The 68,888-nt window shown below is 35.2% G+C and overlaps 3 protein-coding genes across 13 annotated transcripts; all 3 read left to right on the top strand.

Annotated features, from left to right (window-relative positions):
* Positions 1-25,431: 25,431 nt before the first annotated feature.
* On the top strand, positions 25,432-29,983 carry LOC136229462 (pentatricopeptide repeat-containing protein At2g20710, mitochondrial-like). Of its 2 annotated transcripts, XM_066018280.1 has the most exons (3): positions 25,432-25,779; positions 27,999-29,422; positions 29,600-29,983. In XM_066018280.1, the coding sequence occupies exons 1-2, from the start codon at positions 25,486-25,488 to the stop codon at positions 29,409-29,411; spliced, it is 1,707 nt and encodes a 568-aa protein (XP_065874352.1). In that variant the 5' UTR covers positions 25,432-25,485; the 3' UTR covers positions 29,412-29,422; positions 29,600-29,983. The 2 variants fall into 2 exon arrangements, with proteins under 2 accessions (XP_065874352.1, XP_065874351.1); XM_066018279.1 differs by having other exon boundaries at positions 27,999-29,983.
* A 9,692-nt stretch (positions 29,984-39,675) lies between these two features.
* On the top strand, positions 39,676-46,463 carry LOC136229205 (pentatricopeptide repeat-containing protein At2g20710, mitochondrial-like). Of its 2 annotated transcripts, none has more exons than XM_066017835.1 (2): positions 39,676-40,037; positions 44,846-46,463. In XM_066017835.1, exons 1-2 carry the CDS (start codon positions 39,744-39,746, stop codon positions 46,259-46,261), a joined length of 1,710 nt encoding a protein of 569 aa, XP_065873907.1. In that variant the 5' UTR covers positions 39,676-39,743; the 3' UTR covers positions 46,262-46,463. The 2 variants fall into 2 exon arrangements, with proteins under 2 accessions (XP_065873907.1, XP_065873906.1); XM_066017834.1 differs by lacking the exon at positions 39,676-40,037 and adding an exon at positions 43,540-44,034.
* A 140-nt stretch (positions 46,464-46,603) lies between these two features.
* Positions 46,604-64,464, top strand: LOC136229203 (probable disease resistance protein At4g27220). Of its 9 annotated transcripts, none has more exons than XM_066017824.1 (10): positions 46,604-47,260; positions 47,806-49,654; positions 51,354-53,705; positions 55,708-56,190; positions 56,319-58,504; positions 58,833-59,003; positions 59,814-60,113; positions 61,144-61,211; positions 62,722-62,800; positions 63,123-64,464. In XM_066017824.1, the coding sequence occupies exons 4-8, from the start codon at positions 55,749-55,751 to the stop codon at positions 61,156-61,158; spliced, it is 3,114 nt and encodes a 1,037-aa protein (XP_065873896.1). In that variant the 5' UTR covers positions 46,604-47,260; positions 47,806-49,654; positions 51,354-53,705; positions 55,708-55,748; the 3' UTR covers positions 61,159-61,211; positions 62,722-62,800; positions 63,123-64,464. The 9 variants fall into 9 exon arrangements, with proteins under 9 accessions (XP_065873896.1, XP_065873893.1, XP_065873895.1 ...); XM_066017821.1 differs by lacking the exon at positions 63,123-64,464 and having other exon boundaries at positions 47,806-48,746; positions 48,837-49,654; positions 62,722-62,801; XM_066017823.1 differs by lacking the exon at positions 63,123-64,464 and having other exon boundaries at positions 51,354-52,698; positions 53,534-53,705; positions 62,722-62,801.
* Positions 64,465-68,888: the final 4,424 nt, after the last annotated feature.

Genomic DNA, 68,888 nt, shown 5'->3' with positions numbered 1-68,888 from the left:
TAGCGCCTGCAGAATTCAGACGACAGGATTGGCCTGCAAATCTGAAGCTGACCAGAGCCTTGTCGCAAAAAGGAGCCGTTTGGATTCAACGGACAAATCCAGAATTCAAATGTACAAGTCCTCAGAATACAACTATAAAAAGACATGATCATTCTTGGATCATAAGCCGAATTACAAAGAGAAAAAGCATATACATACAAAGCACATCAAAACAAGAAAAAGATCTTACACCAAATTTCTATTCATGTGTAAAACCTAGATTGATTTTGTAATCATCTAAAGTGTTCTTCATCTGAAAAGAACAAACTTGTATCAATTGTAAAATTGAGAGTGTTGTGTTGAGTACTCAGTTTAGTACTCAGTGGTAGAGAAATCTAGGTGTTCGGTTATAACACTTAGTAGGAGTTGAGTAGACAAATAGATGAAGGTACTCTTACATATCCAACTGCCTTGTAAACGGTTTGTGCTCTACCTTTAAAGAGCTCAGTATTGGATTGAAAAAGCCCGGAGGGACTCTGGGGACTGGACGTAGGCGAAGAGGCCGAAGCAGGATGAGTCGTGCTGAGTAATCTCTAACTCTCTCAATATATCTATATATATGTGTGTTGTATGATTAAATTTCTCAGGATATAAATTGCAAAAGCTGACTCTGAGTAATCTTGGTGCTGAGTTGGAAACTGACCTCAAGTGTTAATTCCCAACTCACAAGTAAAACAGTTCTAGTCAGTATCTGACTAAAGCTGTCTTACAATTCTCGGCCGTGCTGACTTTAAGTAAGTAAGATAATTCAAAGAATTAATTGAGTCAGCATTATTAAGCGAAAAAGTTATATTAGTTCCTAACCCCTCGCCCTCTTGGAACTAATCACACGGGACCAACAAGTGGTATCAGAGCCTAATAGCTCACTACTCAAAGATATAACTATCTTGAGTTGATCCCGATAAATGGCTGAGAACAACACTTGTTTCCTTCCAGGGAACCAAACAACACAGATACTCCCTGAGGGATTATCAATTAGTCGGTCTCCCCTATTCTTTGGATCTAATTATACATTCTGGAAGAATAGGATGAAGAACTTTATTCAAGCCACTAACATGAGTGCATGGCTTGCAATAGTTCAAGGCCCATATGTGCCTTATAAAACTGTTGACAATGAGAAAGTTGTCAAGAGTGAAACTGAGTGGTCAGAAGATGACCTAAGAAAATTACAAAATAATGCTTCGGTTATCAATATGCTTCACTGTGCTCTAGATGCTACAGAGTATAATAAAATTTCAGGTTGCGAGTCAGCACAGGAGATTTGGAAAAAGCTTGAAGTAACCTATGAGGGTACAAGCAAGGTCAAGGAATCAAAGGTGAACCAACATATGAGACTATACGAACTATTCGAGATGAACGACAATGAGGACATCTCTGGAATGAACGCTAGATTCACCAACATCATAAATGAGCTGAAGAGACTCGGCAAGAACTTCACTGAAGAAGAACAGGTGAAGAAAATCTTGAGAAGCTTACCCAAGAGCTGGCAAGCTAAGAAAACGGTTGTGGAGGAAGCTCAAGACTTGACCACATATAAATATGACGAGCTGATCGGATCTCTGCTGACTCATGAGATCTCTATGAAAAACTTCGAAGCAAAAGAAAAGTCGGAGGACAAGAAACAGAAATCACTTGTCATGAAAGCTGACTCAACCGAAGCTGACTCATCAAACGATGAGGAAATGGCCATGTTCACAAGGAAGATGAAGAAGCTGTTCAGAAAGAATGAAAAGAACAGCAAGAGGCCATTCAGAAGAGGCGATAGGTACAAAGCTGAGTCCAGTGACAAATACAAAAAGGACAGCTCCAAGCCTGTCACGTGCTTTGAGTGCCATCAAACTGGGCACATTAAGTCAAGCTGCCCTAATCTAAAGAAAGAAAAAAAGGGAAAGCAAAAAGGCAATGGTGGCCACATGGAGTGACAGTGATGAGACAACCTCATCTGAAGCTGATGCAAATGAAACAGCAAATATATGCTTCATGGCTGATGACGCTGCTGACCACACTCGATCTGAGCAAGCTGGCCTCTCTGAAGAATCTGAACAGGAGGAATACTCAAATGAGGTAACATCCTTACACTTGCTTAGAAATGAAATGGTTAACGCCCTGAGTGATTTATATACATTGACTAAAAAGTGTAATAAGAAAATAAAGGCACTCAGCAGGCGATGTGACGAGATTGAAGAGGTCAAACTCAGTGACCTTCGATATCTTCTCCAAGACAACTCAACTTTGCATATCAACATGGAAATTATGCACAAGTTTGTCTTGGAAGTCCAATCAGATTCAAAGAAACTGAGAAAGGATGTCACAAACCTACAGAACCAAATAAAAGGTTCAAATAAATCCCATGCTGAGTACTCAGGTACTGGTCAGCGTAGACAGTTCACTCAGTGTGACTGTTGTGGGAAAAGGGGACACACAACAAATGTGTGTTGGTATAATAAGCGGATTGTCCAATGTGACTTCTGCGGAAAGAAAGGGCATACCACTAAGGTATGTTGGCATGCTCAGCACAATGGTGCTGACAAAAAACAAAGTCACCCTAAAAGGGTAAATCATTGTGACTTCTGTGGTAAACAAGGCCACACCATAAAAGTATGTCGTCACAAATTAAAACATGACTTTGCACCTGTTTATGCTAACAAACGAGGACCCAAAAAGAATTGGGTACCTAAATATGAATGATTCAAAATGCAGGTGAGCCTGAGGTGCGTGGAGAAGTCAAAGCTTTGGTATATTGACAGTGCATGCTCGAGGCATATGACTGGTGATGAAACTCAGTTCATCACACTTGAGCTTAAACGAGGTGGTAACGTAAGCTTTGGAGACAATAAGAAGGGTAAGATAGTAGGGTCAGGTAAACTGGAATGCCCTTTGGAACTTGTGTGTACCTCCCAAGGTTAAGGATCTAATTTGGAAAGCTTTATCCCATACTATGTCTACTATGGATGCCCTCAAAGCTCGTAGAGTACCAGGGAGCGACATATGCCCCAGGTGTTCGAGTGAGGTTGAAAACACTTATCATGCGCTAGTATCTTATGAATTTGCACGGAGTGTTTGGGCCTTATCGTTAGTTGGGGATATCATCCCGCAGTTTGGGAGCTTCCATGAGTTTTGGACTTCAATTTCAGCCCGGAATAGGCAGGTGCAGGAGATTGCAGTTGTGGTGTGCTGGCAAATTTAGTTCCAGCGCAACGACATTGTCTGGAATCAGACAGGATCAGCAGCTCCGATCTGTGTTCAACAGGCACTGATGTTCCTGGATAGCTAGAAACGCGCTAGACAAAGTACAGATGCGTCTCGTCCGGAAGTAATTCGCCCGCCTGGTGGCTGGTCTCCTCCGCCATTCGGCTTTCTGAAATTCAATTCCGATATGGCTATGTTCAAGGCTACAGGTATGTGCAGGTTTGGCTGGATCATCCAAAATGAAACTGGGAATTTTGTAGCTGCACGTAATGGTGTTCTGCAGGGACAGATCGATGCAACGAATGGTCCAATGTCATCATCGAAACTGATTCTCAAATTTTCGTCCAATCAATGGCTCACACAACAGAGGTAGTTTCGCCTTATTTGGTCATAGTCCAATACTGTATTTCTATTAGTAACGAGCTTGTTAACTGCTCTATTCATTTTATTAGGAGGACAACTAATTGTGCTGCACATAAACTTGCTAAATTTCTAGGAGAGACATTGACTGATGGAGACTGACTTTCGACCCCTCCAGTTTTTTTGTGTAATGTTCTAATTGGTGATATCTAATAAACTCATCCCTTTTGTGTAAAAAAAAATAGTTATAAATAGCTTGTCAAAATACATGAAACTGTTTTAAATTATCGATAAACTTATTTGGAAGATTTGATGTGAGAGTTAAAATTGTTCAGATTTCATGTTAAGTAAGACTAAACTTGTTCAAATTTCATGTTAGGTAAGACTAAACTTGTTCGGACTAAACTTGATTTTGTTTGGCAATATTAGGAATAAAATGCAACATTTTGTATGCTTAGAGATAAACACTTTCTAAAAAATGATATGGGTACTTGTCAGTTGCGTTCATATGGACCCTGATGACCACGGAAATTTGGTCATTCGCCGTTAGATCTAGGCAGATCAAATATAAGCCTTATGATGTTTTGAATCTCCACCTTAGGATTTTAATCCGCTTAGACCTAACGGTGAATGACCAAATTTATGTGGTCACTAGGATCCATGTGAACGCAACTGGGGTACTTGCATCTTATCCCATAAATTTAATTATAACGGTAAATATTACAAATATTATTTTTATTTATTAAAATATTATATTATTTTTTTTTTTTGGTAGAAAAGGAAAAGAAAAATGAATAACAACAAACTACCCAGGAATTAGCCTAGGGAAGCTAACCCCAATCCTATCTTCTAAGAGAAGATGAGAGATGAAACTAGGGGAAACAGGAAGGGTAGTAACGCCTAACGTCCCTTCATGGCCCGCCGCCGCCAAGCGATCAGCAACACGATTCTGCTCTCTAAAAATGTGTCTGAACTCTACGAACTCAAAGGAGGAGCAAAGCCTTATAATAGCTTTGATGAGGTTGCGACTGTTAAGACCCATAGAATGATTCTCAGAAATCATTTTGATTGCTTCCAAATTATCAGACTCCACAGAGAGCCTCTTAACACCCAGCCTTTTAGCAAGATTGATTCCAGTAAGAATAGCCCAGAGCTCCGCAGAAAAGGAAGAACCCAACCCTAAATTCTGGGAGAACCCAGAAAGCCAGACGCCCCCTACATCTCTAAGCACACCTCCAGCCGCAATCTTACCGTTACTGAGGCAGGAACCATCAGTATTCAGCTTCACAACCCCCTCTCTTGGCCTGCTCCATCCCACGAGATGGACATCACAACACTGAGAGGCTCTGGCAAGGGACTCTCCTTTGAAACTATCGATAATAGAGAAAAGTTTTTTCGAGAAGAAATCAGCTAAGTTTGTCATAAAAACAGTTTTATCTCCAAAAATCTCCTCGTTTCTCCATTTCCAAACTTGGTGACAGATAATAGCAAAGAAAATGTCACCATGCTCCATGTATGGAAGCAACTTTCCTCTAACACCATCAGAGAACCAGTCGACCTCAGAATGTGCCATGAAGGAAGAGAAAATATGGTGTGGGAGAATTTTCCTCCAAACCTCTTTACTATTAGAGCAATCTCTAAGAGCATGGCACAAAGTCTCAACATGGCCTCTGCATCTACTGCAAGCTCCAGAATCAGCCAAGTGCCTTCTGTGCCTATCCGAATTAGTAAGAAGCCTGTCCTTAACGCCCAGCCACAGGAAACTCCTAATACGGAAAGGAACTTTAAGGGTCCAAATCGACTTCCACACATCCGAGGGAGGATCAGATCTAAAGAGAGAGAAAGCTTCAAAGGCCGATTTGCAAGAATAAACTCCATTGTTAGTCAGCGCCCAACAGTGCCTATCCAAGTCTTCCTCTTGATTACTCACCTTCACTCCCCGCATTCTAAGGAGAGTCTCAAGGCTAAAGAAAGTATCAAACTTTGACCAGATCCAGTCCCCTTCCGAGTCAACCACATCGGCAATCCTCCAGTTGCGTATATCACTAGGCGGGGGGGAAGAACACACCTCAATTAACGGTTTATCCCCAATCCAGTTATCAAACCAGAAACTAATGGACTTACCATTCCCCACCTCCAGGCCAACTCCCGAGCAGAACTCATCAAACACAGCACTAAGTCCTTTCCAGAGGAAGGAACAATTAGCAACTCTCTCTTTCGGGCCCCCGAAGATTTTGTCTTTCCGATACTTACCACAAAGGAGGCGAACCCAAAGAGAGGAGGGGTTTTGCCACATACGCCAAAGGAGTTTCATTAATAAAACTTTATTATTGTCCTTTGCTTTCCTAATACCTAGACCCCCAGAATCTTTAGGCTGGCAAACCTCACTCCAAGGCACAAGATGGATCTTCCTGCCCTCCGCAGCTTCCCCCCACAGGAACCTACGGTTAATCTTGTCAAGATCATTAAGCACAGGATCCGGAAGCTTACAAGCCTGCATGATGTGATTGGGAGCAGCACAATTAACAGATTGAATTAACGTGAGGCGGCCAGCGAGAGACAGAGTCTTGGCTTTCCAAGTGGCACACTTCGAATTAGCTTTATCCAAAGTCTCTTTGAAGGAGCCTTTAGACACACACTCACTATGGAGGGGAACGCCCAGATACTTCCCAAGAGAATCAGTAAGAGGAATACCTGAGAGATCACTTAATCTCTTACAGACTCTCTGATTCATATTCTTAGAGCACATCATCCTAGATTTCTGGATATTAAGCTTCTGCCCAGAGGCCGAACAAAAACAATCCAGAATATCCATAATGACTCTCAACTGCTCCTCATTACCCTCAAGAAAGATAAGGACATCATCTGCAAAGAATAAGTGAGTCACCTGGGGACAGAAGCTGTTGATCGCCACAGGGTGGAAACTCCCATTATCAATCGCATCCTGAATCAGGTGAGAGAGCCTCTCCATAGCAATAACAAAAAGGAAAGGGCTCATAGGATCCCCCTGACGGATTCCTCTGCCCGGGGAAAATTCCTCCGACATATCCCCATTGACCATAACTTGAAACACAGGAGAAGAAATACATACCTTAATTAAACTTCTCCAGCTGTCCGGGATTCTAGCTCTCTCAAGGCTCTCCATCAAGAAATCCCAATTAATTCGATCATAGGCCTTCTCTAAATCCAGCTTCAGAGCCACAATGCCTTTCCTCCCCTTCCTAATCTTCATCGTGTGGACCATCTCTTGGGCGATCACCACATTATCCATCATTTGTCTACCAGGCACAAAGCTACCCTGATTCTGACAAATGATCGCAGGAAGAATGCCACGGATTCTATTAGCCACAATCTTTGTAACAGTTTTGTAAAGAACATTACAAAGACTGATAGGTCTCATATGCAAAAAGGAAGAAGGCTTATCAATCTTAGGAATCAGAACCAGGAGGGTTCTATTAACCAGCTCAATATCCTTCGAACCACTGAACACCCCCAAGACAAAATTATAGATGCCTTCCTTCACTACATCCCAATGCTTATGGTAAAAGCCCGCCGGAAGACCATCAATCCCAGGAGCTTTAGAAGCCCCAATGCTGAAGATAGCTTGGTCAATCTCTTTTCGGGAAATAGGTTGAAAGGCCTCCTGACTACAATCCTCACTGATTAAAGGAAATGTAGCAATAGAGTGAGCCCTCTCCAAAAGAACAGGTTCCTCTTTGAACAGCTCTCTGTAGAAATCCAGGGCTAAGTTTCGAATAACCTCATCTTCATAAACCCAATCACCATTAGAATCCTTAATGGCCTCAATTCTATTTCTCTGCCTTCTAATCAGGGTAGAAAGATGGAAGTATTTGGTATTACGATCGCCATCTCTAATCCAGGACTTCCGAGACTTCTGGAACCAAAGGAACTCCTCCTGCCTAAGCACAGCCTCCAGCTCCTTCTGAAGGGTTCTGAGGAGGCCCTCAAGGCTATGATCAAACCTCCCCTCCAACCTGCGTTGAATGCCCTCCATCCTCTTTAATAACTTGTTCTTCCTTCTGATAATATGCCCAAACACATTCCTATTCCACCCCTGCACCTTATTCCTGAACCCTTCAGCAGCTTGCAGTACATACGAATGAGGTCTCCAACTCTCATGAACGAACTCTTTAAACTTAGGATGGGACTCCCAAGCCAACTGATACCGGAACGGTCTCTTACCCCTAGGATGCTTACCTCTCAAAAGTCTAACCAAAATAGGACAATGATCCGAATGACGGAATGGGAGGTTCAACACAGAGCACTCGGGGAAGGAAGTTAGAGCTAAAACATTAGCGTAGACTTTGTCCAATCGAACAAAAGTATTATTACGCTTCCAAGTGAATTTATGACCAGAAGCCCCCAGATCGGAAAGCCCACATAAATCCATACTATTCTTGTGATGCAGACAGCGATTAACATAATGATTGGATCCCCCTCTCTGATCACTCATAAAGGCGATATCATTGAAGTCACCCGCCACAAACCAGGGCTCCGAAATGCTGACACTCATAGAATAGAGAACCTCCCAGAGCCGTTTTCGATTAGACAAGATAGGGTCAGCATACACAAGGGTAATAAAAAAGGGAGTATTGCCGGAAATACTCACTTTACAATGAATGAACTGCTTATCCATGCTAAGAATATCAAAATGAATCCGATCTGGCCTCCAAAAAAGCCAAATCCCCCCAGCCCGGCCAGTTGCCTCCGATCTAACACAGTGCCAGTTCTTAAACTTCTTAACCACCTCATCTGCTTTCTCACCACTAATCTTAGTTTCCAAAAGAGCAAAACAAGATGGATTAAACTGCTTAATAAGATCATTAATATGGATACGGGTAGCCTTGCTAGCCGCACCCCTAACATTCCAAAATAACAAATCCATAGAAAGGAGGACAACTGACCACACCCCTACCCTAAGCTAGGTATTTACTAGGGGCTCCTGAGAGCCTTACCGAGGTACCCCCGGGCCCCCTCTTATCTGGAAACGCCAAAGTGTTAAGGCCACTTTTTTGTTTTCCTTTAAGCTTTTTCATATTAGTTTTGTTAACTCCCATAGATTTCCCAATCCCAGGATCAATACCAGGAACAGGAATACTAACCTCATTTGAATTCTTCATCCTTCTAGCTGCAAGGGTCAGGGTCCCCCCCTGGGCTTCATCCTTAGAGACAAAAAGCGGGTTCACAGATTCAACCACCTTCTCGACTGGATCTACAGACTCTAATCCTGGAATACTCTCATCCATATGATTCTCATCTTGGTCTGACTCTTGAACTTCCTCAATCATCAGGGCCCCAAATCTGGACCCAGGCAAGGCTACTGAAGAAACCCCAGCCTCCTTTCTAGCTTTGAGGACAGGCTTCTCCTTGACATTTGGAATAACAGTAGCTTTAGGAGAAAGGGACTTAGAATTTGTGTTGATATCAGGAGGACGATTGTAAACCACTGCAGGTTGATTCCTACGTCTAGCGGGCCTCTTTGCCACCATCCAGGGACCAAAGTTCCCTTCATACCCCTGGTTCCCTCCAGTAATCCGCACACTACTCTCAACCCTCTCTATAACAACCCTCTCCCTTTTAGGGCAACCCTCCTGAGAATGACCATACATGCCACAATCATAACAGATGTTATGTAAACCTTCATACTCAATAAAGAACACTTTATCCTGAACACAGAACTTAGAAAGTAAAGGTTTAGCCAGATCAACATCTATACATACCCTAGCAAACTTACCCCTAATGGCCCCAATTGTAGTCTTGTCCACATGGTGGACCTTACCAACCAAACCTCCTATTTTACTCAGAAAGTTTTCACTGTAGTACTCAATGGGAAGGCCCGGGAATCTTACCCAAGTCAAGATCCTGTTAACCGAACAGTCGTGAGGATTAAAATTAGGAACCCAAGGCCTTAAGGCCAAAACATGATTGGAAATGATATATGGGCCTCCCTTGATAACCGAATTATAATCCTCAACCCTAGTAAATTTAATGACATAGTAGTCATTTTCCAGGTCAGTAATACTGACTTTACCTTTCCTTGCCCACTGCGCTTGTATTCTTTGGGCAAAATAGTTAAAACTAATTCGCTTACCCAGGACAGTCACAATCAAAGACACCTTCCACTTCTCTCTAAGCTCACGCTTCTCTGCAGCGGAAAGTCTAATGACCGGACAGAGAGGATCCTCCTGGCCATTATCTTCCTCATCAGAATCCGAGAACATATCATCAGAATCTCCCACCATTAAAACTTCCTCTAAAACCGGCTCTTCCTCAGCCACCCCCATGACCGTGTCCTTCCAAGAGTTTTTACCGATCTCGCTCATCTGAACCCTAGGTCTGGGGGAGACCGTCTTCCCATGAGCTACTCCTACAACACCCACCCTTCCCGAATTATTAGAAACATCCAGACCCGAGGCAGCCTGCCTCCCCGTCGTAGCCCCTGCCTGCCCCTCACAGCCCAGAGGAGAGGATCCCGTGCAAGGCACTGCGCCGACAGCCCCAGCCCACTGCCCGACCGAGGAGCCGGCAGCGCCTGGGCAGTGCCCGGCACTATCGGCGCATAGCCCTGCGCCAGGCACCCCCGGCCCCACTTCTCCCCTCGAGATTGGGGAAGCCTTACCCCCGGCATCAGAAAACCCAGCCGCCCGTATCTCCCATTGATCCGCACCCAGCCGCGACAACCTTGTCGAATCTGCCGCCTGTGGATCGCAAAGATCCGTCCCCAGCCGCACGGGCGGCGCCCGCGAGAACCCTGCCGATGCACCATCCATGCCCACGAGATCCCTACCGACAATGAAGAGAGATTTTTCTCGGATTCACGATGGTGTTGATTTGATCAGTCACAATTGCGATCACATGGACTTTAATGACCATGTAGTATTTGGTCATTCATCATTAGATCTAGGCTTATTAGAATCTTAAGGTGAAGATTCAAAGCATCCTGCGGCTTAGATTTAATACCTCTAGATCTAACGGTGAATGACCAAATTCACTTGGTCATTAAGGTCCATGTGAATATTCATGAAACAACTGAATCTAATACTAGAACAAAAATTAAATAATCCTAAATTGGAACTCTAATAATTTTAGTCCCAACTGTATTTATTGAGTCAGTAACTAAGGACATGTTTAGGTTATATGTTGTTATTAGCTGATTAATTATAAGTGTTCGGTAAAATTGGAGTAAATTACATCAATGGTACCTGAATAATACCTCAGTTCACACTTTAGTACCTAAATTACATTTTGTCTTAAGTAATAGTAATCGGACAATTTAGTACGTTTAGCCAGTCACTAATTGGTCAACTCGACTTTTCACCATTTTTAATCAAAATTTTGATTATTTTATCTCTGTTTGTCTCTTTTTCTCTCTTCCATTCTCAACTTCTCTTTCATTCTCATTTCCATTAATGGAATAAGATTAACAGTTCTTCTTCCTTTTTGTTTTTTTCCTTTGTTTCTCTCTCCTATTTCCTTTCTCTCTCTCTAAAAATGAAAAGTAACCACATCTTACATTTGAGTATTCTAGTTCAGAAAAGAAAATAAATCAACATGTAATTTGCAAACTGTCCTCCATTAATGTTGTATATTCTCAGAAAAGAGACATACTGCATTTTTAATTAGAAATTACCTTAATGGAGATGGACTTCTCAAACTCAAAAATTCCAGTTACTGATTCATCTTTGTAGATAATTAAGTATGACTTAATTGCAAATATAAAATCACACTAATTAGATGCCATTTTTTCTTAATTGTTTACAGATTCATCTTCGCGTTTTCCACGAAAGGTGCGGCTTGAGATATGAGATTTAGAAGAATGTGATTCATTTTCTAAAGAGAAGAATCGATTCATGTCTACGTTTGTAACGGATCTGAGATATTCCAACTTCAACAGCTGAGAACACGCCATTGCAAAAACGTGGAAGTAATTATTGCTAAGGCAAAACAGATCAGAAGGCACAACTAACCTTCCTTCAATTGCATCATTTAGAGGAAATGACGAGTTCATAAAAAGGACCCCGTACCTTTTAGAGAGAAAGAAATAGAGAGAAACAGATTTGAGGTGAAAGACATGGAGAGAGATTTCAACGGGTGTTGCTATATACCGCCCCTGTTTTCCCACTTACCGTCTGGTTTTTACCATTTTTACCCTTTTACCTTGTTTTACCTAAAAAAAATTAGAACTATTTCTCTCCATTCCAAAAAAACACAAAAAATAGAGTAAAAATGGACCCGAGAACCCCGGAATTTGAAGATTTCTTCCCAAACGAGGTAACAATCGAACTTAAACTTTTAAATATGTAAATTTTAAAAAAAAATTGAAAAAATTATTTTGAATAATTTTCGGAAATTTTTAAAAATTTCCGGAACTTTTGTTCATGGCGGGTGATACACCCGCCATTAATAAGGTAGTGGCGGGTCTTGGACCCGCCATTACTCGTATGTGGACGGGTCTAAAACCCGTCCACTCAAGACAAGTGGCGGGTCCGAGACCCGCCATTTTTCTATGTGATGGCGGGTGGCGGGTGGCGGACCCGCCATGTCTTACACAAAGGCGGGTCTGTCACCCGCCAGCTTCTATACTGAGGCGGGTCCTTGACCCGCCAAGTAGAAAAACAGCGGGTCCAAAAGCCGCTGTTTTAACCGTATTATGTCTGTTTTTTATTTTTTTTAAATATTCATTCATTTTTGTTTAATTTTAGGAACCAAATAATATTTGGATTGGTGACGGTATTGATTATAGTACACGTTTCATTACAAGCGTATTTTTCTACACAAGTATTGAAGCGATTCAGTGGGCTAAAGCTGTGGCAATTAAAAATGGTTTCGAGATTGTTATTTCTTCACACAAACATGACGGAATGGAAAAGCTTCTAAGATGTTCACGTGGAGAACGATATAGAGGAAATACGAATCCTTTAGAAGATGATTCATGTAGGAAAACTAAAACTAAGGCGTGTGGGTGTCCTTTCCGGATTAAAGTCAAACAGTTGAAAGATTTTTCGGGTTGGGAGATCATTTGTGTATGCCAGAGAGAATGGTAAGCATAATCATGACTTGTGTGTTTATCCACAAGGACACCGACAGATGAGCGGACTCAGTCCCGCATCGAAACAAATTATGCGTGAAATGAGTGCGTATCAAGCAAAGCCGTGTGCTATTATGACGGCACTTCGTACACAATATCCCGGAGACAATCCAACAATAAAGCATGTATATAATTACAGAGACCGATTGAGGAAGGATGGGTTTCAGGGTAGAGATATGATTAGTCAGTTTTTCCATCTTGCCGTAGAGAATAATTATTCTCATTCTAGTGTTGCTGATCCGGAAACAGGTATGTTAACTCATGTATTTATGGCACATCCTTCTTCTGTTAAGTTATTTCGAACATATTACTGTATGTTGGAATGGATTCAACGTACAAAACCAACAAGTATAGAATGCCATTCTTTGAAATTATTGGGATGACTCCATGTAACGAAAACTTCAAGATAGCTTATGCTATTATGAAGGATGAGACGGAGTCGAGCTATCGTTGGGTTATGGCAAGGTTGAGAAATTTGATCGGGTTTGATGTTGACCCGACTGTTATTTTGACTGATAGAGAGTTGGAATTAATGAAGCCAGTTAGTGAGGTATTTCCAGATTCTGCACACATGTTATGTACTTGGCATATCAACAAGGATGTAGAAAATAGGGTCTACAAACTTATGGGCGATGACATGAAATTTGCATCTGGTTTTAAGAATGGAAGATGGAAGAAACTAATTAATTCTCTAACAGTAGATGAATTTGATATCAATGTGGCGAAGATGAAAGATCAAATGAGAATGTATGGTCATGTGATATCTTATGTTGAGAAGACGTGGTTATGCCACAAGGAGAAGTTCGTTGTTGCGTGGATGAAAAATTTCCTTCATTTTGGAAACACAACTACATGCAGAGTGGAGAGTGAACATTCTTCTTTAAAGAAATGGATGAATTCCTCCACTGGAGCCCTCGATACAGTTTGGGCGAAGGTTCACAACGAGATTGAATTGCAAGTAATCAAGATCAGGTATTCATTTATTCCATTTTGCTACTGTTACCATTATATTTCCATTTATTAGGATATATTTTGATTGTTAATACAATTTTATTCATATCAGTGGTAGTCTTGAGTCTTCAAGACAGCGTAAACATGTATTGTTCTCCGGATTTCCATTTAGCCACCTATCATGTAAAGTGTCCCACCACTGTTTGGAGTTGCTTGGGAGTGAATATTTGCGTATGAAAAAGTTGAGTCATGAAGTGGGTGAACGTTGTGGCTGCATTTTGAGAACCTCTCAGCAGATCCCGTGTGCATGCGAGCTCAGCAAATTGAAGCTCGGACGTAAACCGGTTAGTATTTCGATGATACACAAATTCTGGAAGACACTTGTATATGGTAATTCTGACACTACTAACAATGTCGATTATGCTGATGGGACTGAGGATCGGGCATACTTTCACTCTCTTGTTGATGAAGTCGATAAAAGCGACCCAACTTTTATGCGCAATATTTCTCAATTGATTCATGATCAACTTCACCCGGACGAAGCTGGATATGGTGAACCAGAAGTAAAAATTGATGTCCGAGGATGACCGAAGGGAAGTTTATCAACCAAACGTACGCCGAGTGCGTGGGAGTATCGTGACATTCATCGCGGACGTGCTCGGTCTACTAGTTCGTCTAGAAGTCGTGGACGAAGCTCTTCGTTCCGCTCTACTGGTAATTTTTACTTTTACCTTGAATCTACATACTCATGTATTTTTTTTTGTATTGCTTCCATCAAATTATTGTATATAAACTGTAAAAATTATACTATTACAGGTACCGATGTGACATCATATGATATTTCAGATTACCCGAATTCAGACAAAATCGTTGGGTTAATTAAGCCGTATATTGAATCCTATCTCGATGTCGAACCCGATGGTAATTGTGGGTTCCGTGTTGTGGTGGACAAAATATTCGGCAATCAAGATAGCTGGTATTTAGTAAGAACGGCTATAGCAAATGAAATCATTGCTAAACGTAGCATATACCAACCAATCTACTTTGGCGGGATAGAAGCGGCAATTAGGCGAATTTCTTGGAATGGTGGTGGTTGCACTCAAGCACATTGGTTGACAGTTTGGGAGGACTTGTATCCCATTGCCTCATTATATACTGCGGCTGTATTTTTTTTCGGCTACGGTAAAGGTGATAGCTTATTTTCATGTGGTACAGTACTACCGTTATATGCACCCCCGACTGCTACACGGCCACAGCGTGAGATTATTATAGCTCATTTAGGATCGTACGAACATTTTATTTGGCTAGATTTATCTAGTAATTTTCCAGTACCTCCTATACTGGTTAATTGGAGCACATGTCGACAGAGTTCCGTTGAAGGATGGGATCTCTTGTATGCGGATCGGCGAGCACAGTGGGATAGACTTGCTATTATTGCGGGATATAGAGAGTAATATTATGTGTAGTGAACTTAATGTTTATTGATATTTAGTGAACTTAATGTTTAGTAATATTATGTTTGGTGACCTTAATATTATTGCAGGATATAAATGTTCACCGATATTAATATTCAGTCATAGCATGTTCAGTGATATCACTGTTCACTGAAATTACTGTTTAGAAAATAAAACGACTTATACAACTGACGAGTAGCAAAATATTAATTAACATGAAGAGTTTAAAATTAACAACTACAATCCAAATGACTTACAAGCTCACTGTTCCTAATCATTTGGCCAGATCCCAATCACTCATAGCATGCTCCAGTATATCCATCCACTCAGCTGACTTATCCGCATCGAACTGTTGTAAATTTGCTATCACGCCACGAGAGATGGTAGAAAAGCGCGTAACCCACTGGAAAAACAATAATTAATTGAGAATGTTAATTAACATTTAGTTTAAAATTAACAACTACAATCCAAATGACTTACAAGCTCACTGTTCGAACGACTGAGAACATCATCTGTCTGTGCATATGTATCGGGCAAGACCTGCGGATGTGAATATTGAACGTACCACGATATGTACGCCTCATCACATGCTGACTGAGTATCAGCGATAGTGTATATCAACATCATAAGTGTAGACGCCGCTGGAAAAAATTCCCAACTATCATGGGCAACCACAGTTGCATGCTCTAACCGATACCGAGAGCTACTCCAATCACGTACAACCCTCGTGGGTGTGAAAATCCGCATGGGCACGATCTGGACATACCCCAACTGACGAAGGCATCGATCGGGCATATACGGCTCCATTATATCCCGGTATTGTGTCCATCCCCTATAAATAGTCCTAGGAGTGCGGACTACTATATCACGACCGTAGGGGAGCCACATCACCTGCACACATATACAAGTAAATTAATAAATTATAAACGTACCTCGGACGCTGTCAATCTGTCAATACGAAGACATAACTCTCTCAGTCGCTGATCAGTCCTGGGCTGCTTTGTCGACGACCATATCCGAGCCCGTGGATCATCTGGTCGGGGGGTGTATCCCTCTCGCTGAGGTCTGAAACACGGGAAATACTCGTATATCCATGCCTGAAGAAGAGTCAGGCATCCCGTGATCTGTGAACAATCTCCTCTACTAGCAATACTTAGTTGGCGGTATAGGTATGCTAGTGTAGCTGAGCCCCATGAGTATCCATCCACGCCCTCTACCCCATCCTGCACCTCCAACAAGCATACGGGTCAGATACGGTTGCCACTCTTGTCTATAAACAAAGTAGAACCTAACAACAAAAACATCCACCCGATCGCCTCAGAATCTGACATCCGACCTACGGAACACATAGAGATGATGGAATTGCAAACTACACCACCGCCCTTCCAATGCTTACTCTCCAGCTCCTCCTTAGTCACCCCAAACAGCTCTATCACTGCGGACTTAGACTGCTCTGTTCCACTCTCAGCAGACACAAGTTGGCCATCCACTGGTATACGTAAAATCTCCCACACATCATGTAGCAGAATAGTCATCTCACCGAAGGGCATGTGAAATAATGACGTATCCGGCTGCCAACGCTTGATAAAAGCACATATCAGGGGCATATCAATGTGTGGGTACATGATACCCGGGAGGTGTGACAGTCTCGAATCCCGTATAAGCTTCTTGACCTGTGTACTAGTTATCGAGTACCATTTCATCAGTTTCTTGCAGTAATGCCCCCTAGTATGGCCCCTGAGCTGGGTCCTCATGTGCCCGCTCCACATCCCATAAGCAACATGTCCCAAAAAACTGGGAATCACAGAACCGTCTACTGGTCCACCCGGGACAGGATTCATCACTATCCAATCCTCTTCAGCATCCCTGGATCTTTTGCTGCTGCTCCATGCAATTATATCACACATATAACATTTAATCAATGACAATCAAGTAATAATAACATAAAAATAATGTAAATTATTTACCAGATGACTCAGAACGAGCAATACGACTGCCTCTCGCCTTCGACGATCGAAGAATTGGGACAGTATCGTCATCGGCAGACTCGGCTTCGGAAGACTCATTATCAGCATCTACGGCAACGTAATCCTCGTCTATGGGCTGATGAACTGTCTCGTGCGCCCTTTGTGCATCTGTCAACCATTTATCTACTTTTTTGGTCCTCCGAGCAGAAGCTGTGATACCACGCTTATTTGGTTCACGATCAACCGCTGAAAGGCCGGACTGCTAAAATGTATAACAAAATTAAAAAACAAAATAAATATTAAAAAATATATATATATTAGCCCGGGCGGGCAAAACAGCCCGCCCAGACGTAATGTCGGGGCAAAATCCCTGTCGGATTTTACCTAGGGGGGCAAAATCCTTATGCTACGATGGCGGGTCCAATGGACCGAACAAGCCTTTTCCTCGACCTCCACGACCCGCCATGATGTTTTAGACTTCAAATGTTCAAGTGAAGTTAATTTTTTGAAAAATGGGGGTAGGAGTTAGAAATGTGGGGGGAAGGGGTTCAAATCCCATAATTTGAAAAAAAATGAGGAAATGGGTAAAAATGTAAAAACCGGGCGATAAGTGGGAATTTACGGGCGGTATATAGCAACCCACAATTCAAATGAGAGAAAGTGAACCTTCTTATTTTTTAATTAAAAATTGTCAAAGGAAATAGTCAAAATTTAAAAAATGGTCAAATAAATGGAGATATTCGAATGAACTGGTTATTGCCTGTTAAAATTATTAAATTGTCCGATCATCTATATTTGAGGTATATTTTTGAGACAAAATATAATTCAGTTATCAAAATGTGAGTTGAGGTATAATTCAGGTACCTTTGACGTAATTTACTCGGTAAATTTGTGATCAATTGTTGCTGTCAGTATGCAAATTGTTTAATATGGATATATTTTAATTCTTAAATTTTTTTTTTTTTTTTTTTGGTAAACAATTCTTAAAATTTTCTAATTTTGGTTTACCAACGGTGAAAACTAACAGTTTCAATCTAAAAGTTTTTAGTTTTATTAATTACGAGATCTTTAGTTTTCTTTTAATAATAATAAAAAACCACAAGCATCCATTTGTAAATTAACGAAACCACATTATTATATTTGGAATTTGCCTAATAAAAAATACAATACAAATTAATAAAATTAATTTAAATAACTAAATAAATATTAAAAATTTACTGGATGAGGTAAAACCTAATAGTGTCATAGAAATATGAATAGAAACATGTTAAGGACAATTTGTAAACATTAAATATATACAAACAACTTTTCTCGAAAAGCTCCAAAATGTTGTTGTTTTAATAAAAATGATAATCACTGCTATTGTATAAACACTACATTTTTATACGGCTTGGAGTAAAACGCTAGCCGCTGCTCTGAAGAACATAGTCCATCTTTTGATCTCTATGACATTTAGTTGTTCATCTAGGAATTCTAGATTTTCAGCATAGTCAGACTCAATGGGTTGCTGAGCTAAGAACTCTGCCACTGCTCTTCCTTTGATGCCTTTCTTCGTGACATATTCAATATCGAATTCAGACAGTAGAAGCATCCATCTGGATGGTTTACCCATTAATGCTGGATCTTTGTACAAATACTTTATTGGATCGACTTTTGCAACTGCTTCAACCCGATAGGACTGAATGTAGTGTCTTAACTTCTTCGTGAGCCATATCATCGCATCATAAGTCTTCTCGACTATGGCGTATCAGTTTTCATAGTCGAGGAGCTTTTTACCGAGGTAGTATATATCATGCTTCATTTTTCTTCTTATTCTTGCACTAACATTGCCCCTACTGACGTCTCCTCTATAGCGAGATACAGAATCAGGGTTTTCCCAAGCATTGAAGGCTTCAGAAAAGGTGGATCGACCAGATACTTCTTGATTCTTTCGAACGCAATCTGACGCTGCTCATCCCAATCTACTGATTGTTTCTTCTTTAACAGCTTAAATATAGGCTCATAGACTGTCGCGAGGCGAGAAATGAACCTACTGACGTATTGAAAAGATCTAGAAAAGACCGCAATTCTTTCAATGTCTTAGGTGCAAGCATATATGTGATTGCCTTGATTTTTTTTTCCAAATCTATCTCTATACCTTTTTTACTGATGATGTGACCTAGCAACTTCCTGGAGGTAACCCCAAACATACACTTCTTGGGGTTCAATCGGAGATTGTACTTCTTGATGTGAGTTAAGAACTTGTCCAAGATACTGGGATGATCCTCGTGAGTCATGGACTTAACGAGCATGTCATCAACGTATACCTCCACTTTCTTAGGGATCATATAATGTAGGATTGCAATTACAACTCTCCCATAAGTTGCCCTCACATTACTCAGCCCAATAGCATAACCCGATAGCAGTATGTCCCTCAATATGTGATGAAAGATGTATTCACCTTGTCGAGCACATTCATAATGATCTGATTGTAACCAGAAACCATTCATGAATGAATATATGGCCGCTCTAGCTGCATTATCAATTAGGACATCAATGTGTGGAAGTGGGAAGTCATCCTTCGAGGATGCCTTATTTAGATCCTAGAAATCTAAAAAAATCTGGATTCTTCCGTCCTTCTTTGCCACAGAAACAATGTTAGCCAACACTTCAGGTACTGAACGAATTCAATGAACTTGGCTGCAAAATGTTTCGCTATCTCATCCTTAACCAATATTTTCCATTCTGGTCTAAGTCGTCTCAACTTCTGTTTGACCTCTTCGAACTTTGGGTCGGTTGGGATGCGATGCTCTGCGATTTCTCTGTTTATCCCTACCAGAGTCGCCACTATGAGCGCTCGGACCTTTTGGAACGACCGGTTTTAAATGCAAGTACACCGTTACTTAAAGTTATCTTAGGACGTCGTTTGGCGGGTCCCTTCCGGTGCATGCTTCTTATTTATTTTGTTGTGGGTTGTGCCACATTATGATTAGCCTTTTTTATCATGTTTTTAGGCTAATGCTATTTAGCAGAGTCGCCACCCGGGATTTATGTCCAGGAAACTAAACAGATGACGCACACGCTCACATAATGTCATCTTTTTAGAGATGGGTTCGCGAATTATCACATGACATGAGTTTGAATAATAAACTTATACAATTGACTTTTGTTAAAATACCATCTATAATCTAGCCCGTTTTCGATTTTATATACATTTACCACGTTGCATAAAGCGATAAATAAATGCAGAATTATAAATTATATCCCAATTTTCACATAAAGATCCTATACATCTGTTCTAGTCCTAAACAAATCTATTAAACTTGCAAGACAGATAAACATTAGTTATGGGACATTGGGATCCGTGCTCGGATTTATACTACAATTCTAAACCTGAATCCTGTAAACAACAACGACATGGAACGAATCTAAACACATTTAAACATCTTACAGAGAGCTTTTAAACCCTTCAGAGAGTTACCTTTTAAGCTTTCAGCCAGCTTTGAGAAGAGGTACATTCACAAACGCAATCAAACAGGAACTAGCAACCAAAACCCGCAAAAAATGACTTAAACTGATGAAATTGGATTACAAATAGGATGAAATGGTTTCAATATGATAATTTGAAACCTTTCCTTGCCTTTTACAACAATTACTACCCTTGATTTGATGTATTACCAAAGAAAAATCAATAAGAAATCTCCGTCTTTCTTCTTTCTGTAAAAGCTTTGTAATTTCTTAAGCTCTCTAACTTCGGAATTTCTCCTCTTGGACTTCTGAACCCAACTCCCATTGTACAACTCATGTCTTAATCTCTCTCCTTAACTTCAGAGAGTGCCTTGAATTCAGGGAGTTGTGGGAAAAAATCTCACAACTGACGACATAGTCGATTGGCCATGACCAGTTCAGGAAATTAATTTCATTAATTATGTGGCATCTGACTCATCCGTGGACGATCAGCCATCGTGCATAACCGATTGGCCACGCCCTAAAAAAACCTCTAAAATTCATAAAAGTTCTAGGTCTCGTCCATGATTCCGCACGACGTGATGCAGGGTCCACCTGCAATATGTTGAGCAAAGACAACTTAATTTCATCACTAGGTTTGGAAAAGTCCGTGCTCAGAGTCCTTCGATCCTGGATTAGCTAATAGAATGCCGAACTGTATTGCTCATCAAGCCTTCTTTTATTGCTCCTCTCTGGTTTGAGGCGGTTTTGGTAAGCATTCAACTCTTAATTCTTAAATAAATTATATTCCAAAAAATAAAAACTTTAAAATATTAGGCTTTAAATTACGGATTAAACCTTTGTTTGGGACTTAAATTATAAATTATTATAAAGTTAGGTTGGGTTGAAATTTATTTTCAAGGAAGGGGCTGTTTTTGAACTATGGTTAACAAATATAACCATTCCAGCGCCAAGTTGTGCAAAGTAAATTAGTAATGGGTAGTGGCTTCACCCACTACCTAAACAAATATATATTAATATTTTGAATTATTAATATATATATATATATATATATATATATATTATGTTTAAAAAAAATATATTTTTTTTATTTTTTTAATTTATTATATTATAAAAATAAAGATTAAATTTATACTTTATAAAATTTTGATTAAAATTTAAATTTAACCCTGCTTGGAAACATTAGGATTAAGTTTGCACAATTTCATATGTTAAAGTTAAATCTGTATTTCGCTTGAAGTGTTAAGGCTAAATATTTAGTGCGTTACTGACAAAAAAAAATTTAGTACGTTAACAACACAGTAAAATATCTTAGATAATTTCAAGCGAAGTGCATATTTAGCCATAATAATTTATTAAAACATAAATTTAATCTATATGTGATTATTAATATGGCAGTCAAGAGCAATATAGCCATAATTGAAACTGTCTAAAATATTTTACTCTACTACTAATATGTGATAGGATACAAAAATACTCCTAATGTCTAAAATGGTGCAATTTTACCCCTAACATTGGCAGTTACAAAAAAAAATGTACGAAATTGCTTCAATTTATTGACAAACTGGTTTAGAATGACCGATGTGGCTAAATAACAGTCAACCAAATATTTTCAAATTTTCAGTAGCGTATGGTTAATAATCTTGTTTGGAAACGTTAGTGTTAAATTTGCACAATTTCATACGTTAAGGTTAAATCTGCACTTCGCTTGAAACGTTAAGGTTAAATATTTAATGTATTACTAACAAAAAATATATTTAATGTAGTACACAGTAAAATATTTTAGATAATTTAAATAAAATTGTGATTAATTTATATGTAGCAGGTTTATTTTTTTAAACTGTCTACAATATTTTACTGTGTTATTAATATAGTTATAAAAAAATTATATAAAACTGATTCAATTTATCGACAAACTAATTTAAAAGGTTCAATGTGGCTAAATAACAGTTAAACAAGTCTTTTCAAATTTTTGGTAGTATGTAGTTAAAATTGATTTTGATTGAAAATTATACAAATACAACAGTATAATTTACTTTTATAAAATAATAAATAAATTTATTTTTATATTTATTTTATTTCTATTTTTATTTTATTTCTATTTTTATAAAACAATAAATTAATTTATTTTTATAAAATATTAAATTTTGTTTTTATATAATTGTTAGGGGCAGTGGTGTGAAGAAGGAAGTGACACCTCTGCTCCGTCGTTACTGTTTTATATTATATATAGATATGCAGAGAATTGGAGAGATTTTAGGGACTAATTTAAAAAATGTAGAACTTTTAGATATAGATATGCAGAGAATTAGAGATATTTTAGGGATTAATTTAAATTATGTATAACTTTTAGATATAGATATGCAGAGAATTAGAGAGATTTTAAGGATTAATTTAAATTATGTACAACTCTTAGATATAGTACGGATAAAATAATTTTTTTATAAATAAATATAATAATATAATTAAAGTTAATATATTATATTTTTTATTATATTTTTTATCAGTAAAAAAGGAGAAAGTGACACCTCGGCTCCATCGTTACTGTTTTATATTATATATATAGATATGCAGAGAATTAGATGGATTTTAGGGATTAATTTAAATTATGTAGAACTTTTAGATATAGATATGCAGAGACTTAGAGAGATTTTAAGGATTAATTTAAATTATGTAGAACTTTGAGATATAGATATGCAGAGAGTTAGAGAGATTTTATGGATTAATTTAAATTTTGTAGATCTCTTAGATATAGTACGAATAAAATAATCTTTTTATAAATAAATATAATAATATAACTAAAGTTAATATATTATATTTTTTATTATATTTTTTATCAGTAAAAAAGGAGTAAATGACACCTCAGCTCCATCGTTACTGTTTTATATTATATATAGATATGCAGAGAATTAGAGAGATTTTAGGGACTAATTTAAATTATGTAGAACTTTTAGATATAGATATGCAGAGAATTAGAGAGATTTTAGGGATTAATTTAAATTCTGTAGAACTCTTAGATATAGTACGTATAAAATAATCTTTTTATAAATCAATATAATAATATAACTAAAGTTAATATATTATATTTTTTATCAGTAAAAAAGGAGGAAGTGACACCTCAACTCCATTGTTATTGTTTTATATTATATATAGATTATATTTTTTATCAGTAAAAAAGGAGAAAGTGACACCTCAGCTCCATCGTTACTGTTTTATATTATATATAGATTATATATAGATATGCAGAGAATTAGAGAGATTTTAGGGAGTAATTTTAATTATGTAGAACTTTTAGATATAGATATGCAGGGAATTAGAGATATTTTAGGGATTAATTTAAATTATGTATAACTTTTAGATATAGATATGCAGAGAATTAGAGAGATTTTAGGGATTAATTTAAATTATGTAAACCTCTTAGATATAGTACAGATAAAATAATCTTTTTACAAATAAATATAATAATATAACTAAAGTTAATATATTATATTTTATATTATATTATATTTTTTATCAGTAAAAAAGGAGGAACTGACACCTCAGCTCCATCGTTACTGTTTTATATTATATATAGATATACAGAGAATTAGAGATATTTTAGGGACTAATTTAAATTATGTAGAACTTTTAGATATAGATATGCAGAGAATTAGAGAGATTTTAGGAATTAATTTAAATTATGTAGAACTCTTAGATATAGTACGGATAAAATAATCTTTTTATAAATAAATATAATAATATAACTAAAGTTAATATATTATATTTTATATTATATTTTTTATCAGTAAAAAAGGAGGAAGTGACACCTCAGCTCCATCGTTACTGTTTTATATTATATATAGATATGCAGAGAATTAGAGAGATTTTAGGGACTAATTTAAATTATGTAGAACTTTTAGATATAGATATGCAGAGAATTAGAGAGATTTTAGGGATTAATTTAAATTATGTAGAACGTTTAGATATAGATATGCAGAGAATTAGAGAGATTTTAGGGATTAATTTAAATTCTGTAGAACTCTTAGATATAGTACGGATAAAATAATCTTTTTATAAATAAATATAATAATATAACTAAAGTTAATATATTATATTTTTTATTATATTTTTTATCAGTAAAAAAGGAGGAAGTGACACCTCAGCTCCGTTGTTACTGTTTTATATTATATATAGATATGCAGAGAATTGGAGAGATTTTAGAGACTAATTTAAATTATGTAGAACTTTTAGATATAGATATGCAGAGAATTAGAGATATTTTAGGGATTAATTTAAATTATGTATAACTTTTAGATATAGATATGCAGAGAATTATAGAGATTTTAGGGATTAATTTAAATTATGTAGAACTCTTAGATATAGTACGGATAAAATAATCTTTTTATAAATAAATATAATAATATAATTAAAGTTAATATATTATATTTTTTATTATATTTTTTATCAGTAAAAAAGGAGGAAGTAACACATCGGCTCCATCGTTACTGTTTTATATTATATATATAGATATGCAGAGAATTAGAGGGATTTTAGGGATTAATTTAAATTATGTAGAACTTTTAGATATAGATATGCAGAGACTTATAGAGAATTTAGGGATTAATTTAAATTATGTAAAACTTTTAGATATAGATATGCAGAGAATTAGAGAGATTTTACGGATTAATTTAAATTTTGTAGATTTCTTAGATATAATACGGATAAAATAATCTTTTTATAAATAAATATAATAATATAAGTAAAGTTAATATATTATATTTTATATTATATTTTTTATTAGTAAAAAAGGAGGAAGTGACATCTCAGCTTAATCGTTACTGTTTTATATTATATATATATATATATATTACTACTCTGATTCAAAAAAAAATATATATAAAAGAAAGGAATTTTTTTACCAAATCATTTAAAAAAAGATTAGGTAAATGAAAACAGTAGCCGCTTCTAGTCTCTAGGTTAGAATGCTCTAATGAAGATGAACCTGCTTGTGCGATTGAATTCATACCTATGCCGTCGTGGCCATCGATTGTTGAAGGCCGAACCAGTTTTCATTGATGCATTAACTCGTTCCTTTTCTTCCTATGTGACTCCTACGGATTCTTTGCGTCTTCTGCGTAAACTCTCTAGGCCAGTAAGTCCTTCCGTCTCGATTGTTCCAATTCTCCAGCAATGGGTCGACGAAGGAAAAAACCTAAACCTATATGAACTTCAGACCTCTATCAGGGTGCTTCGCAAGTACCGCCGCTACAAGCACGCCCTTCAGGTATATCATTTCTCTATTTGTTTACTCTCATTCTCGATTCCATAGGTTTGATTTTGTGGGGGATTATCTGAATTTCTGCATTGTTTTAATTAAGGGGAAATTTGTGGTTTCTTCAGTGTGAGTACTGAGTAGTCGTGATGTTTGTTTAAACGGTGATAATTTCTGTTAAGTGCTCGAAATTTGGTCCTTCCTGAGAAAATGGAGAATGCTTTAGCCCTGAAATATACAATTTTTTTGAGTTTGTATACTTACCTGTTATTTTGTGGCATTAACCCTTTCACTTATCATATTTGGTCAAATTAGCAAGTATATAAGGAGAGCTGTTAAATGTTTGTGTTTTTTGATTGCTAATTGCCACACAACTTTTATAATATTTAGCCAATATGCTTGCCTCAATTTTCATATGATATTTCATATCCAATAATCACTTGTTTCTCCGCTTCTACGAACTTGGAGAATATAAGTTCTTCTCCACCCGATTAGCAATCATATCATGTGCAATTTAACAGATCTCTTTATATACATGCTAATTTCCGTCTAAATTGGACCAAATGTGATTGATTGTTATACTTCATGGACTAAATGTGATTGATTGTTATACTTCATGGAGTAAATGCGATTGATTGTTATATGTCAATAATAGGTTAGGGGGCAAATGCAAACATTTTTGATAGGTAAGGCCGAATAATACCTTAAGCCTATAAAGTTTACAAATAGATATACTGTAAAGGGTTTCTTTTCTTTGTCATTGATGGAAATTGATTAGTTGTGAAGTTATTACAAATAGATATACCTTAAACCTAATTTGATGTTTTATTAGTTGTGAAGTTATTGATGGAAATTTGGTTTCCCTAATGAAGTTAAGGGATTCTGTTGTTCTAGCTGTTGGAATTGTATTTTTGAAGCCTTTTATGTGAATCCATATTTCATGGAAACTTTGATTTGAAAGCATTTCACATTTACATTTTCTGTACGAAACTTTTAGAGTCACATTTCTGTGTTTTAAAAAACTTAGAAACTTGTAAACGTTTAGAGTCACGTTTCTGTGTTTTAAAAATGTTGTTCTCGTTTTATGAAACTCGTTTCCTAGAATTTTAAAATACTTGTTACCTAGAATGCAGCATGTTTTCACATGTCAATGCTAATCACATGTTCATTAAATTCCTAATATTTTTGTGTAAATCACATTCATGACCTTTAAGCATTACTAGTATTATAACCCCTAAACTTCATTAATTGATAAAAATCCTTAAACTATACATTCTATAATATTAAAGTCCAAATCAATAGAACTCCATTAAAATATCAACGAAATGATGAGGATAGAATAAATATTTGACTATAATTTATGGTGGGATGGATAAAAAAGGTTATTGATGTTGCCAAATTGTTCAGGTCATCATTTCGCTAACTTTTTTACGGATTTATGTTGATTTGGACTCTAATGTTACTTTATTGTAAAGTTCAAGGATTTTTATGTTAAGAAATTAAGTTTAGGGGCCATAATGTTAGTAGCTCCTATAGTCCAGAGCCATGAATGTAACTTCATATATATATACAACTGAACATACATTCCTTAAAAATTTATTTACATGTATTATATTTTATTATATTTAGGCATAAATTACTATTTGACCCCCGATTTGTCCAAAATTTTGTCATTTGACTCATGACCTATCCCAATTGGTGAAATTTCAACCAATTTGGATTGAGACTTAACAGAATGGTTATTCCATTGGCACGCGGCTATATTTTGACAATTGGAGTTGATAAGTTTTAGTTTAGGGATTTGTTTTTTACTTCTTTTTTTTTTTTAAATCTAATTAATTATTTTCACATAAGAAAATTTATGTGGCAAAAAACTTTAAGACATGCCACGTGTCAAGTCTAGGTGTCAAAATATCACCACGTGTCAAGGGGATGACGGTTTTGTCAAGTCTCCAAACAAATCGGGTGGAATTTCTTCTTGGGATAGGTTAGGGGCCAAATGTGACCAAATAATAGGTAGATGCCAAATGACAAAATTTTGGATATGTTAGGGGCCAAATAGTGCTTTAAGCCTTGTATTTATTATTTCCACGTTTCCGTTTCTATACTTTTGCTTCAAATATCTTTTCCCAGTTTCTGGTTTCGTTTCAGTTTCCGTATCTATTTCTATTTCCATGTGTGGGAATTATATGATTATAAAATTTAGGAATTGTCTCTCTTTTTTATCTTAGATATCAGATTGGATGATTGAGAAAAACTGTTACAACTTATCGGCCGGAGATGCTGCAATTCGGTTGGATTTGATCTCAAAAGTTCATGGTTTAGAAAGAGCTGAGAAGTATTTCTACAGCATTTCTGGTAGTTTAAGTAACTACAAGATCTATGGTGCTCTTTTAACTTGCTATGCACATGCTAAACAAGAGGAAAAAGCAGAGGCCTTGATGCAAAAAATGAAGGATATGGGTTTTGTCAGAGAACAGTACGCTTACACTGAAATGCTACATCTCTATTCTCAATTGGGTAAACACGAGAAATTCGAGGCACTTGTAAAGGAGATGGAAAAAAAAGGCATCAAATGTAACGGCATCACGTACACGATTCGGTTGCATGCTTATTCTGCCTGTTCCGACATTGAGGGTATGGAGACACTTCTGATGAAGATGGAGGCTGATCCCCTTGTGAAAGTGGACTTTTATGTTTATTCCGTTGCAGCAAACGGTTACTTGAAAGCTGGCCTTCTTGACAAAGCTTCGGCGATGTTGAAGAAATCAGAGCAGCTGATTCTCCACAACTCGGGAAGGTATAAATATGAACTTCTCCTCAAACAATATGCTGATGTTGGGGAAAAAGCCAATGTCTATCGCATTTGGGAACTGTATAAGCAGATGGACAGGCAATTCCACACAGGCTATATACGCATGATAAGTTCATTACTTCAACTCGATGATCTGGACGGTGCTGAGATGATATGGGAGGAGTGGGAATCAAAGAAAATAGTTTTCGACATTCGCATACCAAATTTGATGATCGATGCTTATTCCGAAAAGGGTTATGTGGACAAAGCTGAGGCGTGCGTGGAAAAGATAGTGAAAAGAGAGAAGGAGCCAAATGCTATCTCATGGGATAACTTAGCAGTCGGATACCTACAAAGCGGTCAGATGTCGAAAGCAGTTGAAACGATACGGAAAGCAATTTTAACGAGCAAACCGGGATGGACACCCAGGATGGGTACTTTGACAAGATGTCTGGAGCATTTGAAAGATTCGGGAGATGAGGAAGCTGCCCATGAGCTTTTGAAGGCGATGAACGAGCAAAGTTGTTTCGAAACTGGTACCTCATGGGTTCATTTGGCAGTTGCAAATCTACTGAGTGGTCAGACTACAGAAGCAGTAGAAATGGTAAAAAAAGCGATTTTAGCGAGTACACCAGATAGGCAAATGAGGTTCGATACATTGGCTACATTTCTTAAGCATTTGAAAGGGCAAGGCAAAGAAGCAGCAGCAGAAGAGCTTTTGAAGATGATTAACCAGCACTGTCATTTCTCAAGATTGACTTACAGTAGATTGGTTAGTTGTGTATATGATGAGAAACTTAAAACCGAACCACTTGACCAGATGGAGGATGATGATCAGAATTTCAGCTGACCGGTTTCCAGGTAAGGGGAGCTTGATGGAAGTATGGGAAATTAGTTCTCGCTATCCTTTTTTTTTTTGACATAATTGCTGGTTTGAAGTTATCTAAGCTTCTTTTTCTTGTTAAGTCATGATATGGTGAAGGTATGTTCAAAAACTCAATTGCTAATCACTAATTTAATTTAAATATGAGCTATTAGGGCACTTCCTCAAGGGATAGCGATGGTGCGGGGATGGCAGTAGGTCGGGGATTTTCTATTCCCAATGAGGATCTGCCTCGAGAGGATGGAGATTCCCGAAATGGTCCCCTGTAGGGATGGGAATGACATTTTTTTTGTCCTCGATGCTAAAACAAGATGGAGACGGTATTCTCTTTCCCAGTGTGAATTTCCATCTCCGTGTAGATTTCTTATATACATATAATAATTTTATACTTAGTAAATTTAGGTATAATGTTCAAATTTGTCTCTACGCTTTTTGGAAAGTGCAGATGTATTCATAATGTATAAAAGGATACAAATTTATCTTTAATGTTTCCAAACAAATCAATTTTATCTATATCTAACAGAAAAGTTAAATAGACTGGTTTATTGTTATTTTACTGTTACATTGAATCTTTCAAATATCAATTATATCTAAAATGTTTATATATTGTTACTAATTTACCAAAATGATAATATTGATATTTGTTAGATACAAGTTCGTAGCAAAAAAAAAAAAAAACTGTATAATTTTTTTTTTATTATATTGTTAAAATAGTTATAAACAGCTTGCCAAAATACAATAAATTGGTTTACTTTATCGATAAACTTATTTGGAAGATTCGATATGATATCGAAACTGTTTTAATTCATCGATAAACTTGTTTAAATTTTCCGTACAGTCGGAGTAAACTTGATTTTGTTTGGCAACATTAAGAATACTATTGCACCATTTCATACATTAGAGATAAACACTTTTTAAAAAATGATAGGAGTACTTGCAATTTATCCCACAAATTTAATTATAAAATTTACAAATATTATCTTTATTTATTAAAATATTGTATTATTATAATTTCATATTTTATTTTATATAAATTAAATATTTAAAATAATAATAATAAAATCTTTACAATGATTCTTATTTGATGAAAAATTTCTATTAAATGAAGAGGTATTTTTATGTGGTTTTCAGTGCTATTCATTTAATCATTCACAATTAAATCTAGTTTTATTAAAATACTAAGATAAAAATTAAATAATCCTAAATTAAAACTCTAATAATCTTAGTCCCAACTGTATTTAGTGAGTCAATAACTAAGGCTTTTTAGTTTAGTTGTTGCTGTTAGCTAATTAATTAGTAGTGTTTAGTAAAATTGTAAACAAATGTTGCTGTTTGTATGTAAATTGTCTAATATGGACATATTTTAATTCTTGAAATTTTCTAATTTGGGGTTATCAACGGTCAAAAGTTCTTAATGGTGCTAATGACGAGATCTTAAGTCTTCTTTTAGCAATAAAAAAACCACAAACATCCATTTGTAAATTGGCAAGACTAAATGATTATATTTGGAATTTGATAAAAAAAAAATACAGTACAAATTAATAAAATTAATCTAAATAACTAAACAAAAGTTTAAAATTTATTGGACGAGACAAAATCTTGTTTTTTCAGCAATAATATTATAGAAATATAATAATATTAAAAAAACATGTTTGAAAATTTGAAGGATAATTTTCTCAACATCAAATATATACAACTTTTACGAAAAGTTCCAAAATGTTTTGTTTCCATAAAAAAATGATAAATGTTGTTATTGTATAAACACTACATTTTTCTATGATTTGGAGTGAAATGCTAAATGCTATTCCGAGAAAAACTGAAACAAATACCCCTAAATCAGCACCACCACACTAATTAATACAAGGAATACACTTTTTTTTTCTTGATCCACTTAGCTTTGTTTAGGACCGTAAAAAATGTTGGTAACTGAAGTAACAATTTTAGACATGAAAACCCAACTTACATATAAAACCTGAGTGTCATGACACGAAAATCAATTTTTTCTAATTGATATGGTATATAATTAAGGGTGAAATACATGAATATCATAATTAAGTATAAAATTACAACTAAATCATATCAGCAAACTTAATTCTTAATATGTCATTATTCTCTATATATTATGATTTTACACTATAATTTAAAAACTTTAGACTCCAATTCATAAATTATAAACCCTGGAAAATATATTTTAGACTTTTAATTTATAAATTTCAACCCTTAAATTATATTAAAAGTACTGATTTTATTAGTTTGACACAATCAAAAATTATGATTTGATATAGTTGTAAATAGTTTTTGAAAGATGAATTTCTGTGTAATTTTCCCTATAATTAATGGCGTTTGGGCCTAGCAAACTAAGATTCAGGCCCATTAAGTAACTAAACATCAGCCCAACCCACTAACAGGGTTCTTTTCGAAAAGATGAATTAAGCAAGATACATGTGAAGTTTCAGACTCCAAAGGATGCGCTCAACTCTGCTTTACTACGGAATTATAGGGTCCTAAACCCATAAGGAGCTGACACGTATATAGGACACAAGCTCACTAGTAAACAATTGTCTATAAATAGCATAAAAATGAGAGTAGCATGTACGTAACTAATATTCATTTCTCTACCACTAAACTGCTTTCAAGTTGGTATTCTCTGTAAGATACCTCACTGACTTAAGCATCGGAGAGGGTTTGTCGGACTTCGACCCCTGTCTGATGGTGTTTTGTGTTCTTAGGTCATCAAAAATTATTTTTCAAGGAGATTCTGATATCATATATATATATATATATATATATATATATATATATATATATATATATATATATATATATATATAAACCCAATTACCACATTTGGTTAGTAATCACTTGAACGATAGATAGAGAAAGTTAACGACACGAGAACTTTTTTTTTTTTTGAAATGACTTGTCATTTGACAAAACCCTCATTCGAGAAGTGTTTGTTAAAGGGGATATAAGATATGAGATAGGGATAAAAAAGAGACAACTTATCTCACGTTTGTTTGGAAGATTAGAGGGTGAGACAATGGAGGGATAATTGCCTTAGAACATCTTCAACAACCTCTTAATTTGACTCTTAAGTTAAAATGTAAGAAAGAGAATTAAAAATCAACTCCAACAGCCTCTTAGTGACTCCTCAAATCACTAACAACATATTCATCATCTCTATTGATAGGGAACCTCTCTCCACTTCTAGTGGATTCCTTATTTCATTTTTTATTAATAATTTTTTATTGAACAATCTCTCTCCTCTCACTATTGGTAAATATAATAATAATTAATAATTTTAATGATAAAATAATAAATAAAGAGTGAATATGAAGAGTATTGTTGGAGGATCCAACCAAATAATTATATTTTACTTGGTCTCTGTATTTATCACAATCATAAAATCTCCACCCAATATTTGCATTTGTAGAAGCTGTGCGAACGGAAGAAATCAAACCACATTGACAAGTCTTCCAATTCTGAGCTTCTGTTTTGCTATCTAGAGACGACTTGACACTTGAAGTCATCACGATTTGCAGGTTTCGGATTTCACTCACGAAATCGATTTCGGAATTGTAGGAACTATCTTTACGAAATAAATACAGAATCAAACGTACAAAGCTTCAGGAAATTGAGAAGAGTTCAAGAATTAATGTTTGGAGTTTGGGGATTTAAGGAAATTGAAGATTTCAGTTTGGAAATTTAGGAATTTGAGAATGAAGATTTCAGGATTACAGGTATGAGCTTTTGGGATTTTATAAGGGAAAACTTGATTTTTTTTTTTACAAAAATTCCCTACAAGGTCACATGCATTTTGAAAGTAATGCATTTTGATTTTTTTCCTTTGATAGAAATTTAGTAGATACCTTGTTTCGTTTCAGACACAACGTTTACAAACATATGAACAACAAGGGGTAAATTATGTACGTGGTGTATAACTTTTGTCCCATACCTATTTCATATTTTGGTGTACAACCTTTTGGTGACCTCCCACTAAAGTGTACACCCGATAATTGTGACCGGTCAACACGACACGTCAGCAATTTGATCTTAATAAAATCAAAATTGCTGACGTGGTAAGTTGACTTTGCGTTGGTCGGTCAACTTTTGATTTTTATAGAGGTCAAATTGTTGACGTGGTACGTTGACTTGTCACAATTATCGGTTGTACACTTTTATGTGCGAAATTGAAGATTGTACAACAAAGTATGAAATAGGACAAATGTTATACACCACGTATGTAATTTACCCGACAACAAGTAATTAAAATTTCTATCTTAGAACTGTATAAGATTAAAACAGAACAAACATAGCATGACCAAATAATTTAAAGCTATATGTAAGATAAAAAAAAGTACACAATTAGTTATAATACACCTTTGCACATATATTTCTCGGATTTACTATAAACAAAATTGATTCATCTTATCATGTATTGAAATTATATTAATAGATGGAGTTCTTAGAAAGTGAACTTTTAACTACCTGATCTATGAGATTATAATATTTAGTTAACAGATATATGGATTCATATATTTTATAAATTAAAAGATTTGCCTGTGACAGTATGTACATTTTTTTCTCGTAATCTTCGAAAAACCTGATCATATTATATTTTCAATGCATAATGCAAAAAAAAAAACAATAAAACATAAAAACAATCACTTACTACGACTGTTTTGAAAGGAACTACAAACATACAACGTCAGTGTTATCTATCTAAAATGACTCCGATCCTACAAAGTTTTTCTAGAAAAGAACGATAGTGTTCTTCATTTTTCTTGTTCCTAGTTAAAGTCTTTCTATACCCGTGTACCTTCTATGAATCAAGTGGAGCAGAATGGTTAGAGAGTGAGATTGAAGTCAGTATTGCACATGAATTGGGGTCCTCGAGGCAATCAAAGATGTAGGAGAAAAGAAGTAATTCAAAGAGCTTTTTAAAGTTGTCCATTTTGGCCATTTTGCCTTCTGAATGCAAGGGACAACCTATTAGCTACTCTAATTCTCTGAAAGTAACATAGCATGCTCTTATTTTTTTCTTTAGTCGGAGAAGATGTTGATCCATGAGGGCCAATCAGCTTTCAATTGACATCCTCTTATTGTATATGAGATGTGAGTCGAAAGCCAATTGGTACTCACGAGTCAACATCTTCTCCGATTGAGGAAAAATAAGAGATGCATTATGTCACGATCAGAAAGTTAGAGTGAATAATGAGTTATCAATTAAGTTGGGGAAAAAAGTAAACAAAATAGACGACTTTAGGAGGTAGGGATGTCAATAGGTATGGTACCCGCGGGTAGTGCCAATCCCAATCCCAAACCCTTATCCGTTTAACTTTTAATTATCCGTACCCATCTCATTACCCTAACGGATATACCTTTTGCATCACATACCCGTCCCATTTAATTCACGGGTATCTGGGGATACTCTTACCCATTAAGAACCAATAAATATAACACAAAATACTACAAATTTAATGAAGTATAAATTAATAAATCATCAATCTAAAAATTAAACAAATTGAACTTTAATCAATAAGAATAAAGTAGGTTATTGATATCACCCAATGGTTGAAGAACAAAAAGTTGGAGTTTCAAATCATATATCTTACATCTAAAATAAACAATTTTAATATATAAAAGAGTTATGACGGATAACAGGTATCCTGGGGGTATTCCCATACCCGTTCATTTACCTTAATGGATAATGGTTTTAATTCCATATACATCTCATATCTTTTTATATAGGTATGAATAGTTTCATTAGAGTTGGATAGTACTGCATACTAGGGGTATTCATGGATCAATCCAATGGTTATTGGATCAAAAAACCAATCCAATTCAATAAAGGAAAGAATTCATGGATTGGTTGTAAATAACCAATCCAATCCATATATACTCCATAGAGTTGGATTTGATTGGTTATTAACCACCAATCCAAGGATGAATTTCATCCAAACTTATTTTTTTTTAAGTAAGATTAAATAATCCAATCAATTTTATTTAAATATATGTCATATCCAATCTTTTCTTTTTTCTTTTTGGTAAGAAGGGAAGAAAAAAAAACAAACAAACAAAAACCTAACCCGGGATCAGTTTAGGAAGACTGACCCCAATCCTATCCTCAAGAAGAGAAGGTAACAGAAAAGAAGGAGGAACGGAAAGGGTAGAAACACCTAACATCCCCCCATGCCCAGCAGCTGCCAAGCGATCCGCCACGCGGTTTTGCTCCCTATAAATATGGGAGAAGGTAAGAGAATCGAAGGCAGGACGAAGCCTCAAGATGGCTTTAATGAGATTCTGACTCTTAAGACAAACAGCCTGTCTATCCGAAATCCTGTTGATAGCCTCCAAATTGTCAGACTCCACCGAAAGTCTTTTAACACCCATGCGAATGTCGAGTTTAATGCAGAAGTAAGCCAGCCAAGGGAACTAGATCACTCTAGCTGCAAAGATCACATGCAAGGGTTAGATAGGAACCACATGTAGTGAATATAATAGCATACATACGATAGCCACATAAGGACAAGCATCTCAATCAGGCACACACACATGGATAACATATAGGACACTCAAGAAGGAACAATACGCGGATGATGTTATTCATAGATAAGCAACAGTGTTACACCACGGGTCCCATCTCATAGTAGTAGGGGGGCAACTACTAGAGATGGTAGACTATCAACAACCGAGTGACTGTCCAGTATGACAGGTCACTCCCCCCTATAGTGTTTCTTATACCAACTTGAGTCCTACTGACAATGGCTATTACAAAGCTCCATATAACACAATAGAGTAAGTCTCTCCCCATTGTTACATAGTTTGATTACAAAGATAATCCCCCCTTACACTGACAAGATCCCCCAGAGCTCCGCAGTAAAGGAGGAGCTCGTACCTAAGTTATGGGTAAACCCAGCCAGCCAGGCGCCACCAGCATCCCGAAGAACTCCACCAGCAGCAATTCTGCCATTACTAAGGCAGGAGCCATCCGTATTCAACTTGACAACCCCTTCCCTGGGCTTCCTCCAACCAACTAACCATATCCAATCTTTTCAATAATATCATTTAGAGAAAAAAGAGAAGAAAACCTGAAAACGGGAAAAAGAGAAAAAGAGAAAAGAAATAGAGAACGTGAAAACGAAAAAAAATGTGACAAACGGAAAAAAAACGTGGAGAACAAAAAAACATGAAAAAATGAATTAGGCTAAAAACTGGCAAGCGAAAAAATGGGAAACATGAAAATGGAAAAAACGGAAAAATACGGTCTAAACTCTAGTGTAATATAATTGCTACTCGTACATGTTTTTTTTAACGAACTACTTGTACATATTTTTTTTGAACGAACTACTTATACATGTTTGACATAATTGCACTAGTATTTTATTTTCTATAAAATGACCACAATAAAAAAAATGAGATTGATTTCAGTTTAATTATAACTAATATATCTTCTTCTTTTTCAAATTTAGACGACTTTAACATTTGTCGACTTTAACATTAGTTAATTCAAATGGAAAGTTCAAATTATAAAAAAAAATGGAAAGTTCAATTTTAATTTGAATGTAAATAAGATAATTGTTATATCAAACTTGATGAAAGTAACAAATTCTTGGAAAACTATGAGTTTTATGGACATAACGATTAAAATTTTAAACCGAAATAGTTGACCGACATTGTAGATTACACAAATCTTTCGTAACTAAGTGCTCTTATTTACATTTATTATTTACGTTTTCTCCATTTTTTTTTTTTTTGCTTTTTACGTTTTTCTGTTTTTTTTTTATGTTTTTCAGTTTTCTATGTTTTTCCGTTTTTCACAAACTATTTATTGAATTATTTCTCTAACGATCAAAATCTCACCATTTTCTTTAAGGCTTAGTTTGGATTGGTTATTAACCGGTTAATAACCAGTGTTCTAAAAGTCGGCCAAGTCGCCGACTAATCGGCGAAATTCAAAACACTGGCCGATTTTTTATAACTGGGCGGGTTAAATCGGGGGTCCGATATATTTTCGCCTAGGCGGTTCAAGTCGGGATAAATCGGGGCAAGTCGGGTTAAGCGGGTAAGTCGGGTTAGGCGGCTAAAAATCGGGTCAAGTCGGGTTAGGCGGCTAAAAATCGGATCAAATCATAAAATTATAAAAAATTTGCTACAAAATAAATAATACAAATAATTAAGGGTAAATAATTTATTGGTCCCCTACTTTTTACCTAACACACTGTTTAGTTCTCCTATTTTGAAAAACACATTATAAGGTCCCTAACTTTTGCTAATATTAACCTTTTGGTTCTTTTGTCTAGTTTTTTTAGACTTGTAATCGTTATATTTTAGCATAAACGGATATATATATAAAATAACAGAGTAACATGGTCAACTTGTATTGTACTGTGGTTGTCTTAAAAGCTAATATATGTTCGGTTAAAAATCTAAAAAAATAGATAAAAGGACCACAATGTTAATATTGGTAAAAGATAAGAACCTTAAAATGTGTTTTTCAAAATATAAGGACTAAAGAGTGTGTTAGGTAAAAATCAGGGGACTAATAAATTATTTACCCAATAATTAATGATCACAACAACAACTAATTTACAAATAAAACTAATTTCAACATATATTGGAAATTATAAAAAAAAAACCCAAACTAAACTATCCATAACAACTAATCGATTTTTTAACCCAAATTAAAACAAAACCCAAATTAAACTACCCATAATAAATAATTAATGATCACAACATAACTAAAAAAAATAAAACTAATTTACACAGCACTAAATTTACAAATAAAACTAATTTCAACATATTTATAATATTTATGGATATTTTATTATTTATTTAAAGTAAATATTTATAATATTTATATAATATTTATTAATATTATTTTTAGATGTGATAATTTATATTTTAAATGTGTTTATATTTTATATTTATTTAATTATAAATATAAAAAATAGAAAAGTACATATGCGATTAATCCCCAATTAATCTTCGATTAATCTTTTGAGGTCTTGTCTGCTCGACTAGAGCCTTACGACTTTTAGAACACTGTTAATAACTCGTTAAATTAACCAATCCATTTGAAATAATCTAGAGTAAAGTTCAAATAAAACCCCTGTGGTTTCACTAATTTTCAGATAAAGGACTATGATTTACTTTTTATCAAAACGATGATTGAGGTTTCACACTTTTAATAATGCTATTAAAATTATCTTTAACGACCTGAAAATGAAAATTTTCAAGAATTAAAATTGTTCAATGCCATATTTTCTATGGAACTACATTTTCGATTTTAGAAAATCATCTTTTTTGGAACTTTCTCTCTCTAAACATTAACTTTCCCTCTTTAGCAAATATCATCTAAATAATCTCAAAATAAAAAAGTTGAAGAATTAAAGTTGCTTAGAATATTACTAGTTTTTAAATATTTCATTTTTGAAGTCATGAAGGGTGATTTTAATAGTATCAATCGAAAAAGTCCTTATTTTGTTAAATTTGAAAACTTCTCCTCGTTTTGACAAAAAGTAAACCACAGTTCTTTATCTGAAAATTAGTGAAACCACAAAAATTTTATTTAAACTTTATCCAATAATCTATTGGTTTAGTTATAATCAATCCAATAGAAAAAAATAAATTAGTAAACCAGCTATGTTTAGATTGGATTGGATTAAAACTATTAGATTGGTTATTTTTTTAACACCCCAGCCAGCCGAATACCCTACTTGCCATCCCTGTTAGGAGGCTTAGTATGGTATGATTAGCCTTAAATTAAAAAAGACCTAATACACAAATAATCTGCTGGATTTATCCAAATGTTGCAACTGCTCACCTAAACTTTCAATTGTAACAACTTATCCCTCAAACTTGTCTAATTATAAAACATAACCCCTCAAACTTGTCCAATTGTAAAACATAACCCTAAATTACTGGCATGGACTACAATTGAAGAAACACGTAAAATACAAAAGCTGCAACGCTCGTGGAGTGTGATAACAAATCTTTGGCGTGATACGAATCCGGGAAAACGTTTTTACGGTTGCTTCAAGTACGGGGTAAAAAAATTTCCAATTTGAGGTTATATTTTACAATTGGATAAGTTTAAAGAGTAAGTTGTTACAATTGAAAGTTGTAGGGGGCAGTTACAATATTTGGACAAATTCAAGGGTTATTTGTGTATTAGGCCATTAAAAAACAAAGGGCGTTTGTTAGAGGGTATAGCGAAGGCATAGAGGGTCGAAGTCTAACTTCATTTGAACTGGTGAAAAAGTAGCCGTTTTTTCCTCTCGAGGTTCGAATGATCTAATGAAGATGAACCTGCTTGTGCGATTGAATTCATACCTATGGCGTCGTGGCCATCGATTGTTGACGGCCGAATCAGTTTCCATTGATACTTTAACTCGTTCCTTTTCTTCCTCTTCGGCCCCTGTGGACTCTTTGCCTCTGATTCGTAGAATCTCCAGGGCAGTAAATCCTTCCGTCTCGATTGTTCCAATTCTTCAGCAATGGATCGACGAAGGCAAAAACATAAACCTATTTGATCTGCAGAACTCTATGAGGCTACTTCGCAAGAATCGCCGTTACAAGCAGGCCCTTCAGGTATCTCATTTATCTATTTATTTACTCTCATGACCCAATTTGACATTGGTGGGGGATTCTCTGATTGTTACATTGTTTGAGCGGTGAGAATTTCTGTTAAGTTGCTCGAAATTTGGTCCTTGCAGAGAGAATGGAGAAAGATTTAGTATGAAGTTTACCTATTGATACTGTGATTCGCAATTACTATTAAGGGTTTCTTTTCTTTGTCAACCCTAATTTTGATAATGCTAAATTGATGTTATTGATAGAAATTTTGTTTCCCTAATGATGATTTGCTTCCTTAGTCTATGTTGCACACCGAGAAAAGCTATTTCTTAAAAAATATACTTAGGAAACGAAACTGGTGCTAAATGCGGAAATGCCAGTGAAAAAGAGTTTCTGTGCAACATAGTCACTAAGGGATTATGTTGTTCTAGTTGTGGAATTGTATTTTTGAAGCCTTTTGTAGGAATCTATGTTACACAAAAAAATTCATTGGAAACTTGTAAACGTTCTGGATTATGTTTCGTAACTAAAAATAAAAAAATGTGAAACTTATTTTCTAGATTGGATGCATGCCAATCACATTTTCAATAAAAATCCCTAATATTTTATAGATGACCTTTTACAAGCTTTCAAAAAGAAAAAATCGTTTTTTCCCCTCTCTACTATGTGACTTGTATGTAAATTTTTTAGCTTAATACATGAGGGATCACTGTACTTGGTCAAATAATCTGATTGGCCTCATAGCTCTTGATTTCTGAAATCTCTTGTTTTGATTTCAAACCAGAATTTCTAGTACTCATAGCTCTTGATTTCTGAAATCTTTTCTTTCTCTTCTGCTCTTTCTAGAATAGGCATAAAAAGCTCTAGCTTGGCGGTCCATGGATCTGATTGAGAGAAAAAAAGCAAAAAAGAAGACAAGGCATATAAAAGAACTCCTTTGGCAATTTTTTCCCAAATTAAAACCTCCACTAATTACCAATGGATCAATTTACAAGGTTGAACAAATTATCAAGACTCAACCCACTGCCATTTATTGATTTTGGTGAAATTGTTAGATTTCAGGTTTTGAGTCTGGAACTTTGAACTTTGAAGTTCGAATTTGTATATTTTAGTTTTTGACAAACCACCTGTAGGTCAAGAAAAATCCTTAAACGTTCTTTTTGTGTTTGATTATTGAAGTTAGAGAGGGAAACGAGTTAAGGAGGGAAGAGTAGAGTAGTTAGAGAGAGAAACGAAAAGTTAGGGAGAGAAATTATTTGCAGAAAATCAACTAAGGAGAGGGAACATTTTTCTATTTAGAAGGAAACCATGAAGGGGTATTTTAGTAATTGCATATGTGGCATGTTTAATTAAAATTGAAAAATGGTGAGGTGGCGCGTTGACCAAGCGTTGACCGATCATTTTTACCTGCTATACACCAAAGTGGGAGGTCACCGATAAGGTCGTACATATTAGTGAGACAAAACGAAGGTTGTACACCAAAGTGTGAAATAGGTCAAAGGTTGTACACCATTGATGAAATTTACCCTATCATTGATTAACCAAGAATTTAAAGCTATAAATAAGATTAAAAAAAAGTATACAATTAGTTATAACACCTCGCTATATAGTATATATTTCTGAGATTTGTACTATAAACAAAATTGGTTCATTTTATTACGGGTTAAAATTATTTTAATAGATGAAGTTGTTAGGAAGTGAACTTTGAACTACTTGACTTGATTCATGATATTATGATATTTAGTTAACAAATATATGGATTCGTATATTTTATAAATAAAAAGACTTGCCTATATAACTACTTACGTACTTGTAAACTTCGAAAAACCTATTCATACTACATTCACTGTATAATGCAAAAAAATACAATAAAACATCAAAACAATCACTTAATATTACTCTTTTGAAAGGAACTACAAACATACAACTTCAGACTTATCTATCTAAATCACTTTAATCCTACAAAGTTTTTCACTCGAATTCTTTGAAAGTGATATATGACACCCTTATTTTTCCTCAATCCGAGAAGATGTTGACCTGTAAAGACCAATCAACTTTAGATTGATATCCTATTATTGAGTTAAATGTACCATTGGTCACTGAACTTACATGGTTGTCTCAAAATGGTCACTCAACTTCAATTTGTCTAAACAAAATTACTCAAGTTTAAGTTTTGTCTCAATTATATCACTCCGCCGATTTCAGTGGTTAAAATGCATCGAAATAATAACACATGTGACACGTCAACACGAGTCAACTCAGCTCTCTGACCGAAATAAAACGTGACAGCTATGTATGTGCCACCTGACCATCACCAGAGCCGTCTTGAACTTTTTTGGGGCTTATGTGCTAAATTTTTATAGACCCTTACTATTTAATAGAATTTTGTATTAAGAAAATATAAAGAGAAATTAATGAATGGTAAGGTTGTGAATTTTGAATTATCGAATATCTAATATTCCATGTAGTAAAATAGTGTAAATTGATCTTATTACATTGTTATTTTTTTTAATTTTAGCTAATATCTATATTAAGCACGCATAGTTATTAAAGGCGCAAAGGGGGTCTTGGAGCCTTGGCGCAAGGTGCAACTTAAAACTCGCGCCCGAGCAACTCGAGTGCACAAAAAAAATCATAATATCATAATACTAGTCACAAATAATCACAAATAGTAAAATACTAACAATAAAACCATAAAATGCATGAGTTAAGTTCTAGTTAATTACTAAGGCATAATCATAAACTCATAATTCCGACTTAAATGTTAAAATTAAAGAATACACTAATAGTCTTGACTCTATAAAACAACTAATCTTTAACTTCATAGTCTTCCTTCATAATCTTCTTAGGAACCATCATCATCATCATCACTTCCATCATCATATGCTTCTTGAATAAGATTCTCAATCTCATCATCATTGTCACCTTCCTCATCAATGTACTCATCATCTATAAAGTCGGGTTCATCATCTATAAGAGGCATTTTACCCTTATCTTTCGCCTCAGCCTTAGACCCAATACTTGAACTAGATGCATTTGCAACATTTTTTCCGACTCCTCTAGTTTGATAAGCACTTTCATTTTAAGACAGCAAAATGTCTGCTGCGATATGTAGAGTAAAAACTGTCGATCTTTTGTCTATTTCTGCTTTTCTTTTATTTTTTGAACTTAAAAAACCTAAAATACCGCAACCCTCAAAACTCTAAAATATCCTCGACCCTAAAATACTCTAAATTACCCTAAGGTAGCCGAGGCGTGCGCCTGACTGACCGCGCCCGCCTTTGGGCTCCCGAGGTGCTAAGGTTGGAGCCTTAGCCGAGGCGCGCTTGAAGTAACTATGTAAGAACGTCTAATTTTTAGTGCCTTTAAATTTTGAAGTCCTCTACAGAAGGACTCCTTGCACTCCATCATCTACCTATGATCATTACGAGTGGCTTAAAAATCCAAGTTGACTCGTACTACGTGTCAAGTTTGTTATCATTTTCATTCTTAGTGATGATTTTCACCTGGTCAATTTGGTTCGTCATTTTTAGATCTAGGAGGTATAAATGTAACCCATATTATTGTTTTAATCTCCACCCATTTTAACAACGGTAGAACTAAGGGTGACCAAATTCACTTGGGTGTAAATCTAAACCAAAGGCACGTAAGATCGCAGTCTTTCACTTGAACTGGTGAAACAGTAGCCGTTTGTTTCTATCTAGGTTAGAATGATCTGATGAAGATGAACCTGCTTGTGCGATTGAATTCATACCTATGGCGTCGTGGCCATCGATTGTTGCCGACCGAATCAGTTCCCATTGATGCTTTAACTCCTTCCTTTTCTCCCTCTTTGACTCCTGTGGACTCTTCGCCTCTGATGCGTAGAATCTCCAGGAAAGTAAATCCTTCCGTCTCGATTGTTCCAATTCTTCAGCAATGGGTCGACAAAGGCAAAAACATAGACCTATGTGATCTGCAGAACTCTATGAGGCTACTTCGCAAGAATCGCCGTTTCAAGCACGCCCTTCAGGTATCTCATTTCTCTATTTATTTACTCTCATGCCCCAATTTTGACATCTATGATTTGGTGATTGTTACATTGTTTGAACGATGAGAATTTCTGGTAAGTTGCTCGAAATTTGGTCCTTGCAGAGAAAATGGAGAAAGAATTAGTATGAAGTTTACCTATTGATACTGTGATTTGCAATTACGATAACCCTATTTTTTATAATGCTAAATTGATGTTTTATTAGTTGTACTTCTGAAGTTATTGATGGAAATTTGGCTTCCCTAATGAGGATGTCTCAATAGCCTATTGAGCTTGCGGAAGTGAACTATTAGCCCTTGAACTTGCTTAAAGTGACCCTATGTTGGACGAACACTTATAGTTAGTAGCTTTTCTGTGCTTTGTGTCCGTGTCCATTTTCGTTCTAGGCTATTTTATGAAGGCTATGTTTTAGAAAATTTTCGTGTATGTGTCCATGTCCGTTTCTGTGTCGACCTATAGTCCTCTTAAGGGGGTTAATCATGTCACTTTAAGGAAGTTTAAAGGGCCAATGAGTCATCTTCAGAGTTCAAGGGGTCAATCAAATTATTTTACCAAGGAGGCCCCTGATGTATGAAGCCGATTTTTTAATATATATATATAACTAAACATATATTCTTATAATTTAAAAATTCATAGATATCCATATATGTTTATTATTTACACTTTTCCTCCTTGTTTCCGTTCCTTTATTTTTTACAAATATTGTTTTCCTGTTTTTGTTTCATTTTCAGTATCCATTTCTGTTTTCATGTAAAATATAAAATTCAGGAATGGTCTGTCTCTTTTGTTTTAGATATCAGATTGGATGATTGAGAAAAACCGTTATAACTTATCGGCTGGAGATGCTGCAATTCGGCTGGATTTAATCTCAAGAGTTCATGGTTTAAAAGAAGCTGAGAAGCATTTCAACAGCATTTCTGCTAGTTTAAGTGACCACATGATCTATGGTTCTCTTTTAAGTTGCTATGTAAATGCTAAACAAGTGGAAAAAGCAGAGGCCATGATGCAAAAAATGAAGGATATGGGTTTTATCAGACATCAGTATGCTTACAATGAAATGCTAAATCTCTATTCTCAATTGCGTGAACATGAGAAATTCGAGGCCCTTGTAAAGGAGATGGAAGAAAAAGGCATCGAATGTAACAAAAAGACTTACACGATTCGGTTGAATGCTTATGTTGCCTGTTCTGACATTGAGGGTATGGAGACACTTCTGATGAAGATGGAGGCTGATCCCCTTATCAAAATGGACTTTTATGCTTATTCTATTGCAGCAAATGGTTACTTGGAAGCTGGCCTTCTCGACAAAGCTTCGATGATGTTGAAGAAATCAGAGCAGGTGATTCAACACAACTCGAGAAAGTCTAATTATAAATTTCTCCTCAAACAATATGCTTCTGTTGGGAAAAAAGCCGATGTCTATCGCATTTGGGAGCTGTATAAGCAGATGGGGAGGCAATTCCACACAGGTTATATAAGCATAATTAGTTCATTGCTTCAACTAGATGATCTTTATGGTGCTGAGATGATATGGGAGGAGTGGGAATCTAAGAAAACTCCTTTCGACATTCGCATACTGAATTTGATGATCAATGCTTATGCCGAAAAGGGTTCTTTTGAAAAAGCTGAGGCGTGCATGGAAAAGATAGCGAAAAGAAAGAAGGAGCCAAATGCTATCTCATGGGATAACTTAGCAGTCGGGTACCTACAAAGCGGTCAGGTGATGAAAGCAGTAGAAATGATAAAGAAAGCTATTTTATTGAGCAAACCGGGATGGATACCCAGGATTGATACTTTAATAAAATGTCTAGAGTATTTGAAAAGTTGGGGAGACAAGGAAGCAGCTGATGAGCTTTTGAAGATGATGAACGAGCAAAGTCGTTTCAAAACTGGTACCTCATGGGATCATTTGGTAGCTGCAAATCTACTGAGTGGTGAGACCACAGAAGCGGTAGAAATGGTGAAAAAAGCAATTTTAGCGAGTACACTAGAAAGGCGCATGAGGATCCGTACTTTGGCTATGTTTCTTAAGCATTTGAAAGGGCAAGGCAGAGAAGGAGAAGGAGCAGCAGAAGAGCTTTTGAAGATGATTAACCAGCACTGTCATTTCTCAAGATTAACTTATAATAGATTGGTTAGTTGTGTATATGATGAATTTAAAACTGAACCACTTTACCAGATGGAGGATGATGATCAGAATTTCGATTAACCGGTTTCCGGATAAGGGGAGCTCGATGGAAGATGGGAAATTAGTTCTCTCTATCCTTTTCTTTTGTTGACATAATTGCTGGTTTGAAGTTATCTAAGCTTCATTACTTGTTAAATCATGATATGGTGAAGATATGTTCAAACTCAATTGCTAATCACTAATCTATCTATATACTTATATACTTAAAACAGCTTACACTCAAGCTGATGTGTCATTTTCATAGAATTTTACGTTTTCTTATATTTCTTTCTCTAGCTTAAATCAAATTTACTTAGTACACTCAACTGCTCCTCTCCACTCCCTCAATCTTCGCCCATGCCCAATCTTCCTCAACTAATGCTTCTCTAACCATTCCCTCATAAGCTCTCTCTTTGCATTTACTGGATATTTTTCCAAGGTTTGTTTTTATCTAATTAAATCTGAATTTCTTAGTTTTCTGTAAGTGTTTTTTTGGTTGGGTTTGTTTGCCTTCTGTTTCGGTTGAGTTTGACAAATTTCCATGGAGAAGACCTTGTGGATCCAGTGAACTGTCGGTGCTCGAAGTGATGTCCTTATTCCGTCTGCTCTAGGTGGAGTTCTGAACAGCTTCTTGCAATTTTTTATTTCATTAAATTAAGAGGAAGATGACTACTTGGGTAAAAGTTTCATTTCTCTAATTTTGACTCACTTTTTTTCATGCACCAATTCATTTCGTTTTTGCTCTCTCTTTCCCTGTTTCTTTTAATTGCAATCTGTTTGTTGATATGAATTGTGGGTTCGATTAGAATTCCTTAATTTGGCAAATTCGGTTTTGTAATTCCGAACCATATGTTGTCATTGCTCCAAACAAATGGTAACCGTTGTTTTTTGGGAATTTTCCTCGACTGCTGCTTCACTAACTATTCTCTCAATTTTTTATGGAAAACCTAATTCATCAATTGCTACTGTCACTGTGAATCATGTTCTGTCGCAGTAGGAACAATATCAAATCATTGAGATTCTTTGTTCACTTAATCTCAGGTAAGTTGGAATTCACTTAATGTGTTTGATATATCATTTTCATCTGCCTAATGATTATCGATTCAATTGATTCTTTTTTTTTTTTTAAATTACGAATTCGCATTCAACTTTTGCATCACTTTGTACATGGGCTGTTTTTTTTATGGTTTTTACATTTGCTTTTGTTTCCTCAAGCTGGTATTTCAGAAATCCTCCTAATTTGGGTTTCTAAATGACTTGATTTGATATGCTAATGGTGGAACTATTTAAGGAATCAGAGGGAGATACCTCTAAGTTGCACTAGATTTTTAAAAAAATTGTATTTTTTTTAATTTTTGAAAATTCTTTCAGAGTTCTTTCTACCATTCAGATCTTAAATGTTTACTCTTTCATGCTTAATAAAAAATGTAGAAGTGATGGGCTAATTATATATATATATATATATATATATATATATATATATATATATATATATATATATATGATTCTTTATTACCGTCTGGCTTTCTTTTCTACACAACGATTGTTTTTATTTGTGTTCTATCTTTACTATTGTTGTTGTGAAGGATGGTGATCTCGGATTGGAAGAGTACCAGCACGGTCGTTTCTCAAGATTAACTTGTAATAGATTGGTTAGTTGTGTATATGATGAGAAACTTAAAACCGAACCACTTTACCAGATGGAGGATGATGATCAGGATTTCGGTTAACCGGTTTCCGGATAAGGGGAGCTCGATGGAAGCATGGGGCGGGATGGCAGTAGGACGGGGATTCCGTATTCCCAGTGGAGATCTTCCTCGAGAGGATGGAGAATCCCCAAATGGTTCCCCATAGGGATAGGAATAGGGATTTTTTTTTGTCCTCGATGCTAAAACAGGATGGAGACGGTATTCTCTTTGCCCCACGGGGATTTCTGACCATATAAATTTCCATGAGAATTCTCATGAAATTTTCGATATATATATATATATATATATATTGTTGAATTAATTAACTACAGAGCATACTAAAAATTTAGTTTAGTTTTGCTTATTTTATGTTAGAAAACACGAGAACTTTTCTTTTTGTTTTTGAAATGACATGTCGTTTGACAAAACCCACCCTCAGTGTTCCCTTCTTGTCCCCAACCCCTTTCGAAACAGAAAATGAAAATTCTATTTACGAATAAAAAAAGTGGATAGTGCTAGATCGGTGATCAGCGAAGGAAACACTGTTAGGAAACCCCCTAATCCAATCTCTTATTTGGCTTTTGCAGCAAGAGAAGCGCTATAATTATGCTTTGGAGGTAATTTCATGTTCATCTTTCCTGGGATTAGCGTAAGCAGGTTCTCTGCAGAAGAGTTTCATTGTTTTTCCTCTTTTCTGTGCATTCTTAATATGGTTGTTTGATGCATTTGATAATGTTGAGAATTGGGAGAAATAGAAGATACTCTTTCAATTTATGCTGATTAGTGCACTGCAGAAAATGCACTAATCAGAGATGATCCTGAGCTCCTCAATTCATGGGGTAGGCATTATATATCTACATCCACTAGGCTTCTCTGCTTGCCATTGCCTGCTTTTCCTAGCTAACTCATTGAAATTGTTTGAATTTTAGGTGAAATTGGCTTGTGGAAATGCTTGGGTTAATGCTTTTTGTGTTCTGTGTGCAAATTACATGCCAATCTTTCGCATTTGGAGCAGAATAATATATATATATATATATATATATATATATATATATATATATCAATTTAATTTCTTTATTATATTTTGGGCAATGTACGAAAAAAATGCTCGTGGTTTGTCTTATTTGCAAATAGAGGTTCGTGGTTTAAAAATTTGCAAATAGAGGTATGTGATATGTTTTTTTTACAAAACAAAGTATTTAAAATTAAACTTTTAAGTAATTGATGACAATTAAGGGCATTTTTGAATTTTTTTTTTCAAATATATTTATATCTTGACAAAATACAGATCCCAAAATCAAATTGCAACTGTGTAAATGGACTTAAATATCAATTTAGTTCATAAACTGTCAAATTAGTAAAAATGTAAAATTCTACCATATTATTTATTGTTTCGATTTCGAAAATTGATTTTTTCGGGAGGTTGTGTTTTAGTGATATGTAAGAATAATTTTTTTAATACAAAAATGTCATTGGTTGTAATCAGAACGTAATGGTGTAATTGTAATACTTTGTTTTGTAAATAAAACATACCACAAACCTTAATTTGTAAACTTTTAAACCACAGACCTCTGTTTGCAAATCTAGCAAACCACATACATTTTTTTCGTACTTTCCCCTTATATTTTCTCCACAGAAAACTACATCTGTACAAGGGCATGGGTGACGAAGACACTTAGTACCCCAAGGCTTAGTAAGAATTTGGATGTACAAAGCATGTTGATGGGGCTATAATCATGCTTTGGAGGTAATTTTCTGTTCTTCTTTCCAGTGATTTGCATAAGAAGGTTCTCTGCAGAAGAGTTTCTTTGTTTTTCCTCTTTTCTGTGCATTCTTAATGTGGTTGTTGTGCAATTGATAATGTTGAGTATTGGGAGAAATAGAGAAGATACTCTTTGAATTTATGCTGATTAGAGCACTGCAGAAAATGCTATTGGATAATTCAGTAATAATTTCAAGTTTTATGATGATTTCTCTGAAATGGATAATTGTTAGAAAGCTGTAATTAGCACTTAAGAAGCCAAACAACTGCTAAAACTCTTGAAGACAAACAGTAAACAGAGTTGCTATCAATAAATTCCTTTCATGAATGTTTATATGATTTTGTGATTGTTGAATGGCTCTTAGACTCTTCTTTAAGTTAATTCCTTAATCATGAATTTCTCAGATACATAGTTGTTAATGGTAACGCCATGATACAAGGCCCACAAGGGTCTGTGCGCCTCAGCACCCCCTGTGCATGGTTATCAGAGGTGCACCTTTTGTGTCACAGGTGTTTTTTTAGGGTTTTATATTATTGACCCACATGTTGAATCACCACCGTTGGATTAGACACATCTAATGTCAAAAGTTAAACAAAAACAAAAGGTAAGGAGACAGACTTTCAAACTGAACAATCATAGAAAAAGAAATAGAGAGAAAAAGATGCATACTGCAAAACAAATGGAAAGAAGAAGCACACAACAACAGGTAAATACCAGAGAAAAATAAGGAAACAAGGGCATAACTTGAAGTTGGAGACTTTTGAATAGAAGTAGCTATTAGTCAACTTAGGATTTACCTATGTAGTTGAATACTTTAACTTTAGAATATAGGGTTTATTTCATGTTAAAATTTATTCTTAAGAATATTGACATGTCTTTTTTTTTTTTTTCTGCATTTTGATTTTAATTACAATTTCTTATATTTTAAATATAATCATTTATGGTGGTTCTATATAATTTTATTCTTTCAATGCCCCTTTTATCGCTCATGCGCCCGGTCGCCAAGGCTACAGGACCTCATTGCGCTGTAGTGCGCTTACACCTTTAATAACTGTGCTCATATGTCTAAGAAAAGTAACACAAAAAGGTGACTTTCCAGCATTTGATTTGTCAAAAATAATTGCCAAATCCTCAGAAAATTAGTTGTTAGAGGTTTTATCCGCATTAAAGATGTTGAAACACTGCCACATCCATAAGATGTCGGTGGCGGAGATGCGTATGCTGAGATGGATGTGTGGTCATACGAGAAAGGATCGGGTGAGTAATGAAATAATTAGGACAAAAGTAGGGGTCACATCTATTGAGAATAAAATGAGAGAAAACCGACTAAGGTGGTTTGGCCATGTGAGACGTAGAGCGCTTGATGCGCCGGTTAGGAGAACCGAAGAGTGGCAAAGGGATGTAGTGGTGAGGGGTAGGGGAAGACCTAAGCAAACTTGGAGGAGGGTGATCGAGAATGATATGAGTTTATTGGGAATTGAGGAAAATATGGTAGTGGATAGGACGGAGTGGAGGGAGCGAATTTGTGTCGCTGACACGACTTAATTTCATGGTTTTATATGATGGTTCATGTTAGCCGACCCCGAATCATTTCGGGACTAAGGCTTTGTTGTTGTTGTATTGAGCCACTAGATTCTATTCTCCATTTAATTAACTATATGTTGACCTTTTTTTCTTATTCAGATATCACATTGGATGACTGACAGTCAGTGTTAACTTCATCACGTTCTGATGCTGCTACTCGGGCGAGCTTATTCCAAACAACTTACGGATTGGAACGTGCGGAAGCATGTTTCAACAATCTTTTCGATCGCTTGAGAACTTAAGATGACTATGTTCCTCTCCTCTGCTGCTACGTGCAAGAAAATTCTGTTGCAAAAGCAAAATTTGTTATGCAGGAGATGAGAAAGAAGGAAATGTTAAAGTCGCCTCATCCTTACAACTTGCTATCTAATGTTTACGCTCGAAATGTTGATTTTGACAAAGTCAACATATTGGTACAGGAAATGAAAAGAAATGATCAATTCAGATAAGTATACAATGAACAACTAATGGCAGCTTTTGTTGCTATATCTGACATTTCCGGAATGGTAACAATCTTGGTCTAGATGAACAAGGATCCCACGCTTTGACAATGTTAAGAAAAATGGAGCAGATGATGTCACTAGGAATGAGCACAATGGATTTTGATTATCTTCTTACTCAATATGCAAGGACTGGTTGGCAAGATCAGGTTTACCGGGTTTGGAATACATGCAAGCCATTAGTTGAGCTAAATGATAAAGAATTTGCTGCATGATATCATCTTTTTCGCAGCTGGAAGATATTGAGGGTGCTGAAAAGATATTTAAAGAGTGGGAGTCCCAATGAACAGATTATGACTTCCAAGTACTGAATAGCCTTCTTATTGGTTCTTGTAAAAAGGGGTTATATAAAAAGGCTGAAGCAGCTGTAGGGAAAGGTGTTGAGCGAAGACCGCCTTGCGCTAGTACTTGGAATATATTGGCAAGGGGATATGTACATCGGAATCTGATATGCAAGGCAGTTGAAATGTTTAATAGAGCCTCATCTGTTTCAAGAAAAGGTTGGAGGCCAAATCGTGTCGTGTTGAATGCTTGTTTGGACTTCTTGGAAGTGCAAGGAGATGTTAAAGGAATGGAGGAGGTTATCAAGTCATTAAAGAGCTTATAGCTTTCGACAAGGGATCTGGATCATAGATTAGTGAGAACTTGTATTGCGACTAAAAAGGTGGACGATCTTGATCGAATTTTGATGGATGATTTTCCTGCTGATGAAGTAATAAACAAGATCCTTGGAGCTAACTAGCTAAGTCAAGGGCGTAGCCATCAGAACCTCAGCATTCAAGTGCAATTCAATTTTCATCTTCTTTGGTGATTAGGGTTTTGTTGTGCCATGGTTCGCATCTTCAAGTGCATGAATATGGGGACCTTGGGAGTGACCGAAGTTTTCAGATTTTAACTCGGTCTACTGAAAATTGCTTTCAAGGCAGTGGCTCTGCTCATCCACTGTAAAGCCTTTCATCCCTAAGTTGTTTTATTCACTCTTTTGTTCCAACAATGAATTCTTAGGGAATTTCTACAATTTTATGCATTTGGTTATGTTGAGTACTGTTTATTTTTTTTCCTTTTGTCTTTTTGCTTGAATGGTACAAGGTAATCTTTGAAATGAAGCTAATTAATGCACTGCAACAAATAATTGTTAGAAAGCTAAAGCAAAGAACTGCTAAAGTTCTTCGAGCCAACCAAATGGAAAGGGCCATAAAGACATGCTCACCTATGTTGCACGGACACATACACGGAAACGGCCACAGAACAAAATAGGACATCCGAAAACATAGCCTTCAAACGGAAACTAAAACGGATACGGCAACAACATGAAACGCTACTAAAGAGTAGTGTCCGTGCAACATAGATGCTCTTATTGGCATAGATGGTCATTGGTTGACAGAGTTAGATGCAAATACCATGCATCTGTCTCTACTCTCTATGCTCTTGTCATTGTGAATGACTCTTCTTCTCTCAAAGTTAATTCCTGAATCATTAGATTTTCATATGCCAAAACCTAGATTTTATGTGTATTTCATTTGCTCTCTGTTTGCAATTTCTGACCTATTTCTCTTGTTGTTCAGATATCACATTGGATGTGTGATTGTCGGTATGCGACTTCATCACCTACACCTAGTGGTGCTGTTGTTCAAATACGCCTAATTCATAGAAAAATATTATGCAGAAAAATATTTTAACAAACTTATAGACGAGTTATCAACTTACTGTGTCTATGATGCTCTTCTCTGCTGCTATGTGCAAGAAAATTCTGTTAAAAAAACAGAAGCTATTGTGCAGGAGATGTAAGAGAAGGGAATGGCAAAGTCAACTTATCCTTACAACTTGCTGTCAAAATCAACTTATTGATACAAGAAATGGAATTAGTCCAGATCAGTGCACCATGAACAACACAATGGCAGATTATATTGCAGCATCTAACATTTCTAGGATGGAAAAGATCCAATAGCTGGTAAATTTCCATTGCAGAGTTGATGCAAATAATATCCTAAGCAACTTTTAATTCTTAAATTTTTTGATTTTAAGATCATTTAGCTATTATTTGGTTATGGGAGAGAAAATGGTTATATGCAGAGTAGTTCTGTAAATGATGATTTTGAAAAGTTCAGGACTTTTCGACTACTGAATAAGCTTCTTGTTGCTTCTGAAAACTGGTAGCCAAAGAAGGATGAAGGAGCTATAATGAAAACTTTTCGACTACTGAATAAGCTTCTTGTTGCTTCTGAAAACTGGTAGCCAAAGAAGGATGAAGGAGCTATAATGAAAACTGTCAAACGAAGAAGGCTTTATAAAATCTATAAAGACCTCTATTAGAATAGAACTATAAAATAGGGAAGAAAATCTGCTGTCTCAAATTTCCCTTCCCTTCTCTTTTCCTGTCCCTTTCATAAAAAATGGTAGCCACTTAATTAAAATAATATATTGTGTGGGCAAGGAGTGTACACACAAGAAAGATGAGGTTTTTTCTTTTTTTTTTTTTTTTTTTGTCAGAGGGGCAGGAAAGGGGACATGGAATATGGGACAGCAGATATTCTTCCATAAAATAGGGATGAAGTCCAATTTTTCTTGGGGAAGTGCAGATCTACTCTACTCCTAACATATGAAATGGTAAAAATTTAGCCTTAATATCTCTAATCAATATCAATTTTACTTCTACCTAACAGAAATTTGAATGGACTGGTTTATTTGTTATTTAAATGTTTTATTGGATCTTCTAAACTTCAATTATGTTTGAAAAAATTCCTATATTATTAATGCAGTTAAAATAACTTGTCAAGATGTCAACAACAAAGGTTGCTACGTATTTCTCAAAAAAAAAAAAAAAGGTTGCCATATATAAGTTAATAATAAAAATGTCAAATGTCTAAAATGATTGATGTATTACTAATATAGTTACAAATAACTTGTAGGAAAATTGTTTCAGGTTATTGAAAAATTTATTTGGAGATCCGATATGGTAGTCAAATAATTGTTAAACTAGTCCGTTCAAATTTTTCATTAGGTAGGGGTGAAATTGATATTGCTTTGAATACGTTAAGGGTAAATTTGTACCATTTCGTATATTATGGTCAAATTTGTACTTCTCCAAAAACAACAACAATGCTTTCGAATAGGCATGAGTAATCAAATGAAATAAATCACCTAGATAAGACCCTATACCTAGAGAGCTAACATCGTATAACCCAATTAAGGCATTGTAGAATAAGCCAAACTTTTCTTAATATATAATTATTATTAAAACTTGATTGCATTTTTTATGGAAAAGATAATTAATTGGTGCTGCCGTCCAGCATGATGAAAGGAACGAAAATGATTATACAAATAGCAACTGGGAAACTTTAAATATAAAATTAGGTTGTTAATGGAAAAACATCAAATTGGACAAAGTTGTTTGTTTTGGAGTCTTGGTCTTTGCATTTTCTCATTAAAAAATGATAAAATAGACCTTTATCAATAAAAACCAACAACTGGTTTAGTATTTAGTTATTTAAATTCTTTAATTAATATATATTGACAAAACTAAGACTTAGAATCTTGCTTTGAACTTCTGTCTTCTCCCACACAAGCTTTCTTTCTTTCTTTCACTGAATACTTGTTTTAGCTTTGAATTTTGCCACTTCTTCTAGCTTCTTCTGCAGATAATCTTGGAGAGTTTATCTGGTAATCACTTCTATTTCCCATATATTGATTTTTGTGGTTTTTAATTATCTTGTTAACTTAGAAATTAATAGTCATTAATATTTGTCTAGTTAATGAGTGTGCTTTAAGAACACAGCAAGCATCTGGACTACTTTTTGTTACTTTTTAGGGCAATTTATTCAGTTTTAGCTTCAACTTGTAAATTTTTTTTGGGTACTTTTTTCTATATTTGTATTCCCAACAGCACAGTGTTGATTTTTTTTTGCTTGAATCTCTTGAATTTTGTGTGAACTAGTTAGTTTTGTATTTAACAGTTGGTTCGTTCAGATCTTGCAATTTCAAAGGCTAAAAAAAAATGGAAGTTCTTATCGGATCTGGAAGTTCAGTTGCTGCTGATGCTGGAAATTCCTTGCTATCCAAAATCAAAACACACATTGGCTACCTCATTCACTACAACAACAATATGAAGGGCCTAGAAGATTCTCGAGTTAATCTGGATGCAAAGTTTAAGGATGCCAATCAATTTTCTGATGATACTAACAGGATGCTTAAAGTTGTTAGCTCGACTGTTCAACTTTGGCGATCTGAAGCAGAAAAGCTCCTTCAAGAGGCTCAGGCAATCATCCCTCAAAATAACAGAAGAAGATTGTTTCCAAATCTATGGTCTCATTATTCCTCGAGTAAGAAGGCTTGCGAGTTGACTCAGGAGATTAATGAAAAGGTCCGGAATGCACCACATTTCGGTACAAGCTTTGATCGTCCTGCTCCAGAACTTGGATCTAAGTTCGACCTTGCAGGTTTGGAAAATTTACCTAGAATGACAGGTTTTCAGAATTTTTTTTACAAGAACAGTTTTGTATTTTTTTCTACTGAACATATTTGCTACTTTTGTAATGTATATATTTTTTTAACTATGCTATGGCAGGTTTTACGGAATTTGAGTCGAGGGTATCAGTTGTGAACGAAGTTTGGGAGGCATTAAAGGATGAGAAGGTGAGGATGTGCAGTATTTGTGGCATGGGAGGCATCGGTAAAACTATGCTCGCAAGGAAGCTTATTCAGAGAGTTGAAAGAGATCATTTATTTGATAAGGTTGCAATGGTAACAGTGTCCCAAAATCCCGACCCAAAGAAAATACGGAATGATATCATGTCTAGCCTAGGATGGAAATTTGAAAGCAAAGAGCTAAGTGATTGTCTTATGCAGAATGATAAGTCTATTCTTTTGATACTAGATGATGTTTGGGAGGTATTGGATTTTGACGAAATTGGACTTCCTAAAGCAAGATTGAAAATCTTATTGACTTCGAGAAAGAAGGATGTGTGCCAGATAATGGGAAGTGAACCAACCTTTGTTATCAATGTTTTGACCAATGAAGAAGCTCGAGGTTTGTTCAAAGAGATAGCAATGGGATCTATTGAAAAGTGGAAGCTGCAGCACAATACAGCAAGAAAGATTGCAGATGAATGCGGCGGCTTACCTATTGTGATTGTCACTCTTGCAACAGCTTTGAAATATGAGGTCAAAGGTACTTGGAATGACTCGCTCCGAAAGCTACAGAAGTCGAACTTACTTGGGATCTCAGGGATGGAGAAAGTGTATTCTCGAATTCAGTTAAGCTATGATCTCTTGAAAGATAAGGAAGCTCAAACATGCTTTCGTCTGTGTGGCTTGTACCCCGAAGATCATGATGTTCCAGTTGAAAACTTGGTCTTGTACGGGAAGGGTTTACAGTTATTTGAAGGTGTAGAAAGCTTGAAGGAAACAAGAGATAGAGTTGGATCGATCATTGATAAACTAAAGAAATCATTTTTGTTGCTTGATGGTGAGAAAGATGGTTGTGTCAAAATGCACGATATTTTACGTGATTTTGCAATATCAATTTCTTCAAAAGATAAACATCCATACATAGCAGGAAGTGAGAAGGTTATGGAAAAGTGGCCAGAAACCAGTCAGTATGAAAATTGCAGTGCCATTTCATTTGTGTGTGATGAAATCAAGGAGCATCCTGTTGATTTGAAATGTCCAAAGCTTGAACTGCTGCAACTCATAATGAGAATTGGTCTAGTCGGGCTCCCAATTGGCATTTTTGAAGGGTTGAAAGAGCTCAAAGTTCTAGTTTTGCAAGTCCCATCAATGTTACAGTCATTTTCTATGCTAAGGAATGTTAGAACTTTGGTTATCAGTATTTGTGAAGAAAATGGGCCACCTAAAATTGCAGATCTCCTAGGTCATGGTGATATGAAAAACCTAGAAATTCTTGAATTTAGTACGGGATATCCGTATGATGATTTTCCAAAGGAGATAGGACTGTTGTGCAATCTGAGACATCTTAAATTCGGTACGGGATTTCAATATCTTCCACCAGGTGTATTGTCAAATTTGGCAAAACTAGAAGAGTTACAACTACCATGGAAGTACATTAGTTGGGGAAGCAAAGAAAGAGGAGGAGAAAGAGTGAATGCAAGCCTTAATGAGCTAGAATCTCTTCCGCTAATCACATTAAAAGTCAGTGTACCAAACGGTTCAATTTTGGGAGAAACGTTAGTCAACAACCTAACAAGGTTTAATGTTTTCATGGGGAGTTCTGCTAGACGCTCTGGATATTTTTACGATTCAAATGCAGCTTTGGAATTATATGAGGTGGATGCATTTGATCATGTCACAATGCACTGGATACGTTCTTTGTTGACGAAATGTGAAAGCTTGGTATTTCATGAAGTGAGAAATTTGAAGAATATATTATGCCTGCAGTCTGTTGAAGGAAATGGGTTTCCGCAGTTGAAGGATGTTTACATTGAAAGCTGTAGTGAAATGGAATACTTGATTGATATAATAACGGAGCCAATTCCATCTTTTTTTTCTCAGCTGAAAAGGTTGCGGCTAAGATATATGCATAGTCTGAAAGAAATATGGAATTCCTCAAAGATGGAAGCACCATGCTTTAGTAATTTGAGTGAAATAATGCTATATAGATGTTCAAAGTTGAAATATCTGTTTCCTCTGTCAATGGCTAGAGAACTGAGACAACTACAATGCATATCCATTAAGTACTGTAAAGAAATGGAGAAAATTTTCTACAGAGATGAAGCACTGGATGATGGAAATCAGGTTCATTTTGCAATTATTTATATAGTCATTATTAGTTCTAATCTTTTTTTATCTATTACACTATTCAATTCTCTAATTAGCAAAAAGATACATTATAAAGTCATTTTTGTTCCCGTCAACAGGTCAAACGTGTAAGAATGTCTTAGTCGTGACTTTGACTAACAGATTTTTGGATGGTTTTTAACGGGGAGAGACTAAACTGTCGACGGGAATAAAACTTATGGACATCATAATGTATTTTTACTAATAAGAGGACTAAGTAGTGTAATAAAGTAAAAACTCAGGACCTAATCATTTCCACTCCTAAAGCATATGTTTTCACTTTCAGGTTGTTTCAAGTGGCCAAATGAGTATTCCAACAGTTGAAACCACATCAACAACAACAATATTCAATTCTAATATTGATGAGAAACCACAGCCAACTTGTCCAAGACCAATTTCATTCATTTCATGTCTACTAGGAAGAGAAAAACAGCCAAAAATGGTTTCCAACCAGCAGGTATGTATAGGGATGTAATCAAGCCGAGCCGAGCTTTGGCCTGCTCAATCTCGGCTCAGCTCATTAGAAAATAAACAAGCTCGAGCCGAGCTTCGAGCTTGTTTCGAGTCCAAAATCATCTTTGAACTTGGTTCATTAAGAAAATTATCTAACAATGAATTGTTTGTGAGTAAATCATTAATTATAATTATGAAGATTGCTCGCAAATAGCTTTTTAATTGTGTACATAAACAAGCTCACAAGCAACGTTCGTGAATAAATAAACATGATGCTTACAAATAGTTCGTCTATTACTTATTTATTATGTTTGCGAACGAACTCATCTAATAGCAAATGAAATAATATTAAGTTTAGATGTTTGTGAACTAACACGAAACTATATAGTTTTCTACAAAACTAAAATTTGTTCATAAATGTTCCAATCGAGTCTGCTCGCGAGCTTTGGCCTACTTAATCTCGGCTCGTTACGAACCGAGTTAGTAAATTGTGCTCACGAGCGGCTCGTTTACAAATCGAGTTGACCACCGAGCCGCTCATGAGCGGCTCGCCTCATTTACAGCTCTAGGTATGTATGCACTTAACTTGCCGGTAAATTGCACCTAAAGTGATTAAAGTTTCAGTATAGTTTCAAAAAAGTTACTGAGTTTTTAGTTTTATTACAATAAAGTCATTCGGGCTAGTTGAGACAAAAAAACAATCACTAAAATATAGTAATATAACAGCTATGTCCATTAATACGATTTACTCTCTACAAATAAATAGAATAATTACACAAAATTCTTAGTAAGTGAATATTGTGATTGTTGACAGATTATGGAAGAAAATATTGCAGAAGTTGAAGTTGAAGTTGACGAGACAAAAGTTGATGATGTGATGATATTCCCTCAACTAAAAACGTTGGAACTTGTATGTCTAGATGAGCTTAGAACTTTGTGTGATGCAAATCATACAATTGAATTGCCTTCATTACAAGGTTTTAGAATTACTCGATGCGATAAGATGGAAGCTCTCTCTTACGGATCATTCAACGCTCCAAGATTGGAACATGTGGACGTAAATAATGCCAAGTGTCGAGCTGGGGAGGATCTTAATGCAATTGTCATGGAAAATGTATGATTAATCTTTTCTCTTAACTCCTCACTTAATATTTTATGGGTTAATACACATATATGTCCCTGTTTTGTCATATATACCCATATATCAGACAAACAACCAAATATACCCTCGTAATTGTTAACGACGGAAAAATATATCCTTATTTGAACGGTAAGTTATTTAGTATAATTTTGTTACTTTAGTCATCACACCTATAAGAGTATATTTGTTTGTCGTTAACAATTACAAGAACATATTTGGCTGTTTATTTGATATAGGTGGGGTGGCAGGTGAGATGGAGGTAATGTGGAGGCATTTTTTGTGTCATTTGAGATATATTTGGCTGTTTATTTAATATAGGGGCATATGTGACAACATAGACAAATACAAGGACATATATGTGTATTAACCCATTTTTTTATTGTCTTAAGGGTAAAAATGGTCTCTTAAATTGGCAGACAGGATCAGTTTAGTTCAAATCGAAGTTTACGTATCAATTCAAACTTGAAATTGGGAAAAATTGACAAATTAGTCCAAAAGCAATTAATTTTAATAGGCCTAATACATCCCCTGCCCCCTTAAGTTGTCCAAAAACTGCAAATGACCCCTAAAATTCAACACGTTACAACTAACCCCTTCAACTTGCTTATTTGGAACAAATAAGCCTTCAAATAGGTTAATATATGTGATTTTGTGAGTTTTTTTTCCCCTTGTTATGTTGAATGTTCTTTTGGTTTTAGGGTTTATTTGTTCCAAATAAACAACTTGAGGGCTTATTTGTTCCAAATAAGCAAGTTGAGGGGTTTAGTTGTAACGTTTTGATGTTTAATGGTCAGTTGCAGTTTTTGGATAACTTGGGGGACTTAGGATGTATTAGGTCATTTTAATATTTAAAAGTGTCAAATTTGAACTAATTTGTCAAATGTTTCCAACTTTTTGAATATCTAAATTTTGATTTGGATTACACTGACTCTCTCTACCGCGGTTTTTGCCCTTAATTTAAGAAATGATATATAGAAATTACACTTTATTGTGTTACTACTAGATCATGTATAATTGAGGAGGATGAAGATGATAAGGAGAATGATAACGATAAGGATGATGAAATCTATGGTGAGTTTCAGACAATCTTCATATTCATAAATTATGGTTTTGAAGCATACTTATTGTTATATAATGGCTTAATAATACATATTCAGCCTCTGAATCTGGTTTAAAAAGTCTATCGATCCTTTGAATTTACAAATTTTGTCGTTAGTTTCTTGAATTTATTTAAAGTGATATGATCTAGTATCTAAGTCCATGTGATCAAGTTCAAGTGACCAATAAATTACTGTAAGCAAGTTCAGGGAGGCAGTTGGTCACTTTATACAAATTCACATCGTAGTCAATAGGTTATTTTAAGTATGTTCACGTGCTAACAAGACTCTGTAAGTTCAAGTCAGGGGGCCAATCAGTTTTAAAGTGACATGATTAACCCTCTAAGTTCACGTCGTAGAGCAAGATAGGATTTAAACAAGTCAAAATGTATGTCATTTTAAGCAAGTTTAGAGAGCAATAGATTACTATAAGCAAGTCTAGGGAGGCAATAGGTCACTGTATACAAATTCAGATAGTCAATATGTCATTTTAAGTAAGTTCAAGGTGCGTGTAAGTTCAGGTCAGGGGCCAACGATTTTTTCAATACAGGTTTAAGGAACCCCTGACCCTGATGTGTTAAGTTGTAATAAATTTTAGGGTAATTCTTATTCGTTTAGTGGGTAAATTACACTTATAGCCATTTAACTTTGCCATTATTAATATTATGGTCACTCAATTTCAACCCGTCAAGTAAAAATAAATTTTAGAAGTTAGAAGTTGAGTGGTCATAATATTAGTAAGGATAATTACACTTTTAACTTCTCAATTTTGTGTTTACTTTCATTAGGGCTCCTAAATTTCAATAACATACCTTGTGATTCGTGAACTTTGTATTTATTATCATAATGACTCTTTTACTGTTAGCCAAGTTAAAGTGACTCATGATGACCATAAAATAAAAAATTTAAAGAATTAAAATTGTTTATGACCATATTTCCCAAGTAACCATCATTTCAATTTTCAAAATCACAATTCTCGAAACTCTTTCTCTTAACCAAACAACGTCTAATAACATTAAAACCAAAACGTGCAAGAATGAAGTTGCTTACAATATCATTTTCATAGAATGATGGAGGTTACCTACTACTAGAGTAGCTGTCTTTTTTTTTTTTTAAGTTGTGCGCAATGCACTTACATTAAACAAAGGAAAATTACATTAAAGATAAAGGAAAACCCTCAACCCACCCCACCCCATGTGATTCGAACCCAGTTCCTCTAGGGTCATAGGTAAGCTCTCAACCAACAGGCTAAGAGCTTCACCATAGAGTAGCTGTCTTAATCAACAGTAAAAATGATAGTTATGTTAGTAAAGTACAAAGTTTAAGAGCTATAATATCTAGTGTTGAAGTTGAAAGATCACAATGAACGTAAAGACAAAGTTGAATATCCATGTGTGTAATTTATTCATGTTAATAAAAGCAAAGTTGAGTGATTTTTGATTAATTGGGCACAAAAGCTTACAAATCTTTGTTTTAATCTGCAGGTTGTGTTGCTTTTGGCTTGGAGTTGGATTGTTGATTATATGTAGATATTGTCGCTTTGATTGAAATCCAACACTTAAGGTCCTACAGTTTTAAGATTATCTATTCACTCTCTTTAAGTGTGATTCAGTTCATTCATATTTCCATTATTTTCTCTTAGAGCTACTTATTATTCAGATTTTCTATCCCAATGTCATGCTCTGAACTGAGTTGTTACATTTAATTTCTCCATTTTGAGTTTGCCTATGCAAACTCTCCCCAACACGTGTTCAATGCAACAAATTATTCAATTTTATTTGTCTTATATTAAAACTGCTTAGTTAAGTTTTTTTTGTTTTCTTTTAATTCCATTAATAGTGACTACGTTGATATTAATGGTTTCTTTTTGTTTGTGTTCTTCCAGGAGTAAAAAAAAAAAACTTATGGGCAGTTTGAGGCTTGTGTGAAGTATCATAGAAATGGGCTGTTGAATTCTTATTTGGCGATGTGAAATTATTGATGCGTAATTAATTCTGCCTCACGAGAATTAAGTTGGAATTTGCTTGTGCTTTTCATGAGTTGAGTAAGACTCGTGTAAAATTCTATTTAGATTATGTGGACCATTATGCATAAACTGACAGATATTAATAGGAATTTTTGCCTAATCTATCGTGATAGATATAGACATTAGAATTGATTGCGAATATAAGATGGGGGGAAATTCGATTGAATAGTTCTTCGCTATACAAGGCCTTATGCGAGTGAAATTATGGAAGATCCATTTGACCAAAGTGGGTTGTGAGATGCGATTGTGGAAACTCGGAGGCTGGGGGCCAATGAGTGGAGATTTGAAAAGTTACGGAGACCTCGAGGCTCGATCTGGTCAAGTGGGAGAACTGAGATGATGATTGATTAAGAAAAAGTTTAGGCCTGTGATCATTTGAAAATATATTGGTAGAGACCATTGTGAAAATGATGATATTTTGGGCTATTAGAATAACCCTATGGTGGAGAAGCGTCCTCTTGTGCTTACTATGAATATATCAATGGGATGCTTGAGATAATTCATAAGTTTTTAGTGCTTATTTGTAATGAGCTATGTGGAGGGATGCTCAAAACAATTCCGGTACAAAATGGACTGGTTTTATAGGTATTTGAGTTTTGGGAAGGTTGAGAAATGCGATGAATCTCAAGACCGTGCAAGTAGTTGTGCCATAGTGAAAGCGCGAAAGGTAACCGAGAACTAGACATGGGCTATGGAGATGATCTAGCTAAGAGGAACATGAAGATTACAAACGTTCATGCAAACTCATGGGCTGATAAATCAACATAGTATAAGGTTTGTCCGATCAAATAAGGGGCATTCTACTAATGAGCTGAAGTTTGCGACAATAAAAAGGCCTTATCAGAACACAGGAAAGGAAGATCGATAAAACAAGTGCATAATCAAAGTTGAGTGAGGCAGAGTTTCAAATCCATGGATAGAAAAAACCTTGGAGTTTTTAAGGCGGAAGCAACCTAACATAGTGAGCCAAGGTAGAAGGTTTGAGTTACATTGAACTAAAGCTTGAGTATTCAGTAGTATCCATGCATCTATGTAGACCCAATGGCATAGACCACAATAGGTTTGAGCCTTTCGTAGATACGAACAAGAGATTGTGAAATGTAACAACAAGATGTTAATCAAACAGGTAGTGTAGCAGAATTTACCTAGCGGAATATCATTGATATCAGAATTTCAGTAAATCAAAGTTCTTTAATAATGGAACAACCATATAAGTAAGCATTTATCTTGTGAATAATGATATGGTTACACATTACGCCATTTTCTCTTTCACATGATACAAGATATATGACAAACATTTGTTTTCATGTCGTCTGAATATTTTTCGTGACACTATATCAAATAGACCTGGCAATTATCGTGTTCGAGTCGTGTTCGTGTCGTGTCATTTTGGGTTCGTGTCAAAAAGAGTAAACCCAAACCCAACCCAAAAACTTTCGTGTCAAAGTCGTGTTAACCTATTCGGGTTAGTGTCGATTTCGTGTCGTGTTTTCGGGTTACATGTAATTTTGTTATGCGTATATATTAATAATAACTCTTAAAAATATAAGAAGTTTGGTACTATTTTTAAACATTTTATATCATTTTTAGATTAGTATGCTAACAATAATTATCGAAAAGTTCGATAATATCATGTTAGAGGGTTATGTAATGTGTTTATAACAATTTAGGAAATTCAAATTAATATTTGCAATTAATAATTATAATTTTATTATCTTTATTAATAAAGTGACATAAAAAAACATGAGAGAATATAACAATAATTTTCAATATCCGTGTCATTTCGTGTCGTTTTCGAGTTCACATATCAACACTAACCCAACCCAAAAATTAGCGTGTCAGTTTCGTGTCAACCCAAAAATGACCCATTACCTATTAAGCTCAACACTAACACTAAAAATCCGTGTCGTGTTCGTGTCGTGTAATCGGATCGTGTGTCATTTTGCCACCTCTAATATCAAAGTTATGTCATATGAATGCTTAGGTGAAAAGAAACTCAAATTACATATGGCGTTACGATGATGTCTGTCATCTAAAGAAAAAACACTTTTAATTGAAAAGTTATTTAATCATAAAAAACGCATAAAGGGTCTAATTAGAATAATTAGAATAATCAGAATGAGTTCTTCATTTTGAGCGCCTAGGTGGTCCAGGCGGCCATTGTTTGGAACGCTGATATATATTAATTTTAAACTTAGTAAATTTAGATGTATGTTTAAATTTGTCTCTATCGTCTTTCAAAAAGTACAGATTTACTCATGATGTGTAAAATAATATAATTTTATTCCTAATATTTTTAAATAAAATAAATTTTACCCATACTTAACATAAACGTTAGACAAAATTGGTTCATTTTATTATGGATTGAAATTATGTTAATACATGAAATTGTTAGGAAGTGATCTTTCAACTGCTTGGTTTATGAGATTATGAGATTATGATATTTAGTTGATAAATATATGGATTCATATATTTTATAAATCAAAAGATTTACCTGCAATTATTTACGTACATTTTTTCTCGTAAACTTCGAAAAACCCAATCATGCTACATTTTCACTGCATAACGCAAAAAATACAATAAAACATCAAAACAATCACTTACTGTTTTAAAAGGAACTACAAACATACAACTTCAGACTTATCTATCTAAAATGACTCTAATTCTACAACGTTTTTCCTGAAAAGAAAGATAAGTGTTCATTTTTTGTATACCTAGCTAAAATCTTTCTATATCCATGTATCTCCTGTGAATCAAGTAGAGTATAATGGTTAGAGAGTGAGATTGAAGTTAGTATTGCAGATGACTTGAGGCCTTTAAGGGTAATAAAAAATACAGGAGAAAAAAAGTAACTCACGAAGCTCTTCAAAGTTGTCCATTTTGATCATTTTACAATCTGAACATAAGAGACAACTTATTAGTCACTCGAATTCTTTGAAAGTGATGTAGCACGCCTTTATTTTTCCTTAATCAGAGAAGATGTTGACATGTGAAGACCAATCAACTTTAGATTGATGTCCTATTATTAAGTTGGTCATTGAACTTAAATGGTTGTATCAAAATGCTCACTAAACTTCAATTTGTCTAAATAAAATAACTCAATTTTAAATTTTGTCTCAATCAGGTCACTCCGCTGATTTCAATAGTTAAAAACATCGAAATAATTACACGAGTAACACTTCAACATGAGTCAACTCAGATTGCTTCAATTAGAGCAACTCTAATGACTCTTATTTAGTTGTGACTTTAGGCTGAAAAGTTGTTACCAACCATTAGAACACATGTATTTTAGTTTGTTACCAAAGTAAGTGACAAACCGTATATGAAGTGAATCTGACAAAAAAAAAAAAAGTTAGAGCTGAGCTGCTTTAAGTGAGCCAACTATCCGATATAATACTATATTATACTCTCATTTTTTTTCTTTTTAGTCCTTGTTGTTTAATTCAAATTTTTTTTACCCTCTCAAAATTATAAATTAACAAGAGCTCTGATAATGTGTTACTTTTGGATGTAATTTATGTCTAGGTGGCACCACATGGATGTTACCACCACTAGACATGCTTTTAAGGTATCAAAAGTTTTTTGCATTGTTCGTGAGAGTATGTCCAATGCAAACACCTTTCAAGTTGTCAAAACTTGACACATAATCTCAAAATATATTATTTTATTTACTCTCTAATCCACATCACATTTGACAACTTTTTTTTAATCTGCGATCCTAAGCAACTCTAAAAATTGTCATTATAGTCTCACAAATCATTATTTTACTAGTAAATCTTCTACACCTGTGCCGTTTCCTCACCAGCGGTGGCTTCTCCATCCACCAGCGGTGTCTCATGCGGCCGCTCCTCCAGCCTTTGTCTCATGCGGCCGCTCCTCCAGCCTTTGGAGATCTTGATGAGAGAGAAACGTTGTCCTGGTAACTGACGCTGTCACACCTGACCCAAAACAGCATCGGGTATAAACGAAAGATAGGATAACGAATGCCTATCGGTCTAAAACACGAATCTATTTTCTAATAGATAAAAATTTATTCGGACTACCTAAAGTTTATTTAATTATTTGGCTTGAACTTGATAATTCTACCAAGCTTCCTACGTATCCCGAACGTCTTTTAATCTTTAAATCGGAAATCAAAGCCACGTAGTTCTACCTATTTTAGGTAGTTCTCTTAATTAATTGATACGTTGATCAACACACTAATCATTAATCATTTAACTGTATATTTCACTTTACTACTATATAATTTTATATATATAATTTATCTTATTAAAACGAATCAATTCAAATAAAACAAAACATTTTATCAAACTAGCTCATGAACAAATAAACGTTTTATCAAACCAATTCATTATCAAATAAACGTTTTATCAACCAACTCGTAATCAAATAAATTGTTTTAACAAACCAACTCGTAATCAAACAAACATTTTATCAAACCAACTCGTAATCAAATAAATTGCTTTAACAAACCAACTCGTAATCAAACAAATGTTTTATCAAACCAACTCGTAATCAAATAAATTGCTTTAACAAACCAACTCGTAATCAAACAAATGTTTTATCAAACCAACTCGTAATCAATCAAATGTAAAACCTTATATCAAAATCAGCTCATAACCGATAACATAAAACCTTATATCAATTCTAGAGTTTCTCCCCTTATGTATCAATCCATAACCACACATATCAAGAATCACATAGTCGAGACGTCTCTTTAACCTTGCCTAATCCCGTATTGGTCTTAGGCCATACTTCGCTACCAATACCCGACTAGGTTTTTATACTGTGTACACAGGCCATGTTCCTCACTGAACATGGTCTTCAAATATCAAAACCACCAATCCGGATTACTCTAGATGGATATAAAACTCATAAAATCACAGTATGCTCAAATATCTTTTCACAATCAAATTTCCAAATAATTCCATAACCATAAACCATTTGCCTTCAATTATAATTATTTCGCAAATCATCATAATTATTCAAAATAGTTTACAAACAAAACACCAAAATCCTTTAAAATTAATATTCTTTTAATATAAGTAATAGAAGCTCGTATAAATCACTGATTCATACAACTTCAGGAATTAAATAGCTCAAAATATTATATCAATAGAATTTAATATTGTTTAAGATATTATATCAATAGAATTTAATATTGTTTAAGAGTAAATATTCTTAAAGGAATATTTTCTGTCACCGAAACAAAACTCTAAACTGAATACTTAATTTGAACTATTAGACTCGTTAGACCACGTTAAAATATTCATTCTAATTTTATATTCAAACTATTCTTCTACTTTTTTTTATTCAAATTATTGTACCTAAACTTTTATATTCAAATATTCAAATTTATATAGACTATATTTAACAAATATCGATATTAGTCCTTCTAATATATAACTTATTTAACTCGACAATTTAAAGTCTCTAAAATATTAATCAAACACTTTTACCAGACTATTTTCGTACACTTTTATCGGACTATCGGAATTGTAGCGTGTAAACTAAACTGATATCGTTAACTATGACCGAAGATTCAGTTAGACTCGTGACACTGCTACGAGTATATCCGTACAAATTTTATATTCCAAACAACTATTTTTATTGATCTATTTGGAT

The sequence above is a fragment of the Euphorbia lathyris genome, chromosome 5 (genome assembly GCF_963576675.1).
Source record: "Euphorbia lathyris chromosome 5, ddEupLath1.1, whole genome shotgun sequence".
Classification (NCBI taxonomy): Eukaryota; Viridiplantae; Streptophyta; class Magnoliopsida; order Malpighiales; family Euphorbiaceae; genus Euphorbia; species Euphorbia lathyris.
This window is presented reverse-complemented; position numbering and strand designations above follow the sequence as displayed.

Coding starts and splice junctions, on each gene's coding strand:
- LOC136229203 (XM_066017824.1), top strand. CDS start 55,749: ATGGAAGTTCTTATCGGATCTGGAAGTTCAGTTGCTGCTGATGCTGGA. Junction 56,191..56,318: donor ATCTAAGTTCGACCTTGCAG/GTTTGGAAAATT, acceptor ATGCTATGGCAG/GTTTTACGGAATTTGAGTCG. Junction 59,004..59,813: donor AAATGGTTTCCAACCAGCAG/GTATGTATAGGG, acceptor GATTGTTGACAG/ATTATGGAAGAAAATATTGC.
- LOC136229462 (XM_066018280.1), top strand. CDS start 25,486: ATGAAGATGAACCTGCTTGTGCGATTGAATTCATACCTATGCCGTCGT. Junction 25,780..27,998: donor GCTACAAGCACGCCCTTCAG/GTATATCATTTC, acceptor TTTTTATCTTAG/ATATCAGATTGGATGATTGA.
- LOC136229205 (XM_066017835.1), top strand. CDS start 39,744: ATGAAGATGAACCTGCTTGTGCGATTGAATTCATACCTATGGCGTCGT. Junction 40,038..44,845: donor GTTACAAGCAGGCCCTTCAG/GTATCTCATTTA, acceptor CTTTTGTTTTAG/ATATCAGATTGGATGATTGA.